General features: G+C 32.0%; 1 protein-coding gene across 3 annotated transcripts; it reads left to right on the plus strand.

Moving 5' to 3' along the window:
* The first annotated feature begins 261 nt into the window (after window positions 1-261).
* Window positions 262-30,528, plus strand: MS3_00007497 (uncharacterized protein). Of its 3 annotated transcripts, none has more exons than XM_051215781.1 (15): window positions 262-352; window positions 401-435; window positions 468-542; window positions 579-729; window positions 830-924; window positions 961-1,070; window positions 4,199-4,275; window positions 4,325-4,386; window positions 4,434-4,535; window positions 7,593-7,903; window positions 9,625-9,971; window positions 10,891-11,039; window positions 16,240-16,478; window positions 27,903-28,086; window positions 30,133-30,528. In XM_051215781.1, the coding sequence occupies exons 4-15, from the start codon at window positions 636-638 to the stop codon at window positions 30,244-30,246; spliced, it is 1,884 nt and encodes a 627-aa protein (XP_051066316.1). In that variant the 5' UTR covers window positions 262-352; window positions 401-435; window positions 468-542; window positions 579-635; the 3' UTR covers window positions 30,247-30,528. The 3 variants fall into 3 exon arrangements, with proteins under 3 accessions (XP_051066316.1, XP_051066315.1, XP_051066317.1); XM_051215780.1 differs by having other exon boundaries at window positions 481-542; window positions 4,325-4,383; XM_051215782.1 differs by lacking the exon at window positions 262-352 and having other exon boundaries at window positions 392-542; window positions 4,325-4,383.
* The last annotated feature ends 41,561 nt before the right edge of the window (window positions 30,529-72,089 follow it).

Below are 72,089 nucleotides of genomic sequence, written 5' to 3' on the forward strand. Positions count from 1 at the left end.
AATGTGAAAAACCTTAAGTATGAAGTTTTTCCCACCATTCCGATGACTCCCATTTATTTGTACCTCTGCCGATTGTCGCTTAGTACCATCAGTCAGAACGAGTGAGCGAACCTTTCGGTATTAGGTTTCATTCTCCAGCACAAGCATTGATAAATTTTAAGAGGCGGCTTTTCTGTATACTTTCAGAATTCACTCTTCATCCTATTCAATAAAGTTTATACTTTTCCTGAAGTTAAAGTCAACAGCTCATTTTCGTTGATGTGCTGTTAAGACGACATTTTATCGACTTATTTATTACAAAATTACACGAAATAGGAGATCTGGATGTGGAAGCTAAGTAAAAATTTTCAAGGTTTTTCTTTATTGCCCATTCATTGAGCACCTTGTATTTATATTGTAGATACATATGCCCTTGACCCAAAGTGATCATAAACAGTAAGTTTTCAAAAGTTATGAAACGACTTCTGAAACTTTTTCAAGAAACTGTCTCACTCATAAAGGAATATTTTTGGTCGAGAAATGTGATAGATTTTTCCAAAGAAGTAGGAATACGTTTTTCAGACTTATTCATTGTTAAGGATTTTATAGAGAAGTTAGACTATGTTGATAAAGCACTTGAACTATTCGCTGAAATTATGAAGTTCCGCAGTATATTAAAGCCATGTGTGATGAAACTTTACAAATCTTGCAGTTTCACACTACTTCCGTCGCTCAAAAGCGAGTTTGTTTGTAAGTTGATTCGCATATGCGCACGCATATATATGCGTGAGACAAGTCACGCATAAAATTACCATATAACGTTCCAGTAAATAATCATAACTTTTCACAGTTCTTTTTTATGTCTCATTACTTGGAATGGAGACCTTTGGAGAAAACGGATTGGGGCACTTTCTTCTTTGTATTAAAGTTCAATATTGTAAAGAAGTAGGTTCACTAATATACTTACGTATGTTTCTCTAGATTCTTAGATTTTTATGTTCACCTGAAGTACTGCGCGAGCTGAAATCAGAGTGGATTCATGTTTATGATGAATCGTTTGTAGATACTTTTCTGATTAAACCTCTTGTAAAGTTAGTTTTTATCATGAAAAATGTAATTATTTGACCTCATTTATTTACTGACTTGTTATTTGAATTTTATTCAAAAGGACTGTCATTTAAAATCAGAAAGCTGTCCTGAAGTTGGATTTCTAAATGTTCATAGAGCATCCACGTTTTAAAGGCAGTACGTCTGTTCTGTGTGGTCTTTACACCTCTATTTATTTCTTAGTGACGTTCTTGTTTATGCGATTGTATTGTTTGCTCAGTAACTATCTTATATCACTGTCAATCATTTGTGGCCACAGCACAAAACATCTCCCAGTTTCACTGGCCCTGCATGTGTATTTTCGAAGTATTTACTTATGCTTGTGAAATTTAACCGATTTTTTTTACTGTAATCGTATTATCTTACCATTTCTAACGGTTCGTCTTTCTTTTTTGCGTCAATTAAACATCTGTCTATTCTTACAGCAAGCAATATTTTTATGACCAAACTAAGGCGCTAATTAATATGGTAGACAAATTACGAATCAAGGCATGTGAACTTTAGTCATGGTATTGTTACTGTTAACAGTATTGCTTTGCAAACTGATCTCAGTTCGATTTGATAGTTTACTGTTAACTCAACTACTTGATTGGAATCCTCAATAAGGACGAGCGCTATAATTTTATGTCCACTAAACTTACTTTGAGTTGAATACGCAGAAACATATAGTTTGGTTGGTGGTGGAACCTGGGACACGCGTTCCGTCCTACTGGAACTCATCGGCTAGATATAGGCTTGAAAGGATCGAATTCATCCTATGATAACCATAGAGGAATTAATTTGACTAATATTGTGTCTAAAATACTAGCTTTAATAGTTGCCTGACGCCTAACAAAGACTTTTGAACTGCAAAAATGAGAAAGGCAGATGAGATGGTAGTTGTAGTCATTCAACAGGAAACCTTGGAGATAGGTTTCATGCTATTTGGAACTCTTCAGCAAGGTGTACTTCTAATCTTCAAGGAATTGATATTCCTTGACGGATTCGATACCGTGTCACCCAGCTTCACATTCAGAGATGTTACCATTTAGCTACCCGGGCGGCGACTGACTTTCTGTAGGATGTATCTACAATTGATCAATCACTGGGTAGTGATCGATGTGATGTATGTCAGGTCGTTCTTAGTGCAGATGAAATCATATCAACGAAGTTGCAATGTGATCACTAGTCTAGGTAACTCGACGTTTCGTGCACTATGTTGAGATGAGATGGTGGTTGGAGGTAGTCGATAGGAAACTGTGAATCAGGGTTTCGTTCAACTTGGACGGATTCGATCTGAATTACGAAGGACCTGACACAGATGGCATTGATCATTACCCAGTGATCAATCATTTGTAAACAAGAAAATCAGGCTGGCTTCAGACCTCGTCATGGCTGCATCGACCACATATCCACCATTCGTTAGGTTTTAGAACACAGACATGCTTATTGGCGTCCGACAGTGATGGTTTTTCTCTACTTGAAAGCAGCATTTCACTCGGTAAATCGAGAGGTTCTGTGACAGTGTCTGCCATTGGAAGGCGTACTTCGGAAGTACATAAACCTTGTGAGGTCCCTTTACTGAAACACTACCAGTCGGATGAGAGCTTATGGCAAACTGTCATCTGATTTTGCAACGTCGATTGATGTCCGGCAAGGTTGTTCACTACCTCCATTTTTGTTCCATTTCGTCATAGACCTGCTGCTGGAAATAATTTTCTCGTCAACTGAATTTTCAGTTGGTCTCCTACCAGAAGGTCCACTTATTGACCTAGAATACGCAGATGACTTAGTCCCGTTTGGTGAAGAGGTTGATAAATGCAGAGTCTTGTGGTAGCACTGAGCAAGAATGCCAGGATACTTGGGTTGCGTTTTTACCCCTCTAAATGCAGGACTGGTATGTGTCATCACTTGAACTAAGGATAAGGAGTGAAGTAGTCGAACGGGTTGTCAACTTCAGTTATCTAAAAATTCTGATCAACCTTAATGGGTTGGTGTCTGACGAAATCTCTGCACAGATTCAGAAAGCTCGTTTGGCTTTTGCCAACTTTCGTCACCTATGGGGAAGGCGAGATATCCGCCTATCAATAAAAGGACGAGTATACTGCACGGCAGTTCGCTCTGTTCTACTTTACAGCTGCGAAACGTGGTCACTAATGGTTGAAGATATTCGTAAGCTACCAGTTTTTGACCACAGATGTCTTAGAAATATTGCTCGCATCTGCTGGGATCACTAGGTAAGTAATAGTCAAGCTAGACGCAGAGTGTTAAGGAATGATGGTAAATCAGTTGATGAGGTTGTGAATCTTCATCGACTGAGATGGTTGGGCCACGTGTTAGGTATGCCTGTAAACCGATAACCAGGACGTGCAATGCTGACTAGTGTAGGGGATGGTTGGAAGAAAGTTAGGGGTGGCCAAACCAAATCGTGGCATCAGTTCTTGAAGTTATTAACTTCTAGTCTGAGCCATGTTGGGAGATGCAGACTACTTGGTTGGAGTCCGTGTGACTAGCGAAACCAGTGGTTGGATACTCTGTGTCATATATCTCAGAATCGATCGCAATGGCGTAGGGGTATATACGCTCTGTCTTTCTTTAAACTATGAGATCAAAATTATTTCACACCTTTCTTCCTATGAATTAAATATTTCTCCCTGAATCGTATCCTCAATGAAATGTTTTTTTACTACCGCTGAAGTAACCGTTTCTATGAATTCGGTGTTCTTTTTTTTGTGCTAATAAGGCATGGGAACGTGAATCGATGTATATATGTCCCTGGTCTAACGTTGTAGATAAATGACTGACTTATGCTCACTCAAGGATTTGAACCCAATATCTCATGTGTCAAGCGTTCAGCGCGTTATCCATTTAGGTACTGCGTCCATATAGTTAATATATTGTGAAATAGGCATGGATCCCATTTCAATTTGTAATGGGTTGAATTGCCTTCGAGTAGTGACTAGCTTCAATTTCCTAACTTTAGGATAATAGAGCTAATGGTAAAAAGGCTTTATAATTCTAACCAAAAACCTCCCAAAATAGCTCTATGTGTCAATTTCCTCACTCTAAATATGTTCAGTATTTCATTGGTGATAAAAGTTGAGATATATGTTTAATTTTTCATCATTTCTAGATGGAAGCCTGTATTTATATCCCTTCAAAAGTCTCTGGAATCAGAGCAAAGTACACCCGATCATAAAAAAATTACAGGTAACTACCATATAAATACAGAATAAGTCGATATAACCGTATTGAATAGAAGTTCAACCATTCAGGCTAACTCAACCAAAACTCCGATCTATTCTTATGCCAGATATTGTAGTTTGTCATCATTTACATATGTATCACTCATGCGACTACCATTTTAGATTCCAAAAATGCAAAAAATGCGCGACCCTCCAATTTCTACTTATAATCAACCACCGGAAATTTCTTTATTACTCATGGAAAAAAACAAGAATCGTGAACAGGTATGTCCTTATGCCCTATTTCTTTACGCACCGTCATCTATTTGAATGTCTTTCAGTAAAATGGTTTTTTAATTGAAATAAAACCTGAAGGCCCTCGCAAGTTTGCGCGTTAAGCAACTTGTATTTCGAAGTTATTCCATACTTCAAAGAGAGCAAGAACAAAGGTTGGTGCAGAATAATATGGATTCACTTTATTTCGTTAGGTTCTCATCAGCTGCTTACAACCTAAAATATTTGAAATTCAACGTTGTAATAGGTATTGACATACTTATACAACAGAGGGCGATGAAAGATGAACATATGTAACATGATGTAGCAAAGATTTCGTTAGAGTTAATGAGGTCATAAAATTTTGTTTCGAATATATAGAGTTTGGGAGGGAAGATTTCAGAACATTGAAATAGTGATTAGAAATCATGGAATTAAAACACATTAGATTATTATGCAATGAAGTAACTGAAAATAGATTAATGTTTATAAAGAGAGATATGAATTGAAATTGGTCAGTTATGAATGATGTAATTATAAAATTCAGAAAGAGTTGGAATGACGTAGTAAATAAAAGGGGGGGGGTAATGTTAACACGGCAAAGAAAGATTTATTACTGTTTCTTTTTGTATACAAAGATCTGGTTTTGAACGTTTGATTGCTATTGCTTCGGTAAATTTCAAAAGGTTTGAATTTGATTGTTTGTTGATCATCTTGAAGGACTTCAGTATATCGACTTCGTGTCCTGTGTCAAGGAGATGTCTTGCGATAGCGCTGCTAAATGCTTTTAGTCCGTTTGATCTCAAACTGTTCGGAATATGTTCTTTGAATCGGACGTAGGCTCTCCTTTCTGTTCTACCAATATAACTGCTTTGGTAGATACATGTAAATTTGTATACACAGTTGGTGGTAACATGAAAGGGATACCTGTCGACCTTTGATTGTGTCAAAGAACATGTCGTTTTGGACAAGACAATCAATTTAGCTGCAGGATATGTTTTTGTCAATGCAGTTTTTAGTCTCATATTGATTGACCCTGTGACATTATCACCTTTGAATTTGAGTTGAATAAAAACAGGTTTTCTATTTACTGTAGTTTCTTTGGGTATTTTATCTTCACGTTTCCCATATTTGTCAATAAATTTCATTGGGTATCCGTTATTCCTTAAACACTTTTTAACATTCATAACTTCCTCTTCTATTGTATCGGCAGTACATATTCTTTCTGTTCTGTGAAATAATATTTTGACAAGTGCCTTTTTATAATTGATTGAACAAAAGCTGTTGAAATTGAGATAAATACCATTCCATGTGTCTTTCTTATAAACTGAGCGTTGAACTGTGCCATCCTTTCTTCGTTTTATCGCTATATCGAGAAAATGGAACATGTTTTCTTTTTCATGTTCCATAGTGAAATGAATATTTAGATGAGCTTCATTGAAAAACTTTAACAGATTTGTTGCATGTTGTTGATTATTACATAAGATGAATGTATCATCAACATACCTCGAATAATACATCATTTCATCGATCGCTCCTTTGAGCTTGGTTCTTTCGAGGTTAGCCATGAAAATGTCTGCTAGGACGGGGCCTAACGGACTTTCCATTGCTACACCATCGGTTTGTCGGTATATAGTATTGTTGAACTGGAACTGAACATATTCCGAACAGTTTGAGATCAAACGGACTAAAAGCATTTAGCAGCGCTATCGCAAGACATCTCCTTGACACAGGACACGAAGTCGATATACTGAAGTCCTTCAAGATGATCAACAAACAATCAAATTCAAACCTTTTGAAATTTACCGAAGCAATAGCAATCAAACGTTCAAAACCAGATCTTTGTATACAAAAAGAAACAGTAATAAATCTTTCTTTGCCGTGTTAACATTACCCCCCTTTTATTTACTACGTCATTCCAACTCTTTCTGAATTTTATAATTACATCATTCATAACTGACCAATTTCAATTCATATCTCTCTTTATAAACATTAATCTATTTTCAGTTACTTCATTGCATAATAATCTAATGTGTTTTAATTCCATGATTTCTAATCACTATTTCAATGTTCTGAAATCTTCCCTCCCAAACTCTATATATTCGAAACAAAATTTTATGACCTCATTAACTCTAACGAAATCTTTGCTACATCATGTTACATATGTTCATCTTTCATCGCCCTCTGTTGTATAAGTATGTCAATACCTATTACAACGTTGAATTTCAAATATTTTAGGTTGTAAGCAGCTGATGAGAACCTAACGAAATAAAGTGAATCCATATTATTCTGCACCAACATTTGTTCTTACTCTCTTTAAAATAATAAAGGGAACTATGTGTATGAAATTATTCCATACATATATATTTTTATCACTGGAATTTAAATATTATACGTATTTATATATCCTAGCCTTATTCTTAAGGTAGTCATAAAACTTTTCATATCTTAGGAATATCCAGGTCACTAATGTGCAGTTATCAACATACAGAGAAATGCGGGTGAACTTAGTCTAAAGATTTGATTTTTTTTTAAAATGTTGATAACCTTCAGTTGATGAGGTCGTGTTTGAACTCTACCATGTAGAGCTTTTTAAACGATATGCTGTAATGTGGTCTTTTTACAAGGGTTAAGTTACTGTTGTTTGATTTATTTGCGACTGATATGTTTTATTTATCCATTAGTCAAACTGTAACACAATATGAAGTTTAAAATCCAATCAATTGATAGTTTTTACAACATGAAAATATTAATTGAAATTTCCAATTTCTTGCATGCCGTAGAATAAAGTCTAGAAGTTCAACATTTTGTAATGATTGTTCGTTTATTATTTGTGAATAGGATATGTAAACGATACTTGATTTTTTAACTATAATTAGGTACATCTTGACATCTTCATGTATTTGATATACAAATATATTCAATAGTTACTGAATTATAATAATATTCCAAATGTTGATGATAATTTCATAAATTTGTTCTTTAAACATTTTGTAAATCCTTACTGAAACATTTTATTGTTTATTTTAACCAATATCATATTTCTATAATTGTTGTTGTTGTTGGGAGATTGAAAAGTTGAAAATTCAAAGTGATAGGCTTAAACCAAAATGTGCAGGAATAATTTATGGTGATGCAAAAACAACGAATAATCAAAATGAATATAACTTTAAGAATGATTCTACAGATAACATAGAAGATACTAGAAATAATAAAAGTATGATGAATCCTCCAGTCAAATTGAAAAGTCAAAGAATTAGCTCAAATAAAAGAAAGTATTTGTCTGCTTTAAACAAAACCGCAGTGGTTAATACAAATGCTGTTAGTATATTACGTGAATGGAAATTGTATTCGGATAGAGAGAGGGAACAAAGACAAAAGTGAGATTTCTTTGATTTTCGTGTATGAACAGAATTATTTGAAATAGTCAGTAGTATGATAAGCCTTACGCAAATTGGTTTTGTTTGGTAAGGATTTTATTGTTGTAAGTAGGTAAAAGTAGGCTGTTAACTGAACTGACAATCAGAAAAACAAGATATAACCAAATACTTTATTTCACATTCACACTTGTGTTATTCATCATGTTAATCATATACTTTAGTGTTTTACTTTTTCAGCTAAGAATAACCAGTTAGAAGAGGTAATAACTTGAAGAAGTTGATTATTTTTAGGTAACTAATGCCATTTCCGAGCACTTTAGGCCACTCGAGAACTTTAAAATCAAAATGTAAAGTGTGATAGATATATTCTGAAGAGCAGTTCCATAGACATCAGTAACGGCTGTCCGGAAGCCTATTACTTGTTTTTCTCAATATTTTTGTTCAGTTTTAAGTCAGTTTTCACTGTTTTTATGAATTAAGTGGACAAATATTAGAAGGTGGCTTAGTGTTTTACAAGGTAGTTATGGCAGAAACTTTAAGTAAGTAAGTTTTACGTCTCTGGTATCTGTCAATTTAAATAACTCTGATTCTGTAATTTTTCGAGCTCCATTCATTAATTTTTAATTAAATAGTCAATACTTTTGTAAATTGAACTGCGTATGATTTTCTTACTTATAAGACTATTTACACCGCAGATATTCATGGATTTTAGATAAAATACTGGTCTTGGAGAAATTTTGATGGGAATTCCTGGCGAGACTATAATTTATGGACGATCCAACTAGAAGCGTTTGAGCGATTTCAAAGTCACAGCGCCAATTTTGGTATCTGATGCTCATGTGCGATCAATTTACAGTGAATTTTAGGGAAGACATGATAACTGAGCGGCTAAAACAAGTGGGACTAGCAAGAAGTTCTTTTATTTGTGACTGTAGTAATCAAACGACTGCTGTACCGTTCTCAGACTACCGTGATGAAGTTGTCTTTCGATGTTATTTATCTTGGAGGAGGAAATCTGCTATAACAGGGACGTGTTTCGCTCGATTCAGATTGAGACTAAGACAAATCATGATAATTGTTGCGAATTGGATTGTAAAAGCACTAGTCACACTAGCTGCAACCTTTTCAGATGTTACCAAAGCTCTAGCAGTACAATGTACGAGTATTGTCGAGATATATGTACAATAAAAATGACAGGCTTACACGAATCGTTCGGGGGAGTCGTAAGAATAGTTGAAATAGACGAAACAGCCCTCACATAAATCGAATGATTTTTGTGGCGCATATCTATTTGGTGCCTTCCTATACCAATGTTTACGGTTAGAGACCAACAGGCAACGACGACATTACCAATTATACGGGGATATTTGCAGCCAGGCACTATAATATATACAGATGATTGGAGGGTGTACAGATGCCCACATAGACTTGGTTATGTGCATCACATCGTCATCCACAAGCGCCATTTTGTGGACCCTACAACCGGAGGTCACACTAACAATATTGAAGCCATGTGGTCGAGGTTGAAAGAGTTTTTACGACCTTATCATGGCTCGAGAGGCCGACTAATATGGATAAGTTTCTCTATCGTATGCATTACGATTTTAGAACCTCTGAACCTCTTTCTAACCTTGAAAAGTTTTCGAACCATGTAAAAGAAGTGTATCCACTTTAATTCTTTGGTTTTGTATAATATATTTTTTGAAAAAAACTTTCTTTAGGCTTTGTGAATTAGAATCTGGAGCGTTTACGAATGCTGCTTATAATTCTTGGAAACAAGAAGAAGAGATGAAAATTAAATTAAATCAACTGAAAAAAATGGAATGTAATCGTTTAAATGTAATGATAAGTCATGAAGCATCATCAACAGCTAAGTTTGATCTTTGCTGTAAACGAAAAATTGCGGCTAATAAACTTAGAAATGAAAAGCATGCCAAGCTATTGGAATTTTTAAATGAAAAGAAATTACAACAGGATAAAATGAATAAAGTAGCCAAAGAAGTTGCTAGTTCACATGAAAATGCAAAAATTGCAAAGAAGAAGTTGATGGAAGAAAAGAAAAAATCAGGTTTGTTCATATTATATATTTCTAATTAATTTGTGATTTATCATAGAAAATTGTCTGATACCTAATAGTGTCCATTGCTTTGTTAATTTACATTAGTTAGTGATGGAGAGCATCTTCGAATTGTACGAAGATTCTGTGAAGTTATTCCACTTAATAAATGAATGATAATATGAATAAAATAATTAGATTTTTGTGAAATCCCATTGAGTAGAAACCACCAGGTTTAACCTTAGTACTGATACTTACAAATGAATAATAGTTCATGATGTTTTGAAAATGTTACTGTTAAGGTAATTTCGTGGTTGTTATAATTTTCTTACAAGTGATGAAAAGAGAGACTTCTGCTAGAGAAATCAGTGGTCTAGATTAACAACATTATTTTTTAGCTGACGTCTTATATGTTAACGTCTTGTCAACCTTCTTAAGTTAATTGGAAAGATTCTAAAATCTCAAAATGATCTTGTGTCAGGCTAAATTTGATTTTACAAACGTTTAACAAATGGTAAAACTGTTGTCTTTGTTTTACTTACTTTTGGATATGTTTAAGCGCTGTTATATTTTATGACAATGACAATTGTTGGGGTTTAAGTTTTTAACATTTTTAAAATGTTTGATTTTTTTCGTCATACACGCTTGATCGATAGTACCTACCTCTATAAATATTCAGTTTCACGGACCACAACTATCACTAAAGATTTTCTAGGATTGAAATTATTCAATATCTTTCAGATCATATGTTCTCACACATCAATTAATTTAGTGTAAATTAATCAACCTTCCTAATATGATTCTACAAGTTGATTTCACTGGTTTAAACTTTTTACTAGTATTCTGTTTGGAGTTCCATATAAATGTGACTATTTTACATCATAAGGTTTGTATTATTTCTAAAAGTAATTTTGAATGAATTAATTTTTAGCTAGTGAAATACTTAAGGAAAGTAAACAACTGTTAGATGAAGCTGCGATAAAAGCGGAAGAGGAGAAGAAAATGAAAAAAGAATTGATTAGTCAGATTCAAGCGGAAGAATTATCGGCCATAATGACGAAATCACGAAATGTAAAACAAGTGAGCTTAATATAGATGAATCTAAAGTATTATGTGATATTGTTTATGCCTTTTAGGATACTAGCATTAGTCCTCTTAAATTACCTAACGGATTTGTATTATTAGCTGTAACTAAACGATAACAGATTCGTTTCAATAAGGATTTTATATAGAACTTTAAACTGCGTTTCAAAACATTTGATAAGTTCTTTGTTACGCTTCTCTTTAACTTATCAAAAAGATTCATCTTGAAATACAGAGGTGAATGTTGAATCGATTTATGAAAGTCTGATTGAAGGAAACCTAGAACTGATGGGAGTTGGAAGTTTCATTTAATTTTTTTCGACTGAAAATACTATGGAAAAAATCGGAGCAATATACACTTTTAATTGTTGGGATAGCTCTCTAATTCCATACGCCAAATGACAAAATAAAGTCCAGAACGTTCTGTGAACAATTTCCATTATTCACAACAGTGAGTAAGTTTTAGGAGGGTAGAAACCAGTTTATACTAAGGTGTTCGTGGTTATCAGAAGTCATAACGATAAAGCTATGGGAAATTTAGTAGAAAATATTTTTTGTCATTTTTATCATCTGTCGATGTTAGTTACTACACATAATAGGTAAAAGTACAAGTTGATAGATGTTAGTTATGTCCACAATATCAAGTTAGGTTCCCAAAATGTGCTTTCACTTTTGTTTAATGAAAATCCTAGATAGTTTTTTATCTGAATTAAAAGAAATACTAGCTTGTAAATAAGAATGGCGTAAAATTATCTCACATACCTTGCTATTCACACTAATATTCTTTTAATATTTGAGTTTATCATTTACTGACAGCGTTCAAAAGTTTGCAAATTTGTTTGGTTCAGGTTATTCTACTTTTGATTTATTTCAGTAGTGTGACAAGAAATCTGGATATTTTTGAATTTATTTGAACACCATTTCCAATTTAATAGACGATGATAGTGATGGCGATAATAATAATAATAATAATAATAATAATAATAATAATAATAATAATATAAATAATAATAATAATAATAATGATAATAATAATAATAATAATAAAGTACATAGTAGTAAGTATCGGATACAAAACATGTATATGAAGATGGACTTTGGATGAGTAATATTGGTCACATAATTATTAGTAGAGACAATATAAGGGAGAATAATTCAATTGAAAGAGAAGAGGTATGAATCAAGCCGATTTCTTGTGGTACACTCGATGGATCAACACCGAAAAGCTGTGAATATGTATAGTAGACAAATGAATAGCTGGATATTCAAACGAAGTATTAGTTGGCTGGTGATAAATCGTGTCATTAATAACAATCAGATATTACAGGGTAGTCAAAATTGAAACAAATGTAGAATAAATATCTAGTCGTAACATGAAAATAATGGCTTGGATTTAAATATTTGAAATTTCTAAAACATACTTTCATACATAAAATGTCATCTAATCTACTAAAATCCCCCATTTTTTTCTCATATAATGGTAACGATTTAAACAACTATTATTGATGAATGCAATTAGCAAGAAACGTCTATGCACTGGTATAATTTGGACTTTCCATCATGGTTAAAGGGACAGACACACGGTTTATGATCTTGTTTTGCGTTTAAAACACTAGCTAAAGGAGTTGTAGTTGAATTTTGTTCTTTTAAATACAAATTTAACCTAATCAGGTTTCAAATTCTGAATTTAAACAAAGAAATTCTAGTAAAACAACAAACTATGCAAAAAGGTACCACCAGTGAGGGTTTCGAAAATGAAAGTTTATTTGCAATAACTACTTATAATAATTTTTATTCGTAGTGTTGTGGCTCTTTATCTGACTCCAGTAATATCGTATGATTAACTGTTATCGAAATATTTATTTCTCCTATCCTCGTATAAAATCATCGACTTAAATGGCGTTAGTGAATAACGGAATTAAATAAGTCGAATAAGATAATGGATTTTTGAGTGCGTATACTTTCTACACTCATTGATTTAGACAAACAATCAGAGGAATGAAGCGAAGAGAAGAGAGCGAAGCGAAATGACATGCGGTGGAGATGGTATATGAGTTAACTCTGTTTAACCAAGCGTTAATCGTTATTTATGGTCACACAAAAGCAAGCTACATACATGTAATGAATGGGATAAGAAAGGTATATACCTATGCTTACATAAAAATAGTCAAGATTGATATGTGAATAATTAACAAGGTCAAAATGTGATTCAAGAAGAATGGATAAATTGGCCTATCCATAAGTTAGAATAAGTTATATGAGCTTAACATAGTAACTGACACTACAGTGTACTTTAATTTGCTTAAAAGAAATATATTTATCATCATAGAAACATTTAAATAATGTTTTTATTGATGATAATTATAATTTCGTTAAGTATTTAGCTTGATTAAAAAAAAACATTCATCAAATGATAAAGAATACAATGGGGAATTCCTATAGAACACCACAATTGTATTTCTATAAATCATGTGTATTTCTTGTTTAAAACTAAGACTATTCTTATGGTATAAATTCAATTAATCCAGGTATTTAAAATAAAATCATCATTGCAACTCTTCTGTATTAACATATTGACAGTAACTCTTATGAAACATTCTTTCGTAAGTTTTTTTCTTTTGAAATCTTATTGAAAAACTAAGTGGTAACATGAAGTTAAACACAATAAAAGTCAATTATAGTTTAGTATTAAACTATTTCATGCTATAAAGTTTCATTTAAATGAGTTTGATAGTATGATAAAACAACATATTTCTATATGATATGAATTAGAATAGAATTAAAATAGTTCTACATGAGTCAGAATGATGCAATTCAGGTATATGGAAGTGATTTTTATACTAAGAAATATGATGTAATTTTAATGTTGTTCTTTACTTGTATCTTCCCATTGTTATTTAGGACTGTAATTGATCACTTTTATAATATCATTTGTGCATCCTGTGCATCCTGTGCGGACTACCTCGATATTGCATTAGATCACAAGTTTTATTAGCAAAGATGGATAGCGGCTAGCAGTGGAATCCAGGACGCGCGTTTTGTCATCCTATCGCACAATTAGGTGGCTATCAGGACTCAGTAACTAAGTGGATAACGCAATATCCGCACAGGATGCACATTTACCAATATGAGACTGATCAATTGAAGTTGTAAATAACAATAGGAGGATACAAGTAAACAACATCAAGTGAATTTAAAACTTCACCCCTTTGCAAGGGCAAGTGGCTATCAGGACTCAGTAGCTATGTGGATAACGCAATAGCGTTTGAAGCGAATGGTACTGGGTTCGAGTCCCAGAATGAACCTCAACTCTGAGATACAGGTATGTCCAGCTGACGAGTCTCAAATAGGGCAAGACGCGCGTCCTGGATTCCACTGCTAGTAACTATTCATCTTTGCTAATTATTACTAACTTTTCGGACAACAAATACTAATAACTAGTCTTTGTCAGATTCTGTGAATAAGTTCTTATTTTGTATTAGGTACTTCAATGTTTTCACTAGCTTGGTTGAATAAACTGTTCCCTTTTTTTTACTAAGGTGTTCAGTCCAAGCATTAACCTCTTAATATAAGCAATTACTTTCATGATATTCTTAAGCGAAAAATGAGCACTGTGCTAGACAATATTCAGCATAACCTAGGTGACAGTTCATCACGGAGTGTATGATAGCTAAAGTAAATTCAAGACTGAGTTAGCTATTTGGTTACTCAGTTCATTTGGCAAAATTCTAGCTTGCTAGTTGTTGAGTTGATAGCTGACACCGTATCGTGACTCAGTGTGGATTTCAACTTGACTCGTAGTAATAATTTTTGCTTTAAACGTCTTTGGATATTTAATTCAGTCAGCATAATGTCTGACCACAACAGAAGTAAGAGAGCTACGTGTAAACAGCATCGGAAGACATCGCGATATTCAAAGAATAAGTCGAAGCTGGAAATGTGAAACGATGGATTTTGATCCGGAGGTCTCAATCATAGGCAGCTGTTGAGAGATGTGAAAGTTCTCATCTCAAGCCAAGTAAGGTCCTGATTGTGTTCATTTGAAGAACCTCCTACTAGAATGAAACAGATGTCCAATGCATTCTGGTTTTCAGTAGTTCTTCGAATACTATCATTATATTACAGGATCTACTTAAATGTTTTGAAATAGCTGTTTGAAACGTTTTGATAACTAGATTGTAGCTTACGTCTAGGATCAACATATGTTAGACAGCTAGCAAAAATAGGATCGGAGTTATTGTATTCTGTTTGAGGGTTTCTCGAAATCTTTCATTCAAGATTTTAAACTGGATAGAACTCAGGGACTTTGAGTATCAAGACAAACGAAATGCATTTGGACCACTGAGTCGATGGTTCCCATGTTTATTAGCTATGGAAATGAAATCATAATATCTTTCTAGATCACCTAATTAAATGTTTAAGCAATTTTGAAATTGATCATTTTAGTGAACGTAAATTTAAAATCTCTTTAGCCCTATTGAACACACTTACGTGTTATGAATCCGGTGTTCATCTTGTTGAGCTAATGAGGTATGGCAACTTGAACTGACGTACATATGCATCTGGTCGTACGTTGTAGCTGACTGACTTAGCCCTATTCTATGATTCATTTTGGAATGAGTTTTCTACCTTCCGAACAGATATTGACATTGTATTTTTTAAAATTTCAATACTGTTATGCATATTGAAACAATTTGTCGAAACGTTATATGCAAAGATGGATAGTGGCTAGCAGTGGAATCCAGGACGCGTGTTTCATCTTATTTGGGATTTGTCAGCTGGATGTGCCTGCACCTCAGATTTGATGTTCACTCTGGGATTGGAACCCAATGCCGTCCACTTCAAACGAGTCCCAAATAGGAAGAAACGCACGTCCTGGATTCCACTGCTAGCCACTATCCATCTATGCATATAACGCTTGTGAGTTAAGGCTATATCGAGGCAATACGCACAGTATGCATATATGCCAATAAGAGACTAATCAATTGCAGTCCTAAACATCAATGGGAAGATTGAAACAAACAATCCCAAGTGAATTTAATTCATCAAAACTTTAAGAAACATTTAAACTGATGTTATCAATCATAATTCAGATTATGAGAAATTAATTTATTATTTCAAAATAGAATTGGTTCCAGTCTCATTGGTTATCAGTTTTTTTAATCAAAAATATAATATTTAATAATTTATGTTTTAGATTGATTTAACCAATACACCCGGACATGGTTTACTAAATGAAATGTCTATAATTGAGTTAAGGGAACGCCTTAATCAATCGAAAATTAATAAACAACGTGAATTGGAAGAGAAAAGAGATGCAATAATAAATGATAAAGAACAAAAAACAAAGGTTTTATTAGAGTTACTTACTCGAATTGGCAAACACAGAAGTGTAAAAACTGTAGCTGCAACGAGAAAAATGGTAAATAATGGGGAGTAAGTTGAAAAATTCTCCATTATTTAATTTTTCTTTTATAATTGAAAACAACTGAATTTTGTCAACGACTTTCCCCTGTAAATGGAGTTTTAATGTTTAACATCGGTTTACTTGACTAATGCTGACTGAAAAGCCACTAGATATCGAGGTGGATTCAAGACAACTTTTCTCTTTATTTAGGATTACTTGGTAGTGAATACTCATGATACTGGACAGAGTATTCATGTTTAGTATTGTGTACAATAATTTGGTTCAATCAGATGGAATTAAGTAGTCCTACTGTTTCAAAACGATTCCATCCTCAATCTATTCCATTGGTGAGTAACTGCCTAAATTTTGACATGAATAATTTCACAGACACGATATATGATGATGGAGCTGTTAAGTCCTCTTTGGTTTACAGTGTTTTTTCAGCTGACGTCAGCTAGTGTTATAATAAATATTTAAACGCAACATTAGTTCCAACATTAGCTTAAGTGTATTATCCCCTCTTACTGAAATAAATAGGCTCTAAACTATCCCCAGCTTATTTTTTCCCGCATACACGTACTTTTTTAAAAATATTTCTTAAGTATTCGAACTTCATCAGAACAGTATTGATGGAGATCCTCTATCCGAGTTTTTTTTTAAATGTACAAGTATACGGGGTAAAATAAGCTGGAGATATTCACTACCTGTAATAAGCCTCTATTCTTAAAAACATAATACTCTAAAATATTATTGAACCATCTCAGTTAATTACGAAATGATTACATAATATAGTGATGTATGAAATCAGTAACTTATCGATTACTAAATAGTTTTATTAGATATAACCTTTGATAAAAGATCTTGAATCCTTATATATAATTTCCTACCTATTTTTACCAGATGATAAAGGTAATAATAAAAGAATGTAAATGTATGCAGCATCCACCATTAAGCTTCTGTATGCTTAACGTTAACAAATAAAATTAAGAGAGCTGACTGTAAAGTGTTATTTCATATGTAGATAGACCCAGCTTTCAAACCATCATTATCCAATTGTTCTAAAGATTAATGAGGATCTGTCAGATTTTACTGTCAAACAAAAAAAGAGTTTAAGGATAATATTAGTATGGGGATTTGTGGAGATTGCAGTATTTTGACAAACGAATTCACGAATTGATCTAAGCTAAAACACTATTGAAAACCCGCAAGCACTGGACGGCCATTTAGTCACAATATGAGACTCCTCAGCAGTGCGCACCAACGGTCTCGTACGCATGACTTGAACCCAAAACCTTCGGTCCCTCGCGCAGGCGCTTAGTCTCTACTAAAACCTCCACAAATTTTTGTTTTTATAATAATTATATGCTCATTAGTGAATGAACTTATTACGTTGGAAAATAGAAGCAGATATGAATAACAACTGGGAATAGCTGGAAAGGATTGCCCAGGACAGGGTTGGATGGGGAGTGCTGGTGGGTGGCCTATGCTCCTTCACGAGGAGTAACAGGTGTAAGAAAGTAAGTCGCTAATTAATAGCCCCAAGATAGATTTCGTGGAGTTCTGTTGAGAATCCGTGACCAGTGGAGTTCAGTCCGTGTTGCGTGTAAGACAGTTATCTACTTCAGACAATGGATGAAGGGTTGCGCAAGATTGTGGATCGTTTGAAGTCAGACATTAACACCGATGGATTCCGGCTCAATGGTCTAGAGGTTAAGCGTTCGCTCTCGAAACCGAACGTACTGAGTTTAAGCTAAGTATTCCTCGATTTCCTAATATTTTTCAGTAATTTCTATATGTTCTGTAATAATTTCTACCTGTTTGCAAACTTATTGATATTTTCATTAATTTAGCAGCATATTTAACTGTAACTATTCTGTTTACATAAATAATGAAGTCATTCGTTAAACCATAAATTATTTTTTATTACTGTTTAACTTCAAACATTTTTCGAATCAATTTTCTGAAACCTACAGGCGGTTTAATTTGATGTTTTTTTCCTTTTATGCATATTAAGGAAAAGACTTTGTGTATTCTGAAACTTTTAATTGAATACTGAGTTATGTCCAAACTTGTTTGTTTGAAAAGTTACTTAAATACTTGTAAAAATAATGAATGTTAACTAAGAACTTTCGTCTAAATTTGAACGAATAGTTTCACAATATTTGGGCGCCGAGTTAATATGAGACATTAAAGAGGAAGAATGTCAACATTTAAATATTTAAAATGTGATAATTTGAAAACTTAATAATTCTGAATATTATCAGAAGGGTGTTTTGTGTGGACATTATGATAATTTTACTAGTTAAGATCATGAATCAATCGTAGCTGGACCACCATGGAAAATATGGAAGCACTGGACAACCGTTTCGTCCTATTATGGGACTCCTTAGCAGTGTGCATTCATTATCCCACCTCGCGAGATTTCAATAATTCCTCATAATTCTTTGAAACTCAAAGTCAGGAATATTTGGTTATAATGTTTTAAACATTTATTAATAATAGAATCAAAGTTTGGCTCTATCAATCGAAGTATGATAAAAGGATTAAAGACATTGACTAAATCATCTTTTTTTGGTTCAATGGAATTGTAAATGTATATTAATACATAAGATATAGGGAGAATTTCGCTGTCATATTTAAATAACAACTATAAACCAATCGATAAAGTTTTTTCACTCAGAACCAGTTTCACTCTGTATGATATTAACACCAATTATCACATTCTCCAAGATTTGATTAATAAAACATATAATTTAAACATAGAGTTTTATAATGATTTGAAGAAGGCTAAGTTTCACACTTTAAAAAATATTTTATTATCAATATATAATGAGTGGAAGTGTAGATCAAGAATCATATTCAAGAGTTTCTGTTTCATTTCAGTGATTAGAAAGAATTTCATGTATAGTATTGTGAGTAGAAAGTATACATTTAGGCAAACAATAAATATTTATCGTATGTTATGATACATGATTATTCGGTGAGACTATAATTTATGGATGAACCAATCAGTTATAAGATAACAGGTTTCAGATTTTGGCGCGAAATTCACCCATCCATTTAGTTAAATAGAGTTTTTACATTATCTCTGATGTCAGTTTGTGATGAAAACTCTAAATTTAATTCCTAACTCTAACCATCAACTGCAAATTATAATTATAATTCTTGACACTGGTTTATCATCCTCATTTAGTCCTTGGAGAAGATTTGTAGCTCAGGTGGATGATTTTGGTGGAGTTTTGTTCTCTGAGCTGGATGGTTTGGTCGTGGAGCTTTCATCGTCCTTCTGAACGACATCATCAGCACAAACTTCAAATAGAAGTGAAGTGTTTGAATTTCTCCATATGTGTTTCAAAGCTTGTTCTGTGCACCTCGATGTGGAAATCTTAGACAGAGGAAAGTCCAAAAACACCAGAGAATTTACAGATGCCTGGCACTCAGGTCAGTCAGCAATCAACAAGCATATTGAAATCAATCCAATTTATCAACCAATCAGAAAAATCATGCACAAACATAAGAACAAAAGTCAAAACAATGGGAGACACAACCAAAACAAAGAAGTAAACAATGACGAATTTAAAGTCAATAAGTACCAATCAACATCGAGGTGCACAGAACAAGCTTTGAAACACATATGGAGAAATTCAAACACTTCACTTCTATTTGAAGTTTGTGCTGATGATGTCGTTCAGAAGAACGATGAAAGCTCCACGACCAAACCATCCAGCTCAGAGAACAAAACTCCACCAAAATCATTTAGTCCTTGTTATTAGGTGAACATTCTCAAGGTCACTTGGGCGTCACTCAAAGGTCGTTCATAAATTATTGTCTCACTGATTATTCTTATATTCTTTACATGTATGTGTACACATTTAACCATACGAAGCTGTAATAATTATACAGAACATCACATTATTACTATTATTATTATTATCAACATCAATACTACTCATTAAATTTTATTAACTTGTAACACTTTAAAAGTTTAATTAAATAATTTTAATTGTATTTTGTTACTCTTGATGGGAACTTGTCATATTGTTTATTTCAATAAATAAACAGTAATTCGCTTAAATTAACTCGACAATTTAAATGTGTGTGAAAAAAGTTGTGTTTTTCAAAATAAAAACAAAACAAACAGTAATAAAATTATATGAATAAATCGATCACATCTAAAACAATCACGTAGTTACATTCATGTATTGTCGTTTAACTTAGCAACTATGTATATATGTATTACTCTTTAAATTTATAATTTAAGAACATTGTAAAATATTTTAGGATATGTAAGATAATTTGAAAATATCATTGTATAGTGAATGAGAAAACAAATGGGAACAATCGAATGTATTTGAATATATAAAATTACGGAGCATCTTATTATAATCTGAGAACCATACAGTAGATAATTCATTTGAAAAATGTTAATCAATTGTCTCAGAATTCATTGTTCCTTTGTTTTAACAGTAATCATTCTCTGTTTTTGTTCTCTTACCTTCGACCTTTTTAACTTTCTGCCACCAAACATTTCACTTTCGATTGATGATACATACTATTTGTATCTGTCGAAATCAGTAGCACACACTACGATTGGAAATCACAATTACATTGTTACAGCTTTTTCAGTTTTTATTCTTTATTTATTTATTTATTCAGATACATAAACATTGGTACATAGAGGCACCAAATAGATATGTGCTACATAAATAATTCGATTTGTGTGAGAGCTAGAATACTGCCCGGGTGCCCAGATCGAAGCAGGTGGTTTCCCTAGGGGGCCACATCCGGAGCCTTTGACTTGGAGGTCTAATCCACAAGGCTATGGAGCAACGTAAGGAGATGCACTCGCATGGTAGCCGGTGACCAACGATAGGTTCGTACGTCATTTGTTTTCTTAGGATCTTGGAGCCTATTTGCACTATTGGTTTGGAATCAGGGTTCTCCAACTCCCCTAGGTGGATCTTCTATACCCACCAAACTGACTAAAGCACGGGATATTCGCGTTCCGTACTCTCAGTTTCGTAAACAGCACCTCCGCCACGAGAAGACAATGAGTAGGACTTCTCTGGCAGTGGTTGTAGGCACGTGGCCATGTGAGAGCATTTCAAGAAGAAGAGCTGATTCTCCCCACTCTCGGCCGTACTAGGGGCTTTTTTTATTCAATTAATAGTATTACTATGCCTACCTAAAAGAAAGCTTTGTGCAATAAAACAGATAGAAATATGATAGCCCCAGCTTATGAAATTATGTGTAAAAAGAAAGAATAATATTAATAAGTATCTTTGTTTAAATAATCATGGTTTATGTTTCAACAACAATAATGCTTAGAGAGCCAATCTGTGAGAGAAGATTCACTTAACGAACCGAAATTCAGTCTAAAACGTAAAAGTCTAATCCAAAAAGTGGTTTTTGCACTTTCATATGATCTTATCTTGTGGTAGCTGATAAATCATGATTTTGACAATCCTCCTGAAAATCGAAAGCATTTATACTGTTTTAATAACACTAAACTTGAACTATCTAATTGGAAGAAGTAGGCAAAATTTGTTCATGGGAAAAATATCAATTCACAAATGGAAATTGTTGAAGACAATAACAATCATTAACTAGAGTTGTTCTAGAGTTAAATTCCATGTTTAAAAATATGGGAAAATCAATCAATCGAAAGGATATTCTCATTTATATAATACTTATTAGAAAAACTTTCTTGTTCAATAATTCTCTCTTGAGTCACAATATCTTGAATAAGATAAAAAGTTAAATAGGAACAATACATTAGGAGTGTTATTTTAAAAAAATTAAGTCGGCGCCAAATCTAAATTCCTAAGTGTTACTTAGAAGGAATTTGTACTCGCTAAAATTATTATTATTATTATTAGTTTTATTCAACATTATATTTTTGGTACAATATAGAATTCTCAGTAGAAATTATTTTAACAATTTTCCATTTCTTACTTCTTGGTCGATCCTGATGATAAATATTGAGTGATCGCCAGTTAGAAGTTAATAATCCAGTAAATCGACATTTAAACAATGTACATTTTTTTCGCTGCATATTACCAGCAACTACGATATCTCTGTTTGGGCTTTTTCTAACTTGTACAACAAAAAATTGTAAATTTTTCAGAAACGCACCTGAATAAGTTATGCGATTAATGGGCGTAATGATCTGCTAAAACAAACAACAATAGACAACTTGTTGAAATGTCTAGATGGCAGGAACAGGTAACCCAGATGTTCAAGCAAGCCGCCATTGCTACTTCGTTCCATGTAATAAAAATAGATCGTGAAATTCAGATGATATAGTTTATAATAATTAAATGAATTTTAATAATATTTCAGTTGGCTTTTTGAATGAAGTGATAAACTAATTTTAAAATCAGTCAGATAATTATAACTTATTTTTAATGAAAAAATAAATTCTCATAGTGATAACCTGTCAGGCAACAATAACTTCATGTTTGCATGATCAACCGTAATTATCATCAAATCTATTCACCATACATCTATCAAGTATTATCTTATAACTGACTGATGGATACTTAATATTTGGGTTGGCGGCCTGCTCAAATACCTCGGCTACGTGTTCCTGCCATCTAGATATTTTAACAAGTTATATTTTTGTTTGTTTTAACACACATGTCGCAGAACCCATCCAGGCGTGTTTATGAAAAGTTTACGATATTTTGCCGTAAAAGTTACAAAAAAATATAATCATAGACATCGTGGTGGTTGGAAATATGTATTGAAAAGGACGAACATTACTCAAATGTCGGTTCCCGAACTGTTAACATCTAAATGATGATCACTTGATATTTGTCGTCAGGATCGACGAAGAAGTAAGAAACGGGAACTTGTTGAAATAATTTGTGCTGAGAATTCTTTATTGTACCAAAAATGTAATATTGAATAAAGCCATTAATAATAATAATTTTAGACTGACAATCTCATGCATCACTCGATATGCTAGAGCAACAAAATTGAGTTTTTCATGATGTTTTAAAAAAAAGATTCTAGATCGGTTTAAATAATAAATATTTATAGTCAGTTATCATTTAAATTTTTTTTCAGTATATTTAATAATACAGAGAAACCAATGAATTTAATTATGATTAAGCAATCAGTTGAGTAACAGTTAAAGTAAACTCTTCATAAGTTTACTTGCTAAAACGTTTAGTGACAAATGTAAACCACTATGGTAATAGATATATGTGGTGATATGTTTTAGCTACTACTTACATGCATTATTCAGAATCTATTGCTTTTATATGTTTAAGAAAAAAAGTTTCCATGACTACTAGCACATATATTTGTATCATGTAGATTACATAACAGCATAAATTAATTAAGTAAAATTTACTTCAAAACACTATCTCAAAGATATTATTAGTGTTATATCGTGTGACTGCTGATTAGAGAACAGCGGCTTATCGATCGGATCAAAGACGCGTAAAATACGTGCGAGCAGTCTAAAGTCTTGGTTGGCCCTGCTTTCCGCCTAGCCCAGCCAGTTAAGTCCAGAACACCAGTTTCAGCCTCTGCAATATAAAATCCTTTTATTTCAAACATACTGAGTTTATATACCAATCAAACAGACCACAACGTACCGATAAAATATGAAATAACATTTGTACAAGAATTAGCCAGATGTGGCTGTGAATCAGCGAGGTAGTAATTAATATACTGGGTATAACTCAAGAATGGTAAAACGTATAATAATAGTTTATGAGTCAAAATACAGCTTATAATAAGAGGGATATGAATATGCATAGTTTAGTTACTTAATAATTATACAATAGAAATATACGTTTAGTATTGGTCGATCAATAGATCCCAAAAGTTACCATTCATTATTCTTGTCGGGACATAACAATTAGATTACTGCAGATTATTCCCTTCAATATCAAATTTTTGACACCGTTGAATCTATGATGTGAGTAGATATATTTCTACGTTAATAATCAGATATTGTTATACAACATTCAAATTTCAGTAATATTGTTTACTGGTTATGCTTAAATATATAAATATTACATTTTTGTTAGTTTCCAGTGTGATATCGTTTGACCAATTGACGTAATTTTTTCAAACTAAGTTTGATTTCCTTCCGAATTGTTTGAATTACCATTTATATTATTCCAAACCTCTACATCAATTAAAATGGTTTAAATTGTGTTATACACTTTGCCGTGTTCTTGAGGTTCTGTGCCAAAATATCTTATGAAATAACTGAATTTTGGTCTTAGTCGTGTTATCCAATTCAAGTCAATGAACTAGAATTCTCGTAATGTTAAGATCATATATGTTGTTCATCCCAGTTAAATCATTTACTACCCACCTGTGTTATTTCTTTTGATAATTTCGTTCACAAACTTTTACATTTTTTGTTCAACTGATTATGTGCAGTAGTAAAATATGATGAGTATGATCAATATGCTACTTAAATATAGTTTTAGTTTTTCCTTTCTTATTAAAACAATGCTTTAAGTTCTGTTCGACATTTTGATGATATAGTTTCGTATTTAAATGAAATCTATGAATTACCTTTGTGTCACTAGGCACTACTAATTATTTGTGTTTATGATTTGTAAAAGAACCATCTCTAGAAGCTTTAAATAATTCAACATGAATGAGTAAAACAATATTTCTTGTTTTAAACGTCAACCGTTTAAAGACCATTTAATAGTTTCTATGTATTTTGTCATAAAATTGGATAAAATTAAGTAACTTTTTCAAGTTTAGAGTATTTTTACAAGAAAGATTACTGTTAATTTTGTCTCACTTAAGACTATCGGTTAAATCTAAGTTGTGCGGTTAACATCGTTTTTGAATAAGTATTTAAATGAATCTGAATATCAGAGATTGAACAGATCAATCGGCTTTGATAATTTTGTAACAATGATTAAGAAATACTTTTAAAAAGTATGATCGGGTCTAAATGACAAAACTTTATTTTGTACTACGTGTTTTGATATACTGACAGGTGATAACTAAATTAATTGTGTACTCAGTACTGAAAAGACACTGATCAACTGTAGTCTTAAACATCAATGGGAAGATTCAAGTAAACAATTTAAACTTTATCCCATTACACAAGCAAGTGGCCATCAGAACTCAGCAGCTAAGTGAATAACGCGATGGTATATGAAGCGAACGATACTGGGTTTGAGTCTTAGAGTTAACATGAACTCTGAGATGCAGGTACATCCAGCTGACGAGTCCCAAATAAGACAAAACGAGCGTTTTGGATTCCACTGCTAGCCAGTATACATCTTTGCTTATAAGACTTGAAAGTGTCAAAATACCCTATTTATTGTTTAATTTCTAAATACTTCCTCTGTTCACAATTTTTTAACAAATACATAGCTCTACATTACGTGGTGTGTCATATATTACAGGGATATTCATTATTTTACCCTCTGTGTACTTATTAAAGTACAACCTTTAATACCCTAGATAATCAGTTTGTAACTTGACATACAATCTAGATCATTAATAGCTGACTCTACGATATCACATACTAAATGTCATAACCTATTAAATTTATTGTGAACTCAAAGTCGAAATGTGGTCTGTATTTATCAGTTTGTATTGTTTTCTTCAAACTATTATAAGATGTATACACCAAATTCTGAACAAATAACTCTAGTGTCAGTGGTACATAACTGCAATCTGTTTAACTGAAGTTGGATCCAACATCACTGATACTACTATTACTACTATCTTGGTATTCATCGTGTTAATTCCATTGCACTATGCTGATATAATGGAGAAAGATAGGCTGAAGCACATTTTGACATCTTGCGTTACTTACTGACTGTTGAACATTTTCCAAGTATTTCCAAAAACTTTGATTCGAATTCAGATGAAATAGACGTACGTTGTAGCAACTAAATAACTAATTTTTGGAAATGAATTACTGCTTTATTGTTAATTGATTAAAGAAGGTCGGAATTATTTGGCAAACAGATTCAGTGACATAAATTTATTTGTTACTTACTTTGACGAACAGAATTTTGTCTACTTGAAAAAAACATCTCATTGTCCAAAATATTCTTTCTTCTAAAAGTCGAAATTCTGTTTATTGCAAGCATTATGTTCCTGACCAAGTGTGTCCTTTACTTATGTTCATCTGTCTAATCGAAAAAGAAAAAAGTCATATACTTTCTGAGGAATTGAAACTAGACTTTTGAAATCCGTTTAAAGTTATTGCAAATATAATGACTAAATGTGGTGACTATACCTCAGTAGTATGTTGAAAAGTTACAGAGGAGGTGATTGTGTAAATAAGTATATCTAACTGTGATCTTTAGCGCTACTACCGGTACTACGATTAGTACGACATTGAGAACACTTGTTATCGGAATATCAATTTATATTTCTTATTATTAGTGGTAATATCATATTGTTATAAATGACTTAGTATCCTCTTAATTAGTTTAGTATTTTGAGTACATGTATATGAATGTTAGTGTATGTCAGGCAAAAAACTATGTAAGATGACCTTACTGAATGCATAATTCTTTGTTCTTATGTCTTGTTCTAATTAAAATGACTGAAAATTTTATTAGTCATATAGTTTTTATACATAAAGAGTAGGTTTTACCTTATTCAAATCGAAAAGTTTCTGGCCTAGAACCTATATCGAATTTTCTCCTCTAGATGGTGAAGCGGTTTCAATGTTTACACTTGACACTCCCTTATCCCTACGTTTAACCAAAATGGTCTTCCGGGTTTGTATAATTGCCTAAATCTTATGTAGAGTTTACCATTTACTTGTCCTGAGATAAGGAAATAATGGTAACTAGAGTGATATATACTACTGATGTATTGTATCCGATCTAGAAAAATTAATGACTCAACACCATGTAATTTCATCTCATCAATAACAATTTCTTGTGTTTATATGCACGTCTGGGATATGGTCTAATTGAAAGCATAAGATTAACTAAATGATGATTGTCCAGACAAAATACATACATTAATTTTATTCCTACTTAAAAAATATAACATTTACGTTCATTAGTTTTTTGGCGAGCGTCTATTAAGTGTTTTCTATTTTATTGACTGGTAGAAAGTGTCCTATACGAAGTCACTTTTTATACTTTTTATCTTCCATCACCAACTGTTTGTCATTATTTACTTTATTGTCTAGTTATTTGAGATAATGGTCTGTAGCAAATCGAACAGATGGAATTTAGTAGTTGAATTTATGAGTCTATCTAAGCTAGAGAAACATAGAAAACCTGAAAGCATTGGACGGCCGTTTTGTCTTAGTGTGGGAATCCTGAGCAGTGCGCATCCACGATCTTGCACGCGAACGCTTAACCTTAAAACCACTAAGTTGGACTTAGTTGGACTTGAATTCTGTTTAAAACATTGTTGCTAACAAAAGTAATAATGACCGAGAAAAAAAGCATATTAATTTAATTTTTATTGTTTTTAAAATTTAGAAATACTCTTATCAATAACTGCAAAGTTACTAAGGAATATATATACAAAAATGATCCATCACTACAACAAATGCTTGATTGTTTGAGTAAACAAAAAGAAGAAAGACAAAGATATGCAAAGAGTGATCAGTCACAAAAATTCAGGAAATATGTAAATAAAGGTGTTAAAAATAAGGAGAATGAAGTGAGTAATTTTATGATTGGTATATTTTTATTCTAATATTTAAAGAAGACTATTTGCTATAGTATCTACAATTAAACTACGAAACACGTTTAATACTGTTGATTATTTCATTTCTGAGTAGTATGAAACGATTAAATTTAATGGATATAGTATATATAGGGATATACTATGTTATTCAACATATTAGTATGAGCTATCAGATATAACTAGAAATATTTTCAGTTATCTGACTAAAAATCGATAATTTTATTAACGTTTTTGACTTTAAGTAATATATTTTGTTTACGAAAAATTTATCGATAGCATATTTCTATATGACCATCATTCAAATAGGTACAATAATGTACATTCTACCTGAAAATAATGTCTATGATCGAAAGTCTTGATGGAATATATATATATGTTCCCCGATACAACACAGCATCCAACAATCGAATCACACTTCACGAAGATTTGGAAGATGTAAAAACCTTGACATAATGGAACAGCATCATTGATGAACATAGTGGATCTGATGCAGATGTCAATGCTTGGATCGGCAAAGCAAGAGCAGCATATCTACAATTGAAGAACATCTGGAACTCAAAACAACTGTCAACCAAGGTCAAAATTTTCAATACAAGTGTCAAGAAAGTTCTACTGTATGGGGCGGAAACCTGGAGAACTACGAAAGCCATAACCCAGAAGATACAAGTGTTTAATAACAGCTGTCTACGGAAAATACTTCGGATCCGTTGGTCAGACACTATCAGTAACAACGTACTATGGGAGAGAACAAAGCAAATCTCAGCGGAGGGAGATATCGGGAATAAGCGGTGGAAGTGGGTAGGACACATTGAGAAAAGCACCCAACTGCCTTATAAAGCAAGCCTTCACTTTTAATCTTCAAGACCAGAGTAAAGGAGGAAGACCAAAGAACACATTACGCCAAGAAATGGAAACAGACATGAGAAAAATGAACAAAAATTGGGTGGAACTAGAAAGGAAGGCCCAGGACACAGTGGGTTGGAGAATGCTGATCGGCGGCCTATGCTCGATTGGGGTTAACATGCATAAGTAATTAAGTAATATATGTTATCGAAATCAATTAATTCAAACATACGACATGTCATACGATATGAAATTATTTAATGAACAAATCGAAATATCAACAAAGTTTGGTTCTATGAAATGGGTACAATGAACAGTAACAGATAGCCATTGAAATTAGAAAAGCTTGAAGATCTTGAATTTAATCTGAGGTGAATTTATGTATATAGGCTGCTTGAGAGTCCTATGATGTAATGAAACTATTATTTAATGTTTCATGGTTTTTTAGTCGTTGTCAAGATCGATCTATGGTGTTAATTATGAAATTGAAAAATTTTCTCAATATATCTAAAATATGTGAAACAAATATTGATTCGATCAATAATTTCTTCCTACTGTTATTTAGTTGACCGAATACATGTGAGTTAAACTCTGTTCCCACCACAAAACTCTATTTATGGTAGTTAATTTGTGTAATGATTCTCACTGTATTATCTAACATCTTAACGAATTTAATGCAATGTATCCAATTAATTTTTCTCTGATAAGATATAAAATAATACAGGCCAACTGAGAAAATGAAACAAGGGATTAAACAAAACCAGTAGATACAAGCTATATTTTTATATAAATACGAGATGTAATTTGTGATTAAATCCACTGTTTTTAGGAAAGTGATTAACATCTATTTGTTTTATAAACTACACGATGTACTGTATTACAGAGTATTGTTGTAATCTTTCAGTATCAGTGAAACGCACTAATTTAAAATTACAAATGACAATACAGAGGTGCTGTGGAAGTGGAAAAATATATTCTACTTCTCAAATCCAGTAATGGCTGGAAAGCTTACAATGTAATAATCAGATAATCGTAACTAGATCTAAATGATGCCCATGCTGAACAACTAGTTTACCTGACTGATGTTGTGCATTACGGTAATTATGATAATATTAGGCAATTATTTTATTTGATAGTGATGATTTATATATATTTTTTGTTATATTTCATTTCAAGTCCCTGAAAACATTCTGGGATGAACTTGAACGTCAAAGAGAACAAAGATCACGTATGGAAACAGGGGCTACGCATCATCCTTCAGAACACTTAATCACGAGTCTCACAGCTTAGAGCAAAGGAAAGGAAGAATTCTCAAACTGTTTCCTGAAATATGTTTGATGAAAGAGAACGGTGTTATGCAAGAATCTTCAATTATAAGTCCTTGATATATTAAAAACATTTGATTTAAGACATGCAGTCAACTTGCCTAATCAATTTTGATTAAACAGACAAAGTGGAAATAACAACAGTATTTATGTTAACTAATTTTATAGTGGGTATCAAATAAAAGAAGCATGTAAAATGTAGTTTTCTAACCCTTTTATGAAGTAAATTTTTATTGTATAGTGTGGGTCTTTGCAAACTGTACTAGTTGAAAATTTCTGTAGTTAAAGAAGGTTTTAAAATATCCTCTTAAAAAATTTGTAATTATCATAAAGCTGTTAGTTGTCTTGATAAATCGAAGCAATATTATTAGAATGCGAATATCATAAAATCATGTATGATATTGTGGTGTAAGCTATAGATTTAAGTATAGATAAGTATAGATATAAGTAGTATGTAACACTAATCAGTATTAGAATGCGTAGTAGCAGAAGATTAAAGAAAATTGCATTGAAGAGAACAGGAATGTAAACAGTGAGTAGTTGTAACAACAACAGAATTAAAAGAATACTGGAGCATGAAAAGGACAATTTAAGGAAGATATGCAAATAATGTATTTAATGTATAGTCTTTATATTTTGCGAAGGCATTGTATCATTTTGCATGAAACAATAAATTTGTTATCTCCAACAAGTTTCCATTTACTACAATATTAGTTTAATCAAATTTTGGACAATCCAATTAGATATTAATTTATCAATAGCTTTATAATCCTGTTGCTTTCTCTAATAGAAGAACGTATACAATATACATTTTTAACAACGCTTAAACTAGTGTTATTTACAAAATTGTATCGGTTATATCAATTTTGTATTAAATTAATACAACCGATGGTTAGAGACCTTGAATGACATGGCTCAAAATCGTTTGTAATGATGCAGTTGCATCCACTCTTTGTGTTCTCCCAATTCTTCATGTCCCTTTATTTTTTCTCTTTCCAAATATATATCACTGGATTATACTCCTTGAATTACATCTTCAAACCCTAATATTTCCGATTACTGATTATATTCTTACTGCCTCTACCACTATGGCATTTGAATTGACAACTGCAACTCAGTGCTAATGTGGTATGGCAATTCGTACTGATGTACGTACATACGAAGTTCTACGTTGTTACTGACTGACTGACTCATTATGATTGTTACTTTCATAAGGAATTTCAGTTTTGACCAGTTAAATAAATACAACTTCAATTTACTCAATTCTATGAGATTCTATGAGAACATACACGTAGAGTGTGTGAAATATTTTAGTAAGGTTTACTGATAAACTTCAATGCAACTTATAAATTATATTGTATATCAATGTAAAATAGTGTTTTATGGTCCAATATATATGTATATTTATTTCATATTTGAAAGCACACTTCAATGTAAAGCTTACATTTGTAGAATGCTAATTTTGTTTCTATGAATTTACTTTCATCTTCGTTTACAACTTGTTGTTTCACGTTGTGTTACTCATACTAGTGTTTTATGTTACATTTATGATTCGTACAATGTAAAATTTGTAACTAACATGTCAGAACATGCCTTATTATTCAGTTTGTTTGTATTTTTTTATTCTTACTTATAATAAATTTAAAATCTTTTTTGATTGATAGTTGAACTTTCTATTTAACTGATATTTTGATTTAGTAGTTATCATTAAAATATGAGACTCCTATTTCTCACGCTTTCTACTATCACACTATACTAGTGAATATATCTCGCTTTGATTTACAATTTAGTCATTACCATTTATTTGTCGATAAATTCATTCTGTAGTTAGTATTAAGTAATTTTACTAAACCCTATGTAGTACGTCTTACTATCGGATATTATAGAAAAATTAAAGGTAGTCTGTCTATAGTTTGTTAACTGTTGATAAAAAGTTTAATAAATAACGAGAAATGTTGTTGAGATCAAATGTTCACAATTCTGTACACTGTTATCAATAATGTTATAGTCAGTGATCGTGAAATTCGTCATCAGCAGCATGCTATACCACAATGAATTCAATGATGATAAAACACATTGCTGTATGTATACTCATTAGTTTTACTTGGGTGTTCCTAGTGAATAATGTCTTTACATATTTTACATCAATGCATTTTCAAAAAGGGAAGTGATGACATATGGAAAGTTTCAAAAATATGTTAAGCAAATCTACATTTATATCATACTATAGGGTTTGAAATGAAATGGATTTTTGAAATAAATTATTTTTACAATAAGTACGTAAAAGTAAAGATAAATAGTGGCTAGCAGTGGGATTCAGGATGCGCGTTTCGTCCTATTTGAGACTCTTCAGCTGGGTTTACCTGCATCGTATATTGAATGTTCACTCCGGAATGCACATATGCCAACATGAGACTGATCAATTGCAGTCCTAAATTACAATGGGAAGATACAAGTGAAACAACACCAAGTGAATTTGAACTTCACGCCATTGCACAAGTAGGTGGCTATCAGGACTCAGTAGCTATGTGGATGACGCTGTGGCGTTTGAGGCGAACGATACTGGGATCGAGTCACAGAGTGAACATGAACTCTGAGATGCAGGTGCATCCAGCTGACGAGTCTCAAGTAGGACGAAACGCGCGTCCTGGATTCCACTTCTAGCTACTATACATCTTTGCTTATAAATTGACAAAACGTTTTAAAAACTGTGGTTCATATGTTGTACTCAATATATTCATATTCATTACACGAATTCATGTATTTCTCATACAAAAATATTGTAATTTTGTGATATTACTTAGACCTAATAACTTTGATAAGGTATGTTACTTTCTGCCCTCAGTTCCTAACTTTTTACGTTTTTTCATTTTTTTTCCCAATAAAATTGTATGGGCGTTTCATAGTTTACTGAACATAATGAAAGCATATGTTAATTCATCCTCATGAAAAAAATGCTAGAATTTCCAATCTAAGTACATTACCTAGTGACATTATGATAACTCATGTTTTTTTTGTTTTCTTTATTCTAACCGGAAAAAATGCCGTTCAGTATTGTTACATAATTCCAACTTGTATTCATATAGATTATTCCCAAATGAAATAAACATTATTGTGAAGTCATTTTATGGTAGCCGTTCAAAATCCGTTTAGAGTCAAAGTTAGAATAACCGTGATAAATTGTTACTCTTTAATTAAATAAATATTCATCATTGTGAATATCACAAATACAAATGTCTGATGATTCTTATCATTTTCTACTGTATTCCATATTCACTTTATTTTCAAATCTTAATTTTTAACAAACAAATCATATTGATCAATATTGGTGAATACATCTACTTACATCCCTTGATATCAATTATGTCTATTTCATAATGAATTGAGTACGGAAAATCTTTGTTCTTTACATATGTATGCCTAATCAATTAGTTTTTCTTACTACAAACATTGACATTTGTTGAATAGTTGAGATTTCGTTAAAAAAAAACATAGTGTCCTATTCTAAATTCGTTCCATCTGAATGATTATGCGAATTATCTATTTCTGTTGATGAGCTATTATGAGTTTTAAAATCTATTGTGAAGCTGCTTACTGGAAAATTCAAACTGAACCATTAAAAGTTATTAATATAATATTCTTTCGGTCTTTCTTTCAACAAAACAGTCAGCTCAAAATACATGCATCATTTATTTTATATCATATAGATGAAACCAACCGAAAATATTTCTGAATGAAGATAAATAACAGATAGCCACGGCTAGAAAACGAAATCATAGATATCTGAATATTCATATATTGAATGTATCGTCGAAATGTCGCATATTTTATGCTTTAAATTTCCTATTTTAATGAACCATATAAGAACTAATAGACTAATTGATTTTTATAACTTCAAATCCCAAATGAAAACTAACAAACAGAGTACTCATTGAATTTTTACTTAAACAGTGATTATTATATAAATAACTTAGTTGACATATTGTGGCAAGTTCAAATGACACTGTTCATTGATAGGTTGACACTTTGCTTTTATAACACTTTTTATTTTGAACTCAATAAGCACAAATTATTAGCAGATAAAAGTTTATTTTGTTTTTTCAAATTGTTCCGTTTCAATAACTAGTCCTTTATGAGTACTTCAATAAATTTGTTGAGTTCAAGCGATTGAATTTAATAACGTTTTAGTCGTTTGTTTTCTATGGAACTATATCAGTCACACAAAACAGATCTCAGCGGAGGAAGAAGCGGTGGAAGTGGATAGGACACACATTGAGGAAAGCACCCAACTGCATCACAAGACAAGCCCTCACATGGAATCTTCAAGTCCAGAGGAAAGGCGGAAGACCAAAGAACACATTACGCCGGGAAATGAAAATAGACATGAGAAAAATGAACAAGAATTGGATTGAACTAGAAAGGAAGGCCCAGGACAGAGTGGATTGAAGAATGTTGGTCGGCGGCCTATGCTCCATTAGGAGTAAAAGGCGTAAGTAAGTAAGCAAGTATGTCAATCACAAAAACATCCGTTAACAAAAAAAATGTTAATCAAAGAAGAATAATAGTGGATTTAACTATGTTACATAACTTCTATACGGTTAAACCTGTTTATTTCACATCTAAAATACATATGCTACGTGCATGACACTTACTACAGCTACATAGCTCCAAAATATTGTAAATCATTTTAATATGAATTTTACAATTTCCTATTACTCATAAGCGTCATCAGTCAGGTAAGTGTACAATAGTTTTATACATAACCATTAGTATTTTTAAAAATGTATCCAATAGAATAAAATTAAAACTAAGATTGCCAAATGGAATAAAACTTTTATTGTTTATTCTTTTTTTCATTAATCCATGTTTACGTTAGATTTAATAAATGAACTACTTTTGAACACTGAAATATATTGATTTAAGAACTAGATAAACTGGATGTGGTCTGATTCTGAAAATTGAAATCGATCACACTATTGAGTTTTCTGAAGCTACTGTCTGTCAATTTGAAAAAAAATTATAAAAAATAAGGTGGAAATATGAAACCTAGTAAATTTAGAAATTGTTTCCTGACAATAGCTCAAGATTATGATAACAAATCAACACTAGCTTAGTTACTATTATGTAAAGTATTCTAACAACATGAAGAAAGTCAAGGAGTTAGTCGTAAAAGCTAGGATTATAAACACGAGCATAGTGATCACTTTTATGCAGATAAAATTCATATTTTTAAGTCACTTAAGAGATACATTTGCGGTGGAAATAATCTTGACTGTGATATCTTTGTTTGTTTTACCCTTAAAACTATACCATACTGTATCAACTATCATATAATTGAGTATAAATTGAAATACTGGTATGTTGAATCATGAAGTCAATGTTCGTTTAAAATATCCGAAGAATGTATTATTTAACTTGATGATGTAGACGCATAGTTTCTATTTGATAGACGCATACTACAGAGATTGCTTCCGAGAATTATGACGGAGCCTCCAGAGGCCCCGAAGAAGCCGAAGAGTTTCCATCCAACCTGAACAAAATGATGCTTTCTAGAATATCATCGTGGCATACTGTTATTGGACAGTAGCATAACATGCCTCTTTGCGGATTGGTTGAACAAACGTTAATATATAAAAATACCCATGATTTTCTGTACATTTTGGTTTTTGCTCAACAAGCACTTATCCCGTCTTCTTCTGTCTTCTGATCTGCAACTTTGGGGTTTTATACGTTCGAATGCCTTGGTTGTATACCTTATTCTGCATTAATCAAGTAGCGAACTTAACATATACATACATTATATCACTACACAGTTGTAGATTACCGTTTACAGTGACTTGTTTTTTAAAGAACTAATGAGTTAATCCTAATAGTTTTATTCCAGATTATAAGTTTTATATTTACTATTGAAAGATAGTTTATATCGGTTTATTTTGTACAACATTGTATAATTGTACAAAAATTCAAATTTCAATTTGTCTACACTTTCTAGTTATTAAAGTATTAAGTTTTCATTTAAATGATTCCCAATTAAGAAGAAGCTTTAATCCTCTAAAGTATTTTGGGAATAAAACATTTATAGATCAATTTCAGCAACTCGCAATAAAAGTGATTAGGGAAAAATTCATTCTTTTATTGGGTTTTTTATTTTCATTTATGTTCTATTCAACTTGATGATTATTTAACCATTACATAATTACATCATTCTCTGATGGTTTAATACAAGAAACTTAACTTATTCAGAAAGTAGTCAGTAAAATTTTAGTGAACTGACTTCATTTAATATTAAAACTGCCAATAAATGCCTAAAGTATGAGAATATACTGATATTCTTTGGATTTCTTAGAAACTGATAAGTTTTGCGGATTGAACGCTATATACGTCTCCTAAGCTATTCTGTAACCCCCAAGCTACAACTATACAGCGACCTGAACACGAGAGAGAAGACTCAAAGTATGCGAGAAGTAGTTTACTCCAAGGTCCATTTTAATACAGAAAATACAGGGTTTTTATAATATTTTTAAATGTCCTTGGGTTGCTCGAAGATTCTGGAATGCTACTAAACATTGTAGCAGTGTATCAACCAACCAATCAGAACCTCTGCATGTGAGGTTTCACTTCCTTGATATTTTTGGCTAAAACTTCAAGTGAACGCGGACTGGATGAAACGCTTCTTAGTGTTTCCTGATGTTTGCTTGTCTTTTGCAAGCAATTTTCTGGATCACTCCAACAAAAACTACATCTAACTTTCTTTTTTCCTTAATTTATTATCATGATTATTGCTCCTTAACGAATAGGTATTATGAATTTTTGCATTTACCTCAGGTATAAACAAATAATCATGCACTAACTATTGGCTTCCCCATTATTTCTGAATATACTTATTTCATACTATGAATCGAGTGAATTTTTGACAAAAACATTGTATTGTTATATGAGAACAATTTGTTACTAACCAGATATTTATCTCAGTTTAGTAGCTAACAATAGTATATAACAGTGAATTGTTCATTATATTGAGTTTATTATTAAAAAAGTCAATGCTCATTCTATTATCTATTGGGTATAAGTGAAACTTGTCATTTTACTTCAGTGAATAAGAATGACTGATTTTTCTTCTTCAAAGGAATGAATTTATTTTTGAAAACCGACACTTTAATTCTCTAAAAATTAAAGCATAACCTCTGAGTATTAGTCATTTTGTACTAAGTTTATACATTAGTTTAGTTACAAACTAATTTTATTTAAACATTGAATTGACGATTAACCAAAAACAAAATATAATAACAGACATTTTGTTTTTGACATTATAGAATTAGAATCGTTTTTTGCTAAAAGGTAATGAAAATCAGAAAAGTGTCAAAAGTAGAAGTGGTTTTGATTTTGTTTTTTTACCAGTATGTTAGGGTTTAATGCATTTATTGGTAAATAAATTAAGCAACATCAAATAATTGAGATTCGGTATATAAAAAATACTAAGATTATGAACAGGTTGACATTGAATGTCCAGGTTACTAATATTCAGATTCCCACAGAATAGTAACTTACATTATGATTCGGCGAATTAATATCTTACAAAATTGTAGTTGATTTTTTAGAAAATATGGTACTGTATACAATTGTTGATACTATATATCGAAATATAGGTTGTTGGATAATTTAAACTGTATTGCGGAGATCCATTTGTAGCTATTCATTCGAGTAGTTACAGTTTTTGCTGTTCGTATTATTGAACATTTACTGACACTTAAAAATCTTAAATAATATAGTTATAATAAATGGTGATTATAGAAAAACAAGCGTAAATGCTCCATCTCAAACAGGCTTCTTATAAACGGATACTTATCAAAGGATTTGGCTAATTCTCAGATGTTATTTAATAACTAAATTATATACTGATCCTAAATGAACTATTGTTTTTTTTGTCTTGTCATACGTTAGATGATATATATCATTCTGGATCATGCGGTGTAAATGTATCGACATATTGATTAATTCCCAATCAACATGTCACCCATGACAAACGGACAAAAATGTAATTGTAAACAGATTTGTGTTTATCTTGATGTTTATTTAAAGAAATTGGATTATGAAAAGAAAACAGGACGAATATCTTAGTTATAAAACAAACGTCAAGCAACAGAAATCTGTACGACTAAAAAAATAGAAGCTAAGACTTTCACTTTTTTATGACAAATCTTAACATACATTTCATTATTCTTATAGTAAACAAACGAAGCAGTTAGAATAAGATAAATGTCTAAAATGTAAAAAAAGCAATGAGGTGAATTGATCGTAATTTAGATTGTAATACAAACGTTTGGTTTGTCAAGCGAAAATCCCACAGTATTATTGCTACCTTAGAGTGTAAATAACGTTGATTATACAGAATGCAATTATATCGTAGTGACAAATCATTCTAGCTGTTCTATTGACTTTTCTGTTTCTTTGAGACATAATTTTATTTCAAATATCATACTATTCACCAATTCAGCTTCAGTGATATTTTTCACATGAGAGTTTAACCACCTAAATCTTCACTTTTCAGTCAGAATGACAAATGAACAGTCACAAATACTTTTCAGTTATTCGGATTTTCAATTCGTGTGATAATATAGTTAAGATTGAAAGACATATTACAATTTTTAAGTCTCAATAAGAGCGTAATTAAATATATTTTGATACATAACAGGGTAATCTATGTATAGTTACTTACTTACTTACGCCTGTTATCCCTCATGAAGGATCATCTGCTGCTCACCAGGATTCTTCATCCACCTCTGTCCAGGATAATATATACATTTAAGTGAACTACCATGTGCTCACTAGTGACTAGTTTTGTGAGGGAATCCTCGGAGTTCTAGGAAGAAGCCGTGACCAATGGCATCCAATCCGCGTTGGGTAGAGACAAGCATCTACCTCAGTACAATGGAAGATGGTCCAAATCTTAGTAGTGACACTTGCAATTTTTCAGATAGTTTATCCCAATTTTATAAAAACTGTAATAAAAAACTACAATGTGATCGCCACTATCCTATGTTCTGAGTTATTTATGATAACATCTCAACTTACTGCTGAGTTGCATGGTCTATGAGACCTTGACTGGGTGACAAATAGTTGACAGACCTAGAGTAAAACATGATGTGCCATCCGGCAGAGTAACATTTATAAAACATGTTTATGATACTTAGATCAGTGTTTCAAGATCGTGAGCTGCTTTCATTAATTTATTATGTATCAGATACTTAAACATGAACACCGTTGGATTCCGGTTTAGTTGTCTAGAAGTTATGTGTTCGCGAGCAAGTCCCCGAGCCCCGGGTTTAAATCCCGCAAGCGGGATCGTGAATGTGCACTGCTGAGGCGTCGCACAATAGGACAAAATGGTCGTTTACTGCTTCCAGTTTTTAAATGGTGGTTTAACATCAATCGGTTCATGATCTCAATCAAAAATCAAATAATCTCCACAACCCCATATTGATAAAGATAAAACAGTAAAAATACACTTTACGCAAATTTTTCTTAAAATATACAAACTAATTCGACCTTTCTTCCAGTACCTCTCCATAACAATAACTACTGATAATATACTAATGATTTTTTATGGAAATATGTGGTTTTAGGACTGTCAGAATCCGTCACAAAATAATTAACTGAAATGTTTATGTGAACAGTTTTTTCATTTTTAAAAAGAAAATATACATTCATTAGGTAACTAATAAAAATCAACAACCATTAGTTAGCTATTAAATTGTAGTATACGAATCCATATCAGTATAAAGCTAAAAAATAAATGATTACCACTCTGGTAGTGTTCTTCAAACTAACCGTAATAAAATACCTAATGTATTTTATTGAATATATAATAATAGATCTTATTTCAATAGTTGACATCATGAGTCAATTGAAGCTAGACCACCATGGAAAACCTGGAAGCACTGGAAGGCCATTTCGTCTTATTGTGGGACTCCTCAGCAATGGGCATCCGTGCTCCCACCCCGCGGGATTTGAACACAGGACCCATCAGTTTCGCGCCAGGTGCTTAACCAACTAGACCACTGAGCCGGCATCCACCACTGTTAATGTCTAACTTCAACTAAGCAACGAAATTGAGCAACACATCCACCATTGTCATCAGTGAGTTACTACCTCATAATTGACCCAGTTGAACTTCACTGGTCACTGCTTCTTACTAGAACTCCAGGATATATATCCTTGAAACCAGTCACTAGTGAGCATATGTTAATTAGTATCAGAAAGGGTTTTTGTGGAACGGCCGTCCAGCGCTTCCAGGTTTTCCATGGTAGTCTAGCTTTAATTGACTCATGATCTCAACTGTTGAAATTACTACAATCTCCACAAAACCCCTTCTAATACATCTTATATATATTCTACAGAAGTAATAGTTGATTGATTTTACTGTAATTTCCTTTCTTCTTCTTCGTTTTCTTCGTTTTTTTGTAAAAATATTTCCAAAAAGTAATGAAATGATTTCATTTTAAATTTTGAACAATAAATTTAAAACAACCTGTAAATGGATACAAGACATGTTAATAATAATAATAATCCTGTGAAACATTAATGGTGTTAAATTACTATTCCATTTGTTTCCGATTTCTTTTTTTTATTCATTATCTTCATTTTCAAAGTTAACATTTTTTACTTTACCATCAATTTACATGTTAGACTATGCATGAAATAAAATACTTCCTTTAGATATTGGAATAACATGTAAAACATACAAATAAGTTGTCTTAGGTATTATTATATTGCAAGTTTTAGATTAGTATTTAATAAATTAGCATGAAATCAATAGATAAACCATATAGTAATAAAGCTAACTTTTATATGCATTAGTGATTATATCATTGGAAATTTTTATTGTCGAATAATTACTACATATTCTACATGATTTGAACTAGTTTCATTGAATCCATTTTATGGCATTACATCTTAAAAGATATTCCTTTCAATATATAATATCTCTAACATATGTAAAATTTCAATGGTTGAGATCACGAGTCCGTTGAAGCTAGACCATCATAGAAAACCTGGGAGTACTGGACGGTCGTTTCTTCCTATTGTGGGACTCCTAAGCAGTATGCATCCACGATCTCGCCCCACCCCGCGAGATTCGAACCCAGGACCTATCAGTCTCGAGCGCGAGCGCTTAACCACTAGACCAGTGAGCTGGCATCCAAAGGTGTTAATATCTAACTTCAACTAATCCACCAAATTGATTGTTATTCTACTTTGATACTTAAAACTATACAATAAGATTTCTGTGATTATAGTAATTTAAATGTTGTGAAATTTGAAATTTCACGTTTTGAAAATGGAATATCTAGGTTAAGGAGAGAAAAAGTGATTTCTTGCATTTATGTTCCGTTTAGTATAGCTAATACTCACAAGAAAATATGGTGACTAAGTGATATTTCAATGGCGAAGAATAACTAATCTTTTTGTCGGTTAAAATCAGACAGTGACTAGTTGTTGAGTCTATTATGCGCGTCTCATTCTGCCCGGCGCATATTAAAGCAAAATACTCAGGAGCGTAAGAAAAACTAAAGATTAATCAGTCAAAATGCTTAACCTCGACAGCAGAACAGTATAAACACTTGCAAATAACATTACTGGCTTTTAAGTTCTATGTTAACTCTGACTAAATTGCGGTTGCACAAATTAATTTGTTCTAGTTAAGCACCAGTAAGCACATATTTATTCCAATGATATGCTTTAAAGGTAGACGTTTTTCTAAATTATAATTTTGTTACTTCGGGGTTTTAGCCATACAGTTTTAATATGACAGCAAGATATTTTCAGTCAATGTGCATTTTGGAATTGCTCGCAGTTTACATTATAGGTTCAACGATGATAGATCTAAAGGTTAAGATCCTCAAGACCTGAAAGTCTAGGGTTAGGATGTGTACCACTGAGTAGTATCAGTGATTCCTGGTTCCTCACTCGTTGTTCAAGTAAGAATGGTTTAGCCTAAACTTTAAATTTAACAACCTCTACAAACTTCTTAGGGTTAAGAAAATATATTGTAATTTTGTAAACTCGTACATTTCGTCTTACAGAAAATTTAAGAGAAATAACCCGTTTTTAATTAAAGGTGAGGAAGCAAAATCATTTGACAGAGATCACTAATCGATGAATTTGGCATGATTTCACATATATATTGTTTACCTTTATTGTAAAATTGAACAAATATTTTGTAGAACAAAGAAATCTAAGAGAAAAAGCAATCTTAAACAAACTTTAATGTATCTTTGAATAACTGAATATAAAAAACATTTAACTCTATTCCTCAAATAATTGACCAAATTGTAAGAATTACCAAAACATGTCAAATAAAGTAATAGAAATGATATGTATTGTAAGATCTTAGTGAATAGAAAATTAAATTTCTGACAATTAGTGACTTAGTGTAGGCCACCACTTTAGAAAAACAAAAAAAATAGACGAATTAAATTAACCCAAGTTCAAATGATACAAAAGAAACAAAAGAGAATCTAAGATAAACTATTTCATAGTAGCACTAATATTGATTCTGATATGTTAAAACACTTAAAAGGTCTATCTGGAATTAGTTTTGAAATCTAGAATAATAATTATCATTGTTCTTTCGATGTATCTTTCACCACAAATCATTAGAAAATTTAATTTTTTGATTTAGAAATTCTATCATCATTCGTTTAATGATAATTTCAGTTATCATTAAGGTTGTAATTAATTTATGAACTTTCCTATTATTACAACTAATTCGATCGAATGAAAATCTTTCATTTTTCTTTTGAATTGAATTTGTCATAAGAGTGGACATCAACTCTGAGGTGCAGATGAGTCCAGCTGACGAGTTCTAAATAGGACGAAACACACATCCTGAATTCCACTGCTATCCATTATCCATCTTTGCATATAGGATTATTATTGATAAAAATATTGTTATTATTAGTACACACAGACACAACGTCTTTTTATTTCCAATCATAGAATTTTTCTTTAGACAATTTGTCCAGGTAATATGTAATGAATTACATTTAAATTTACTTCATCTATTTTGTTATATTTCCATAGCTACTGTCTAAAAATCATTCGATATGACAAAAAAGTAAAATGTATGTAAATTACATATCTGTTTACTTTAATTATTATATTGAACATGGAAGATTTGAAATTTTTAAAATTTTTAAAGCATTAAATCAAATCAAGTTTGTTTAAACAATCAATGTTTATTACTCTTTTGACAGTATTAAGAAAAACAAATCACTGTTGTTATGAATTAAGCAACTCGTTATTTATCTTGATTCTTTAATTATGTGATTGTACGAGTAATTTGTACTTGAAGCAAGAAATTAACTGATATTTTGGATTTGTAGATATAATTACCAAGGTTTGATTTGATAATTTCGAATAAATTGAGTATTGGGTAGATTGCTTTAAATAAATTAATGTATTTGTAATATCATAATGAGTAGAAAAATTAAATTTTCTGACGTTTCGTATGTTGGTGTAAGGCACTTCTTCAGAGAATAAATAATAATTTTCTCTGAAGAAGTGGCTTATATAAATATATATTGAAGGAGATGATTCTACAGAACGTATGGTTAAAAAGAAAATTGAGGTATTGGAAATAAGTGGCTACGTAATAAGGAAAGCATTTATAAATAAGTTTAATGACTAATTAAGGTTCAACTAACTAAAAATAGAAATCAATGAATAAGAAGAAAGTCGACAAAAGCAACTAGATCTCAGGAAAAATGCAACAAACTAAAGCTTATGTTACTAAGACGGATAAAGGTTAAGTAAAGTTACCTTATGAACACATAAATTGGGTATTTGATACAATTTGATACACATTATTAATTAATTCACCCCAAAACTCACTAATAACTCATTCTTCAGATATATTTAATAGATGAGTACATCAAATGAAAAACCTTTATCGTTGGAACTAATGAAATTGATTCTAGTTTAAGATTTTAAGCAGCAAATATTATGTTGGTAAAATTTATCATTATTTTCAATAAAACCAATGTCATTTATTTATGAGTAAACCAGTCAGTACAATAACTGAATACAGCTTGCAATATTCCACCAGTTTGTAATTATTCCCTAGATAACATCTAGAAATATAAGGTAACACAACTGTGTTTTAAGTAAAAAGTTGTGATAGGCTCTTTTTGTATTTAACGATGTTAAGCGCGATGTAAAATCAAATAGATCGATGTGGATGAGTGAATTTACGTTGATATTTCAGCGGTTACTCTTTTCAGTGATCTTAAAACGTTTAAATTGCTACACCATACGATAGTCAGTCATTCGACCATAAATTAATTCAGGATTAATTACTAGTGAAATGAACAGATTATGACGCAGTTTTGTTTGTAGTGCTTTGAAGTATCCTATTGTTGATATTTTGACTGAAATTTGATCAGTCCTAGTTGGCATGTTTGCATTCTGTGTGGATTATCTTGATAAAGCCATTATGACACAATTTAACATAACATAGGCGGAATTAAAATTAACCGTGGCACAAGTGAGTGGCTATATGCGCTTTGTAACTAAGTAGATAGTGCTTTGACTTTCGAAGCAAATATTACTGAATTCGAGCCTCCCAGTGAACATCAGCTCTGTGATGCACATATATCCTGCTAACGAATGCAAGAGTGAACGAAACACGCTTTTTGAATGATAATGCTAGCTCATTTTCATCTATTTTATATTATAACACAGATTTGATTAATGTTTATACGACGGTTGTTCTGACTGGAATATCAGTGTTTAGTATAAGATTGTTATATTCACAATAAGTTCAAATTATTTTTGTATAAAGTAATGTTGTATATTGTTTCTCGTATGAAATTTCAGGCTGTGCTAGATTCTTTAGAAAATAATGGTTATGAAACTTTAACCAGTATTTATCATTGTGTTATAACTTGTGACCACCAATTAGGGAGCTGTGACTTATCGATCGTATTAATTTTCATGTAGAAATCACTGACCGTTAAAATTATTTATGATGAATCTACCACTGTAATATTGAAGATCTTTACCAACGTGTATTGATAACGTGATATCGGTCACTTATCAATATAAAATTTAGATATTTGTTCCACTGTATAGACTTCGTGAAACATGGTTCTTGATTTAATAGTCTTTAGTAGACTTTGAGGTACCCATTACATTTGTCGAAGTAGTATAGTAGGATCCCATCTATAACAAAGCGTTAATATGAGAGTAGAATTATTCTTATCATTTGATTTTTTGATACAGAGAATTAAAGAGCAAACCCGCTAAACTTAATTCACCTTCAGTCTATCCAATATCACATTCGTACTTGAAAGTCTTGCGGAATTCAAATATGGTCGTCTAACATCATATTGAGTTTGTATTTTGTTTTCATCCACTGTGAAAAAATTTACAGACTGATGTGTAAAAGATTACTGAGAACTGGTAGATATTCTTTTTTGAAGTGCCGCAGTTTATATGATGTTCTTTTTTACATACAGTGAAAAGATGTTGACCGTATCTGGTATAAATAACGAACTGTTATTTTGGCAAATGTTTCTGAATTTGAAGTAGTTTGAATTAGCCCGTTGACACTTTTGACTGAAATTTAGTCAGTCTTGTTTGGCAAATTAGCGCCCTGTGCCGATTATTTCGATATAGCTATTATGACACAAGTTCCATTTATTCTATGTACCTAGGTTTGTTTTAAGCAACCAAGAGTATTTAAATTTTGAAGTTTACTTGTTGGATAAATCACAGGAAGTTGAAAATTTACTCAAAAAACTTAATATGTTTGAATCAGTAAGAAATTTGGGGAAATTCGGATATTTAATGAAGGTCAATTGTCGAAAAATTGAAAATCATGTTTAAGTTTTGAAATTAGTGGGACTAAAATTCAATCATTTTTTGATTTAGAACAAAAGAAATAAGACATTCTAGTTTACGTTTTTACTGATAGTTCATAACTGACAGCCTGTTATGAGCATATAATAATCATAGTCCTTATTTGAATTTTGTGTATATTTATAAAGTACGTATTGTTAACACTATCATACTTTGATTTAAACAGAATGGGTCAAACCGTAAGTATGAAGTATCTCAATTATTTAGTTAGGATTTTATCATTCAGCAATTAATAACAATGTTTCTAGAAAGCTTATGTCAAGTTCAATGGTCAGTAGTTACTGGATAATAAACAGGTACAGCATACTTTCACTTATTTTTACCGTCTTTCAATATTTAAAACTACACGTTTTATTATTTAAAAATAGAAGGCTCTGGAGAAGAAATTGAGAAATCGGTGATGTATCACATTTTGGTGAACATCAGAATATATTTGGTAAGTGTGAATCTATTTCATAATTTATATAATAGTTTTAGATACTAATAAATAATCTCTGCAATAAAAAAGATCAATACAGTTTAGATACACTGCATCCACTAATCAATTAAATATTAACACTATGCAAAGTCGTTTAAAGATCCCCATCATATTAAAAGGCTAATATTTGAACGAAGAATATTCTTTTCCATAGATTCTCCTCAGGTTCTACAACTCATATATCTAAATTAATAATCCGAAAAATGGCCAGGTTAAGGGTAAAGTGCATCGTTTAGATTTGTAGCATGTGAATTTATGCTTGATAAACAAAACAGAATAAAATTGTTAATGTTGATATGACTCTAATAGAATGTTAACTTATATCTGCATAAGTGTGAAGTGAAATTTAAGATCCATGATCAGAAAATATGTAGGTCAGATAGCGTGAGAGAAATAATAGTGAAGTTACAATTCGGCAGTTTAAAAATCCCCTTAAAATATTCAAAAATGAAGAATATTTGAGCGAACAATTGTTTTCATATAACTTCATATATATGTCGTAACAGATGCAAACGTGCACAATTTTTAACACATAACATTGTCAAACTCATTAATACATGCCTTATTTTTGGCCTTTGCAAAATATTATAATTATGGACTTATAACTGTAGAGCCTAATGATCAAATTACAATTCGATCAAATGTTTAGAGGAAGGCTATATTGTGCGAAAAATTAATAGCACGTAATACGGAGGGATAAATGCGAAGTGAATGAATCAGGTATAGGGGAGATTAATAATGATGTTTAACCAATAGTAATAAAATAATAATAGTAATAATAATACAAAGATTTGTGAATAAAGATAACAGAGACAATTACGATTGACTACGAAAAGTCGTAGTCAAAGTCTTAAGAATTTAAATCATTTTATAGATGTATACAAGACAAAGACAAATAATTCATTTCAGATTATTGAGTGTTCTTCTCTTCTGAACATGATACTCTCTTCTTATTATACTCAATGCTCATCATTATTTTATCGAGACAGATAAATCTATATTTGTCATAGAAATTCTCTATAAGTTAAAACTATCCGTTTCAAGAAAAAAACATACAAAATATTTAAATAGTAGTTCATGCTTTTAGATAACACACAGTAGTTTCATCCATTAGTTTAACATTACTAATAATTCTAAAGAAATAACATTTCTGACAACTCGTTATGATGTCCAAAAAAGCAGAACTATAAATTATTAATATCCATTTTCAAAGTATAATAGAATAAACACTAAAGCTATGAGCTATAGAATAATTTACGACATTTTACTGTTCTTAATTACTTTCATTATAAAAAGATCTTCACAGTAGGGTTTATTATTTCAGAAATCTGTTTATATTAACAATTAGGTTATTCTAAAAATAACAAATTTATTCAGGCTAATGATAAAGAAAAAATAAATAAATGAAAATTCAATAGAATTATGTTCCTATCAGAACAATTAGTAACAATAAATAGGATTTTTACACCTAAGTTAAATGCATACAAATCACTAGGCAATGGTTCTCTTTCATTTTATAATAAAAACATGCATAGACTCATTAAAGAGGAAGAATGTATTTGTAAAATCTCAGCGAAAGAATTTGAAGTAAATCCAACGTTTAGCCTGGCAATCTGGTCCAAGCTTTTTCAAGGAAAATATAATCAAACAACAAAGTTACCGAATATAGCTAGGTACATGGTTCTTTGCTTCAATGTATGCTGAATAAGTCATCCAATCAACGTTAACAATGTTTAAAGTATGTATAGGGTTTCCGTTAGAACACTTTATTTTATAACAAACGTTGACTTTATTTGAAATGACGGATTATGTCTGACTTCTTGTCCTGAAGAATTGTGCATATTTTTATTCAATTATAATTGACACATGCTTCAAGGATTTCTCATTGGGTGTCACTAAATTAAACAGTTTTCATTTTAATATTAACGATAAGTATTAATTCGGTGTTTTATAATGTGGCTGATGTGATTATGTAATGGGGTTTAGCTTCAATTGTTCATCTATATACAATTAAGATATTTATTCTTATCTATGATTCATTATAAACTAGATGAAAAGTTACATTATTCGTGTTTCTTGTTTCTTGACAATGGGAATTATTCCAACATTCAATGCCAAATGTGGCTAAATGATGGATGATCTTAAATAAAACACTTTTTAAATTTATTATTAATGTCTAGCACGTTATGACCAAATGAAAGTTTTTCAAAGTCGAAAAGATTTTCATTATTGGGATGTCAAAGAAAAGTAAAAAACCTTCCCAAGGCTGAAAAATGCATTGAAAGTAACACTTAGTAGCAAGATTTTACTGGGTGGTTTGAAAAAACGTAAAAAGTACACCAGATAAAATCAAATTTTTAACCAATGCAAATGAATACACGATTACATTGCCAATAGATACCTAAAACTCTTTAAATTTAGAACCTACCTTACAAAAACACTTAATTGTGTGTAGGCTAGCACACTCGATTGAAAAATTAAACGTTGACAGCTACGCTTTGAAATTACTCAATTATTTTCTAGTAGTTCATTTGATAGATTAAGTCTATCGGCCTCTGTCATCACATTTACCTATAATATGTAGCTACCCTAATCCTTTATACTATTAGTTTTCTAAATGATAATCTTAATAATTCTTCTGAGTTATGGATAAAATTTTAAAGATTTACACGTTCAATGATTGTACATTGTATCTATCCGATCAGCCGACTATTAGGACTAAATAAGTTTAATAGATTCAGAGACATTTCGCATTAAAAAGTAATTGTAGTGGTTCATTCAGATTGTGATTGACGAACTGAATGTTTTTCTTGTAAAAAATTGAAAAAGAGTTTTAAAGTAATAAATCTAAAAGATATTAATTGAATTCCACCAAAACATCGAATTGATGTACGAAGTTATTTCATAAAAAATGTCATTAACATAGATAACAATAAGAAGTTAAAATCAACTCTGTCATAATGTAATTTCATTTTATCAAAATGGGATTTGTGGAGGTTGTAGTAATTTTTTAACAGTTGAATTCATGAGTCGATGTAAGCTAAACCACCATTGAAAATCTTGAAGCACTGGACGGCCGTTTCGTTGTGGTATGAAACCCGTCAACCGTTACCATGTCGGGTAGAGACAGGTACCGACCTCAGACAATAGACGAATTGTTGCGCAGCCATTTGTGGATCGATGGAAGTTAGACATTAACACCGTTGAATGCCGGCTCAGTGTTCTAGAGGTTGTGTTCGCACGCGCGAGACCGGAAATCCTGTGCTCGAATCCAGCGCGTGCGATCGTGAATGCGCGCTGCTGAGGATCCCATACTAGGACGAAACGGCCGTCTATCGCTTCTAAGTTTTTAGTGGTGGTCTAGCTTCAACTGACTCATGAATTGAATTGTAAAAATATGATCATTCAAATTAAAATCTAAACATTTTAATACCTTAATGCAATTTAGACACAAGGATATTTTCAATAATCCAGATTAAGAAGTGACTATAAGCTTATAATGAATTCAATTTATGGTATTTAGTATGAAAAGATCGTGCTTATACAATAGAGAAGAATAAATGCATGATATTATTTACAAAGTTTTCTGGTAGTTTCTAAAAATTTCACAATTATAGTTTCAATTTCAGAACTCCAACAAATCTCCTAAGACTAGATATAAAATAGCTGATGATATGCTTTCTTAACACCAGTTGGTATGAAGCTATGATTCTTGATGTTCTATAGCTTTTGATAAACAATTAAATAGGTTATACATAGTGTTAATTATGTAAGGTAATTTTTTCTTGGCAAGAAGTTAATAAGATTAAAGCTTGACTGAAGATATTAACTGAAGACTTAATTTACATATGGATATCTGATGCATAAAATTGATTCACTAAATAGGTATTAGGACATAACATCTCTTATTTAATTACCCAACAGTTAATAATAATGTCTTGGTATAAAATTGTTTTATAATTTGTTTTTACAAAATCCAGTTTTAACAAGAAGGTTTCACATTACCATTACATTAATGCTACACTGTTTTCTGACATAATTCGCTAGCAAACTAATGCTCATAATCATTGGAAATGATTACAGGGCGGAAACTGTAAATGAATTTCAGTGATTAATATACAATATACAATCAATATACAATACTCAAGAATTGCGTTTCTTCAACTCGTAGAAACTAATAAAATTAATGGTCTCAAAGTTTATTTAATCTACTGACTTATCATGAATAAATATTTGATGTTTACTATCAGTTAGTATATAAAACTAAGCACTGTTATGTGCTGTCACTGAAAATACACTTCAACTACAAAATAAATAATGTCTTCTCTATCATTTAGGTAATTTTTAATCAATAATTTATCCTATCTGATAAGGTTTTGCCATTTCACATTTCTTATCAACTGTTACTTCTATGATGTTTCTACCAAACTAATATGATTCTAGGCTCTATAGAAGATGTAAAAGTGTGCATTAATTTATGTGTGGATCATTCACTTTGTTGTTATCGTATACAATAAGCTACTAGTTCCTAATTTACTAGTTGTGGATATTTTGAATATTTATTCACAAAATACCTATTAGACTATTACTTTTGTGCATGTGAATATAATGCACGCATATGAACGTCTGTATACTAACTCAGGTGAATTAAAACATTTTCAAAAAGGGGAATCTGGCACTATGATACAATAAGTCTTAGTAATCAATGATGATACAAATTACAAATTCATATTAAAACGTTTTACAACCCATACTTGACGCCCAATTTTTGTCACAGTATTCGTTCTAATATTGACGAATATTCGTATTAAAATACATTAATACCTTTGGGAAATTTCGATTGATTTTCAATTTGAAAGTTATACATTGTAACATTAAATTTTCAAAAAAATAAAACTGAATTCTTTTATCAAAATAGATTGAAATTCTGTATATACAATTGTGAAACATTAAATATTTATAGAGAAATTAGCTTGCATGAGTACCAATTTCTTTAACGAAACGTATTTAAACGTACTATTAAAACGATACCGCCTGATAGAAAAAAAGCTTCAAAGATAATGTTTGTAAGTGTTACATAAGAATTACATTTAAAAACATCGACAATTGGCAATATACATTCAATAATATTTAATGAGTTACTATTTATTTAAAAAATATTATTAAAGACTTCTGTCTTCTATTAAAATAACATCATGTACTATTCAATAAACAATAACCCTATATTCAACATAATAAACATCATTTACTGATATTCACTTGGTATTGTTTTCCTTGTATCTTCCCATTGGGGTTTAAGACTGCAATTGATCAGTCTGTTATTGGCATATGTGCATACTGTGTTTATATCTTGATATTACCTTAATTCACAAGCTTTTATAAGCAAAGATGGATAGTGGCTAGCAGTGGGATCCAGGAAGCGCGTTCCATCTTATTTAGGACTTGTCATCTGAATGTATCTGCATCTCAGAGTTGATGATCACTCTGGATAACGCGATGGCGTTTGTAGTGAATGGTACTGGGTTCGAGTCTCATTTCAGTAACAATGAGACAAGGTTAATCTTATACTGTATACCTTATACCTTAATCTTTATTCGGATATCTTTAAAATTATTATTTAAATGTCTCGGAATAAATACCTTGTCTATATTGTTTGCTGAATAATTTATTACTTAATCAATATATTTACTAATTGCTAAGTATTTAGTAATTACTTACTTCTAATTGAATTTTGTTTTATTTATTCATCTAATTCAATACAAAATGAATAAATTTCAGCTAAGAAGATTTTTTCTCAATGATATCATTCACTTAATTTGTACTATTCTATTTATAAATTATCTAAAAAGAATTGTTGAATAATTCAACACCCTTCTACTTTATGATGTACTTTATGTTAAATCAATAAATAATACTTGATTGTATGTCATACTCTACATGCCTTTTTAACTAGGTCCAAAGTGAAAGCAGATCTATCTACTTTAATTTGTAAATAATAGTTTAGCTTACTGATTTATGATTAGTTGCGAAAATATTTGACACGTTTTTTTTTAAAAAAAATATATCAACTGTACATATTTTCAAGTGTAACTATTGTTGTACCAATATTTAATAGAAAAGATCATCAAATCTCATATTTTGCATAGTTACAAAATTCTATTTCCGTATCATATTGGGTAGAGAACTACTTCATCAAACACTTCTAAACTTTATCAATATTTGTGTTTATAATTTTTGTTTTTATTATTTTTAATTCCGATATCCGACTGCGGCAAAATAAATAGAACATAAAACAAATGTAATGGAATTGGCTTTTTAATACAAAATTGATATTAAAGTCTTTGATAAGTCAAGCATTTAAAATCAAATCAAATTGTATGAATAGCCTTTGATTTGTGCCTTTTTCTTTCCTCATAGATTATCGGTAAGAATCTATGCTGAAGCTTATAGTCAACCGCCTACGTCTAAACGACATAATTTTTCAAAACTTTATAATCTTGAGATATTTTTTTCACAAAAAAATTGTTAAAGTTTTATTTTATGTTAAACTTTTCATTTTTACTAACATATATTCTACTTCATTCTTGACTTATAAAACTATATAATATTTACTTGGTATTGTTTGGCTTGTATCTTCCCATTGAGGTTTAAGACTGCAATTGATCAGTTTGTTATTGGCATATGTGCATATTGTGCGTATGCCTCTATATTGCTTTAATTCACAGGCTTTTTTGTAAACATATAGCTGAGTGGATAACGCGATGGCATTTGAAGCGAATGGTACTGGGTCCGAGTCCCAGAGTGAACATCAACTCTGAGATGCAGGTACATTCAGCTGACGAGTCCCAAACAGGACGGGACGCGCATCCTGGATTCCACTGCTAGGCACTATCCATCACTGCCTACAAACAAATATATATTATTTAGTCCCAATGGGCCTTTTCTTACATCTGTAACCACTTTAAAAACGAATTGTTGTGGAAAATATATCGGAGCTCATTGATAAATCGGCAATTACATATATGATACATTCTTGTTATATTTTTTAGAATATTTAAGTAAATTGTTTAGGTATTCTCATTATGTAGCTAACTTACAAGAAATCTAGTGAAATAAAATTGTAATTTAAGGAACACAAAAAACAAGAAAAGCACATTCAGTTATGTTTTCATTCGACCTTCATATAAACTTTGCAAATTATTATTGATAATCTTGAGGTTGAATTCTATGATCGAGTGATCATCTGTGTATTAAAAAAAAATAAATGATTGTCCAATCAAAACACACTATCCGATGTGTGTTATTCAGTAGTTTATTTACTAAAAATCAAATTATTTATTACAAATCAGTGTCGTAATTCAACTGATTATTGACATGACTTCTGAATCAATGTAAAAAAGTTCGACAAACGAAATGACTGAGGTGATTTAATATGTTAGATAATAAATTATCTTGTTTCTATAGTATAAATATTTAGGTCTGATAACATCTAATTTATACACAACTCACATTTATATTTACGTTACATCGTAATACAACTCCGCCTGTAGATCTTCTAGAGTTACTGCCGGTCCCAAGCCCGGGTAAAGGAGGAGGGTTGGGCATGGGTCAGCGACCTCATCTCGTAGAAAACTAACTCCCTAAAATACGATAACCAGAAAAAATAATTCAAACCATTTTAACTCTGCCCTGAATGTTAGGAGGTCTTCATTTAAAAGAATTATGACGCTTCATCGTGAAAGCCGAGTTCCTTCGGAAGTCACGAGGCCGGTCCCACTTCTAACAACCAGAACAACAATTTTTATAGGTACATGGAACGTTCGAACAATGTGGGAAACCGGCAAGACCAGTCTAACGGCAACGGAAATGAGGAGATACAACATGGCAGTACTGGGAATCAGCGAAATCTATTGGACCCAAGCTGGACAGAAAAGACTAAATACGGGAGAGATGCTGCTATACTCCGGTCACGAAGAGGAAAATGCTCCACACACTCAGGGAGTCGCTCTAATGCTGTCCAAAGTAGCACAAAATGCACTTGTAGGATGGGAATCCCACGGATCCAGAATCATCAAAGCATCATTCAAAACAAAGAAGTAGGGGATCACAATGAATATCATCCAATGTTATGCACCGACCAATGATACCAACGACGACATTAAAGATCAATTCTACGAGCGGCTGCAATCAATCATAGAGAAGTGCCCAAGAAACGACCTCACCATTCTGATGGGAGATCCAAAAGCTAAAGTAGGAATAGATAACACCGAATATGAAGATACCATGGGACGACATGGAATGACTAGGAAAGAGAAACGAAAATGGGGAAAGATTCGCAATTCTGTGTGCCTTCAACAAATTGGTCATATGCGGCACAATATTTCCACACAAGCGTATACACAAAGCTACATGGATCTCACCGGACCACACCACAGAGAACCAGATAGATCATATTTGCATGAATAAAAAATTCCGAAGGACAATGGAAGATGTGAGAACCAAGAGAGTTGCTGATGTAGCTTCAGATCACCATCTTGTTGTGGCCAATTTAGAACTGAAGCTAAAGAAAAACTGGACAACTGGACAAACAGCACTACAAAGATTAAATACTACCTTCCTTCGAGATACTGACGAACTCAGTGAATTCAAGATAACTCTCAACAACAGATTCCACGCCTTCTAAGATCTACTCTCAGAAGAAGAAACTAGTATGGAGGACAACTGGAAAGGCATCAAAGAAGCATTGACTTCAACGTGTCAGGAGGTTCTGGGCCTCAAGAAGCATCATCATAAGGAATGAATCTCTATAGAAACACTGGACAAGATCAAAGAAAGGAAGAACAAAAAGGCAGCAATTAACAACAGCCGAACACGAGCAGAGAAAGTCCAAGCACAAGCTGAATACATAGAAGTAAACAAGCGAGTGAAGAGGAGCATTAAAGCCGACAGGAAGAAATACGTGGAAGAAATAGCAACGACCTTTGTTTAGGCCTTCTTGACTAACAGATTTGTACATTAATGACTTGAGCTATGGATTGTTTTGGTAGATTGTAAAATAATAGCGAATTAATCATAGTTTTTGTCATGTAAGTTCAATAAGAAAGGTTGATAACTTTACTTATCTAGCTGATAAGAATAAGTATTGTATTATGACTTACTCAAAATATGCATTCTGGCTAGAATGCTTGGTTATTACATCATTTTGTTCATTACTTATACATTTGGATATTCATCTGTCTAATTTAGTCCTACTAAGTTAATATATTATGCTTCTATCGATTTATTAACACTACTGATTATCTAGAATATTCAACAAACACATTAAAATCGGTCCAATGTATCTACCAATCAAAAAAATTATCAACAAATATGGGATCAAGAATCAAATCAATAGGAGATACGATCAAAATAAAGAAGTAGGCAATGGCAAGTTGAATGTTAACAATAACCAATCAAGATCGAGATCGACAAGACAAGCTGTAAGTCATATATGGAGAAATTCGAACACTTTACTTCTACCTGAAGTTTGTTCTACTGACATTGTCCAGAAGAATAATGAAAGCTCTTCGACTAAACCATCCATCTCAGAGAACAAAACTCCACCTACATTCATTCAAAATGAGTAATTAAGAAACTCAATATTTTTTTAAAAATCTAAACTAATTAACGTCAGTCATCAAAAATGTAAAGAGTTTGAAGGAATAATATTTAGACACATCCACCTATGCAACATTTCTTCTATCCATAGTAAATCTATGATTTAAAGAACGTATTTCATCAATATATTTCAACATCTACAATATTCAAGAAGAAACACAGAATAGATATATGTGAAATTTGGTCAATCTTACATTGTGTTTACTTGGTTACCTAATAATTAATCAATATCAAAATTGAAACTGAATAACCGAAATTTATTGATTTTACACAACTTATTTATTCTAGTTATGGGATATTGTTAAACTATAATACTGTTTACTTGATAATATATTAGCTATATCATTATATTAATTGATTTCAGATTTAATGAAGTGTAAATAATTTAAGTAATCTTGAGTAAATGTTCATTATTGTTTAATCTAATACATAAATATACACGACAAAAAAAGAACTTTGATGATGTTCAAACGAAATAAATGATGTATTCAATGAATGAAAAACGACAAACTAACAAAGTTGACAACAATCACAAAAACAATACTAAATATAACATTAAAATGAATCTTTATCATTAAATTAAGATAGCTCAAGAGAATAGACTAATTTTCACCTATATTTTGCTAATGATGTTTTTTTTGAAAAAAGAAAATAAGATTTCAAAGGTTTTCATTAAGAAAGAACAAAATGAACAGTAACCATTGGTATAATCAATGTAATTGTGACTGAATAATTTTAATTTTAAACTCAATCATGTAGCGATTACAATAACAATGATCACTTGGAAAACATTCAAGCACCTGACGACTATGCATTAGGTGAAAACACTAAATGGTTTGGGAAGATTGATTTTGTAGGGTGATAAATTACATTATAGGGTGATACCAGCGACAATCAAGGTGAACATTTAAAAGCATGGGGAATATTGTCTGTATTGGTTTAGAATTCTTAGACTATAATATGCAAATCAACCGAAATTGGTTCAATTAGGTGATGATTGTTCATTAAAAATAGTTTGTCATCAATTCAGTTACTTTGATTGTTAGGCAAAAACTGACTTATGAAACAAAACAGTAGTCCTAAGACTAATTAAACTCACCTAGTGGCGATCTGTAGTGTTTTCTTAAATTTAGTAAGACTGGTTGAGTTCACCTATATCCAAAGTTAGACATTTGTAGCTAATCATAATGAGAGCTGTTTGTACAATATCAAGAATTACCTGTCGCTCAGTAGGGTGAATTTAACGTACTTGCTATGTATAATGATAAAAATGTGTTATAGTATTTAGTTGCTAAACACATGATACAGTGAATTCCTTGTGAAAGTCAATAAGAATGCATGGAACCTTGACAACGCAAATTTATTTTAACAATCCCAATTGCATCATCACAGACGTGTTGCCATGCAAAAATATTGAGCTACTGTTTAACCAGGTCTATCATAAGTACAGAAGATTCATGACTTAGTTTTTAAATATTTAAATAGAATAATTGCAGCTTTATGTGAACAATCATCACTATTTAATAAGAAGTATATTCTCCACCATCTGGAAATATATTGAACGATAAAAAGTGTAGTCTAAATTTGAGAGCGCTTACAAAGTGTTTATCTAATTATTTCAAGAACATTCCATTTGTATGGGACAGGAAAATAGTTAAGTTTCAATTATTTTCTGTATATTACATTAGAAAACTGATTTCTTAGTTAAATAGATTTAGTAATATACGCTTATCTATTTATTATCAATTCAAGGTAGATACCCTTTAATCCGTTTCTTCATCATGCCTAATGTAAAATAAAATACATTTTTTGAAACATTTTTAAAACACATGCACCTTTTCTTGTAACGTATATTCGATATGATCTTATTGAAGAAATATCTAACAATTAGTGTTATATAAGAACTACTTATTTTAACTTTAGCCCTAGTAATACATATACAAAACAGTTTTAACATTATTAGTAAACTATTACATTTTCTCTTAAAATTAAATACAATTAGACAAAGCGCTTAGCGTTATGTTTCAAAATTTTATTTCTTTACAAAACATTAGGGATATAATAATTTCCCATTTGAATAATGTTATTATGTATATATAGTAGGCGATGAGAGAAAAATATTCATTTTTACGATTGAGTTCACTTTTTTGCATATAAGTAAATCTCATAATAATTAGAAACATTTTAAATTACATCATCTTAGTTCAGATACAAAATAATATGGATAATTTATGTTGAATGACTGTTTTATAGGTATATGATGTAATAAAGAGGATGAATTTATTTGTAAAATCTCAGCGAATGAATTTGAAGTAAATTCAACGTTTCACCTGGCAATCTGGTGACCAGATTGATTTTACAAATATATTCTTCCTCTATAATGTCTCACATTAACTTGGCGCTCAAATACTGTGAAACTATTCGATCAAATTTAGACGAAAGTTCTTATATATGATGTAATAATTTATTTGTTACGAGATAACTGAGTGAGGATACTTTAAGAGATTCAACCAAGTTTTTAGTAAATAAGTGTAGTATGTAATGTATTAGTCAAGTGAGTCCACTAATCATTTACTAATTTATCTCTACATTTATAACTATATGATCTTAGTAATGTCATGCTTTAACATCATATTCTTGTTAATAATCATGAGGTCAAGTTTAATTACTATTTTGATTAGATGCATCAAGCTTTTATATAATTCTTTTATTCATTTAAAACGTCACATATTTTTGTTTAAATACGTGGTCTTTTATGTTGTTGACACAAATTGATACAGCTCGTAAATTAAATACTCAACACAGAGAGCTCCTAGTCCAAACACTGAACCTTGGACGATAAATGGGAAGAAGAGTTACTGCAGGAGATAGCATAATTATAAAACCAACGTAGCTAGTGACGAGATTATTATCGAATACTGTACGAAATATATTGATATTAGTGATTTTCACAGATTGAAATCGTGAATCAGTTGAAGCTAGAGCACCATTGAAAACCTGGAAGCACTGGACGGCCGTTTCATCCTATTGTGGGACTCCTCAGCAGTGCGCATCCAACGACCTCGCCCCTTGCGAGATTCGAATCCAGGACCTACTGGTTTCGCCCGCGAGCACTTAACCACTAGACCACTGAGCCGGCATCCGACGGTGTTAATGTCTAACTTCAACTAATCCATGAAGTTGAGCGACTCATGATCTTAATCATTGAAATTACTACAATCTCCACAAAACCCATCTGATTGATATTAGTAATAAAATTTGGTGGTTGACCAATCAGATTACAGAATGGGATGACAAATTTGGTACTATTTATTTTTCATTAAAACTATGGTACGGAGACGGGACAATTGAAACCGAGAACACGAATTGATAGTAGAAAAAACGCGGCCAAAGATATTTTTTCCATTACAGCTTGAAATGATCAAATTCCTAATTCTTCCACTGTAGATTATGTATAACAGGCAAATCAACAACATCATTATGTCTTAATCTTAAACCCGTAATCCTGAAACAAATCTTAACTTGATAGTAGTATTGTTTCAAGAAAATATAATATTGAGCCTCTAATCCTGCCCCTTAATCCATAACCCTAACTAAGAACAATTCAATGACTATAAGAAATCCGTTTGGGTTCTTAAGCGGATTTAAGGAAACAGTTAATCCATATTCATGAAACCGAATGTATTTATCGTTGTTTTTTACCTATAGAAAGTCAAAGTAATGCATAGAAGATTTGAATATTTTCACCAATCACACAAAATCTGCCTATACTTCGTGAAGTGATTATTTTGTTTTCCATAAACTATTCTTTTATAGAAGTTGCATTTAGATTGTCTAATAAGTAGCTGGGAATTCGTTGAGGTTGATGTAATTTTACCTTTATACTTTTACGAAATTTTATGATGAAATTTTCAAAAACAATATTTAGCTAAACGTTATTATTCAATCACTAACAGATAACTCGCACCACAAAATAAGCATAGCGGAACCATCAAACCAACTATTGTCCATATACATTCTCCCAACTACGTTTGTTATGAATTTAGAAATACCTTATCACACAGTCTTCTAATTTTTCGATCGTTCAATATAAACACACAAAATGCTTCACGAAAGGGGAATTCAGAAAGTTAATGATTTTTCGAATTTGAGTAATGATTAATTTGTGCAGTAAGTAATAAAATATCGGAGTGTTGGTTTTATGAATTAATGAAATATCACCAATTAAAGTAAACATCTCTTTGTATGCGATGTGTATATGTATATGACAGAATTTTAACGTCATGTAAGGATTTCTTCGTAAACAACAAATTCATATATTTCATGAATTGGTTGAAGATAGATATTAACATTGTTGGATGTCGGTTCAGTGGTCTAGGGGTTGGGCATTTGCGCGCCAGACTGATAGGTTCTGGGATCGAATCTCACAGGGCGGGATTCTGTATATACACAGCTGAAGTTTCATACTAGGACGAAAAAGCCGTCCAGTGCTTTCAGGTTTTCCATGGTGGTCTAGCTTCAACTGACTCATGAATTCAACTGTAAAATTACTAAAATCTCCACAAAACCCCTTCTGATAAATTTATTTATAATGAAATATCTGTCACCTTAATTATTTACTTCGTTGAGACAACAAAAATAATATGAAAACAATTTAAACAATCATATGTCTCTGTGAAATAAGTAAATTTGTATTTTATGATATTGTGTATAGTAAAGAAAAGAAAAGGTCTCATGATAATGATATCTTAATTTTCACATGATCTTTTGAAGTTTGTTATCTTAATGATAGGAGTAGTTAGGTGGTTTTACATCACTATAATTCAATTTGCCAAGGATAAATTGATATGGTTATCTAGATCCAATTATTATTATTATGAAAAGTGTAAAGAATCACAGTACTTTTAGTGCCAGTCGTAATTTTATGATATATCGTTCCCATAATCTCACTTGAGGAATAAGATATACTTACAGGTGTAAGAACATTTAAAGTATTTTCAGAGGAGAAGTAAGCATTTATACAGCGAACAAATGATAGGAGTGACTTTATTTCACAGACATTGTGGTAAGTTATTCCAAAGTTTGGAAAATTTACTGATAAAGTAATTCATATAGGGAGAAGATTTAGAATGTGATAGCTTCTTTAATGACGAGTTATGAATTCTGTAACTAGGAGTTTCTACAAGGTCGACTGCTCCATTGGATGTAAAAGATAGTATGTTAAGTATTCTGAAGAAAAAGATTAGATTTAGCTTGAATGTCTTCTTGTACACTGGGTCCAATCCAAATTTATTATATCTAAACTTACAACTCAAGGTACAGTCAGTCCTAAGAATCCGAAGAGTAAATTATCTTTGAAAAGATTCTAACCTTAATTTATCCTTTACGCGAACAATATCAAAAATAAATGTTCAGTATTCTAGGAGCACTCGAACACAAACTTTATTTATCAAAATACGTGACTTGTTGTGATCGAGGTTACGGATTATGAAACAAATAAGAAGTTAGGACGTAGTGTCCTATTTTGAGGCCGTTTCTATGAAGAAAATTTTTTAGGAATACCTGAGTCCAAGGTTTGAATTACATTTTTATGGTTGACGTGTTTTTTAGCGTGTTAGTTTTCTGCAGGATAGTGTCGATAACCCCATTCCCAACCCTCCTCCCTTATTCGGGCTTGGGACCTACGGTAGCCCCATGGGGCTCCATGCGGACTTCACAGATGATCTGGCTCTCCTGTCGCACACACAATAACAAATTCAGGAGAAAACGACCAGCGTAGCAGCAGCCTTAGAAGCGACAGGTCTCAGCATACGCAAAGGTAAAAGCAAGATTCTTCGATACAACGCAACATGCACCAATCAAATCACACTTCACGGAGAAGCTTTGGAGGATGTATAAACCTTTACATATCTGGGCAGCATCATTGATGAACACAGTGGGTCTGATGCAGATGTGAATGCTTGGATCGGCAAAGCAAGAGCAGCATATCTACAATTGAAGAACATCTGGAACTCAAAACAACTGTCAACCAACACCAAGGTCAGGATTTTCAATACAAATGTCAAGACAGTTCTACTGTATGGGGCGGAAACCTGGAGAACTACGAAAGCCATAACCCAGATGATACAAGTGTTTAATAACAGCTGTCTACGGAAAATACTTCAGATCCGTTGGTCAGACACTATCAGTAACAACCTACTATGGGAGAGAACAAACCAGATTCCAGCGGAGGAAGAAGTCATGAAGAAGCCGTGGAAGTGGATAGGACACACATTGAGGAAAGCACCCAACTGCGTCACAAAGCAAGCCCTCACTTAAAATCTTCAAGACCAGAGTAAAGGAGGAAGACCAAAGAACACATTACGCCGGGAAATGGAGACAGACATGAGAAAAATGAACAAAAATTGGATTGAACTAGAAAGGAAGGCCCAGGACAGAGTGGGTTGGAGAATACTGGTCGGCGGTCTATACTCCTATTGGGGGTCACAAGTGAACCACCAGAGTCTAAGTTTGACGAATGCATGTAAATCTGATAACACTATACTATAACAATACAACTTAAGTGACGTATGCTAAATGCATATCCATCCACATTTACCTGTGTTAAACTCCATATAACATTTTGAGTACTACTGGGCTACCTTGTGGAGCTCCATACTAATGCAAATTCGCATATCGTTCATTTCATGAGGGAAAAATGAATACATGAATTTAAGGTTATCCGTACATAAAAGAGGTTTACCCTTACAAAAGCAATCGTAAATATCATTGATATAAACTAAAAAGAGTATGAGTCTTAAGACACTACTTTGTATTACGCCATTTGTGACTGAGACAGCATCCGACAACGAGGAGTTGGTCTTGACTATTTGGTGTCGGTGGCTAAAGAAGGAATTAAACCAAGAAAGAAGAGGGTTTTTGGCCCCGTGAGATGTAAGTGCGTCACAGTGACCAGCAGTGGATGTCAATTGTCGCCAAGACTTCATCATTACATGACTGACAACTACCGATATTTAAGTTTATCCCAAGGTAATTGAAATCGCCTTTAATAACTTTAGCATTTAGGTTTAGAGCAGATTAATATATAGATGCATTAAGAATAAGATCATTCACATTATCCGAAATGTTATGAGCTCTATAAATACGTATCAGTAGTAGACTATGATTCAGATTGTCGATTAAAGTTAAATACTCTGAACGTTGTTTTCAACTTAATTAGTTGTTAGGGCATTCAGGGCATATGTAAACAGCATTCCCAAGTTTAGCTCGGCTGTTAGAACGATAGAGCTGGTAGCCCTGGATATTTAATTCCGAATTAGACCCTGCAGGAGAGTACCATGTTTCAACGACATGTAACGCTAAGATTCTTAAGACCGAAATTTTATTTACAAGTGACCGTGCATTGATAAGTATTAAGTTTGAAAAGGAAGTATCGGGTGTCGAACAACCAAGAACGTCCTTATCACTGTTATGCATTTTATAGGTGATTGTACTATGGTTCAGTATGGGTGACTGATCGTATGTGCTATGGCTTGAACAAGCTGTGGTACTAGAGTAACCAGGGATTTATGAAGGTCAAAAAGTTATTTTGATAAGGTGAACTCATTTGCTAAAATTAACTTGGAGGACAGTTAAGAAAGTCAACCGCTCGTTGGGCTTGAGGTAATGTTGCGTAACCAAGTAGCCAGTCGGAACAGTGGTGAGAAAAGTTATATCTTGCAGAATCAGTATATAAAGAGGATTTTTGAAGCAACCATGAGCCACGTCCGTTCCTTGCATTTTGTCTAATATTATGCCTACATATATCAAGTTTGTGGTGGGCGTTTTGTGTATCATTTGTGAGAGGTAAATCTCGTTGATTTAGAAAGTCGAGTTTTGAAAAGTCATTTATTGTTTATAAGTTTAGCTGAGAGGATGAAATGGTGAATCGACCGGTTTTTGTCTGTGTGCCCATATAGCAACCACTAGGATTAGTAGGCTGGAACCTGGTGTTGAGAAGTATATTTTTATATGGTTGAGCCTTTGTAATATTTTAGTACTAGCTTTGAAACCAAACACTTTTGCATGTACTTTCTTCTCGTATGGTTTAGACTTTGTAATCTTAACAGAGTTTTGGAGAGCTTTTATGTTTGAACCAGGCATTTGGGTATTCGCTTCTTATGTTACATTGGGCGATATCAGATCAGAAGGCACAGATTCACATTAGGTATACATTGATTATTCGAGGTCGCTACAGGCTTAAGTTGCAAGTTAGCATTATCCAATGATAAATCAGAGTATTGGTTGACAGAGGGTATGTTAGTCTCATGAGTGGATCCTGATGATGAGGCAACGGGATTCGTCGTAATTTATGCATCACACTTTCGTTTAAGGTAAGCTTTTGCACAAGCCTTAGATCGATGGTTTTAGCTGAGATTATATGAGCATCCCTAAGTAGATTAACCGTTCGAATTCTTTCCGTTGTCTGGCTAATGAATGTAAATCAAATCTAATCTAAATAGAGCACGAGAACTTCTGTTGTTTTTTATTAAGATAAATACATTGGCATGGACTATTTTGAATGTTAGCTGTTCTTAGTATCCAATTCCTGACGGATTTAAGAAGGATTTTGTTAGGTTATTTCGAGGAACCATTCACTTAGTAACTTCGCTAAAAATGAAATCAATAACAAATTCTGATTTAATAACGTCTTCAAGTTACTCACGAACCACGTTCTTCAGTAATAGTAGCTTAAGGACTGATAACGCACTTAGTTTTCGCTAAAATCATCATGCCTTGATGAAAAGTTCGCAAGTGGCTCTTTTTTAGAAATCATACCGCTTAATTGCTTATATATACTATTTAATTCATTCAAAGCAAGGGCAGTATACCCACAATTGAAGAACGTACGAAACTCAAAACAACTGTCAACCAATATCAAAGTGAGAATCTGCAATGCGAACGTCAAGATAGTCCTATCCTACTGATCTGAAACACGGAGAACTATCACAACCATCATCAAAAAGGTACAAGTATTTATAAAAAATTGTCTGTACATGATACTCATTGTCCGTTGGCCAGATACCTTCAGCAACAACCTACTGTGGTAGAGGACAAACCAGTTTCCATCTGGAGAGGGATTTCTGAAAAGACATTGAAAACAACAATCTGCAATACGAGGTAAGCTCTAACTTGGAATCCTGAAGGGAAACAGAAAAGAGTAAGGTCGAAGAATACACTACGTCAGGAATTGAAAGCAGACATGAAAAGGATGAATAGCAAGTGGAAAGAACAAGAAAAAATTACTCAGGACAGAGTTGGGTGGAGAATGGTGGTGGGCAGCCTATGCTCCTCCACGAGGCGTAACAGGCGTAAGTAAGTAAGTAGGTATGTCCAATGCTTTAATCGCTCGGTTGACTTATTCGATTCAGGGACTCATAGTTTACTATAAGTCGTAGAACATTTATGATTATATTAGATTTTATAACATTAGGTTTTTATATCATTTATAAGCGATGTTTATGACAGGTATACATTAATGACTTTTAGATAATAATATTTCTATAATTCATCTAACACAGATCATTTATACCTTTCTATTTGTGTCATCTTTGCAAGAGAAATAGTCTCAGATCTTCTTAAAGGTCAGTTAAGGTCAGTTTTCAAGCCTTGAAATAATCATATCTGTTACCAACAAATAAACGAACTAATGAAATAAAACGCAGTATTGTGAAATCTTCAAAAATATCGAGCATATCTTAACTGAAAATAAACATATAAAATGAAGTGAATATTGGTTGTCTTGTTGCGACATTGCCGAATAATATGACTATTACATTAAGAATTTTCTATATATATAAGAAAGTTTTAATATAAGAACTCTGTTTACAATCAGTCATTATCAGGTGAATGTAAAATATTGTAACTTGTCTATCAAATGATTTTCTTTTGCTAAATGTATTACTCATTCAAGTTGAACCACAAATGATGACCAATACTTTTTGAGAGCAACAGTTATATTTCAGAACTATTTCATACAAATTTCCATCTTCTAACCAACACTAAAGTTTATAGATTTTGTGTGTGATGTGAAATCTAATAAAAGATTGTCAGTTTCTACAGTGTTGTTAGTACTACCTATCATAACTAGAAGATTATTTTGGCAGCTTTGATTGTGTTTCACTATTTGTTATTTACATAAGTTTGTGTTTATTAAAATTCTTGAGCTGGTCTCCCATTTAAATAAAATATTTGGAATATACTTCAGCAGAAACAGCGAAACCTGCAAAATATGTACTCGTAAATGTTCGTTGATAATGATCTATATTTTCTTCTAACCACAGGGCTCTGATCATGAAACACAAGATAACCCCTTATTACGAGACCTCAATCTGGTGGCTTATTCAAATTTATTTACCTTTAAATGTTGAAAAATAGTTTCAATTCTATTATCTAAACATCATAAAGTTTCCAGTTTTGCAATATTCACTTTCAGTATGATTGGACTGAAGATAAATATACTTGAAGTCTGACATATTTGCTGGAACCATTGTTATCGAGAAATAGAGTTAAACAGGAATCACTGAATATCAGAGAAGACTGTTTCAACAATAATCTGGATACTACAACAGACTTTTATTGATCTGATAGTTATTCCACGGTGAAACTATAAATGTAAACTTAAAAATCTACTAAAAGAACCAGTAGTCTCCAGTATGTTGTTTCTTGTGTTGTAATGTATCTTTTGTTAATGGATAGTTAGTGACTTCTGTCAAGTGTAATCTATTACTGATTATTTCTTTAAAGTTTTGTTGTGTACGTAATTTAGTCTTTTGAAATAGTGAATGCAATAACAAGCCTCATCCTAAAATTTATCATCATACAATTATAAAGTGGAAGTCGAAGTGTGACCTGAAAAATGAACTCTGAAGGCCACACATAACTTAGTTAACTTTAGTTACGCTATACTGACTTTTGATAAACAATAACACGAATAACGCATTCTGATACTAAACAAACAAAGACTGAATAACTGGTGAACTATAAATCAATGTGTACAGATGTACGAGAGATATTCAATTTGTCTAAAGTGAACTAATATCGACTGAAAATGTGCTCACAGATACCTATTTAATTAAAATCAATTTACATTATTAAAACCCATCAAATGCAAATGAATTGACCATTTAGAATCAATGTATTCTGTTTCCAAGTTAGATCGATTTTATCAATTTGAGACTGGGAAATAAATGACAACAAACAATAGTTCACATGAGAATAAAAGTTTTTCAGATGCGAAATTGTAATATAATTTAGGTTGTAAAGTTTTAAGGAAAATAATCCATACAGATAATTGGGGTAGCGAATAAATTTAATAATCCATTGTAATTATAAAGCTAATTTTTCAGTTTCTTTGGAGTAAAAAAATATTGAGCAGAAACACAGGAATCACTAATGAAAAGACTTTCTTTGAAACTTGTTCGACTCATCACGGAACGATGTTAAGAAGCCCGAATACATGTAAATAAAAGCTTACCTTATCTCACACTGAACTGTATGCGACAATTTACACAATTAGGATCATTGTAATGTGAATATCTGCCCACCTAATAGAACAGAGGTGAAATAACATTTTTGAATGATAGAAGTCATATTTATAGTTTAAGTGAGCTAATTCTGTCAAAAAATTAATTCAATAACTCATATCTCAAACTTACGAATAATGAAGAAATATCATTTATGTATTTCCACTGCAAGAATTAATACACAGTTGTGACTCACAAACCTTCTAAATGTCAGTAATGGGGTCTGTGGTGATTTCTGAATTTGATTGCAATCACGAACCAACCTTAGTTAGATAATCCGTGTAAACCATGAAATCTGTGAACCCACTGTGGTTAAAACACAGGCGATTCAGATCACATGACGAGTGTCAAGTCTTTATTCACTAACCCGGAATCCGATAGTTGAATTGTTTAATTTAGTCAATTCACGATATTACGCACTGGCAGATGGTTTCTTTTAGCTCATTGCTAACAACAGATATATTTTTCACTTTTGTTTAAAAGAACACTGATGTACCATTGTAATGAATCTAACCACGGGTTTTAGAACTTTTGAATGGTATTTCTAAAAGGAATTAAATGCAAAATAATTTTGAAGTATAAAATCTCAATTAAATCATCTTTCAAATGTGTTTTAGTATGAATTCTACTTAAAAATTGAATTACTTCTCAAACTTACTGAAATGCGTATTAGAAAATGAAATTATTGAGCATTTAATTAATTGAAGATACTCTTGAAGTAATTTAGCATGGTATAGATTATGATTAGTTTGGATATTTTAAAGGGATGGAAAGTTCTTATGCACAATAGTAATGTTATTCAAATTAATAGTACATGGAGTTCTTTCAAAATGCATAAGGTTTTAATTCTATCTATCGACTTAAATCTATGTATCATTCTGACCATAATGATTATGGTGTGTTTTCCATTCATATAGATCAGATTTATAAGCGGAATCGACGAAACATTCACAATTTTATTTTATATTTTTAAAAATGTCATTATAGTCATAATTTTGATTATAATATTTTGACATGTTGGATATGGTACGAAAAGAAATCTATCATAGCGCTCACTTTTTTACAATAAACAAAAAAGCCCCCAAATGACCTTGTACTGTCGGGGGTGGGGAGAGTCAGCTCTTCCTATCAAAATGCTCTCACATAGTCACGTGTATACAGCCACTACCAGAGAAGTCATACTCACAGCCCCCTCGCGGTACCGCTGTTGTTTATGAAATTGAGAGGACGAAAAGCGAATGTTCGGCGCATTAGTCGGGTTGGTGGACATGGAGAGTTCACCTATGGGAGTTGGAAAACACTGATTCCAAACCAATGATGCACATGGGCTCCAGTATCCAAAATGAACAAATGGTGTATGAACCAAATATTGGTCACTGGCTTCCATGGGACTGCATCTGCTGACTTCACTACACTGCATTGTGGGTCAGATCTTTAGGTGGGAGGGTGTGTGTGTCCCCCTTAAGAAAACCACCTTCTTCGGTTTGGACACTCGTGCAGTATCACATCCCACACACAAATCAAGTGACTTGTGTATGTATATGTATTTGGTGCCCCTTTGTATCAGTATTTATGTGTTCAAATAAATAAATGAATATAAACAAAACGTGGTGAGACTAAAATGTATGGATGACCTTTGAGCGATGCTAAACTGACCTTGAAAATGTTCACCTACTTACTAGGGAGAAAAGAGTGCTATAAATTAGTGCGAGGTGTTACGATTGGGATTTATAGTTGAACGTTAAGGTTTGGAATTGATGTCGGTATTTTCATAACGAATTGACATTATCCATAATTCCAAAATCCTATTAATTCATATGAATGAGTGAATTTCGTGCTAATATCCAATATTTGTTATCTTGAATCTGATTGATTCGTCCACAAATTATAGTCTCGTCCAAAAAGTCCGAAGTGATATTAACTGAACATTTAATTCGAGTATATTTTCTTCTCATAACTGTTGTTCAGTTTAAAGGAATAAAAAATCTTTTGTCCACGAATTCGTGTTAGTTTGCTTATGAATGCTTGAATAGTAATTTATTTGGAGGTGATAAAATAAAGCGTTAATCTGTAAGGATAGTGAATGCGAGAGACTAAACTATGGTTTTATTCACAATAGGGTCTTCTCTACCAAAAATTTAATGCTGAAGTGTTTGAATGTTGCATGATATCTGGATTTCCTTTAATCCTCATTCATCTAACAAAAGTATATACCAATATTATATATATCATTGATCAAAGTATCGCAGTCTTCAAGTCAATTTATAACTATTTCTATGGTCTTTCAAACAGTAAGCATTTCAAACGGACATATTGGTAAACTGACACGGTTCGAAGGTTTCTTTGTCACTATCGTAACGAGCAGATTTGTGATAATTCAATGAATTGATGATACTTGATCAATAAATATATAGCACTGACAATGCCCATATTATATGAAGCACTTAATAGTTTCTAATTATACCACATTTCGAAATATATGTATATATTCTTGATAACTGTGAAAAATATTCATCAAGGTTTGAAAATTAGGTTAGATTAATTCAAAGCATTTTATACTGGTCAGTTTTCTTAAATTTTCCAAAGTTATCGATTAAAATTGTCAGTTATCTTTTTCATTCAGATTATTTTCTTAAAAAGAAGGGTGTTTGAAATATTCTGTTTGGAATCTGTTAATCACATTATAATTAAGAAAATTCTGAATAGTTAATTAGTTTGCTTGTTTAACTTATTCTTATCTTTCTTTCTATTTAACAGTAATCACTTTTGTATTATCAAGTGTTTTGACCTAATCAGAATGCTGATCCCTTCACAGATAGTGAAGCGACAATCGACATTAGATATTTCCTAATCTCAATTAATACTGTGATTTAAGTAATATATAAAAAAGAACAACAACTATATAAATAGGAAAACAACCAATATATAATTTATTTTCAAATAACAGATAATCAAATAATCGGAGATTTCCTATGGAAACCTATATCTTCAAACTAAAAAGTTGACGAAAAACGCAAATCAAGAAGTCTACGATAGTCTAGAAGCCATATAAAAAATGGTAAAGTATGAGAATACAACCGACTAGAAAAGCTGCAAGAACAAATTGTCTAAACACTCCTGGATCAAAAACTCAATTCTGCTGGTAATGGAGACTAGGGTTGTTCTCAAAATAATCAATAAATGCTATACAATTAAATCTATTATTATTGTTATTATTATTATTAATGCCTTTATTCAATATTATATTGTGGTACAATATAGAATTCTCAGCACAAGTTACTTACGCAAAAAGAACAGTAACAAAGACAAAAAAAGGAATGAAAAAGGTTTAGAAAAAAGCATGCAGAAGGTGTATCTTCGAAATACTTTTATTCAAAATTGATATTTACATTTGGATCTAAACAAAAGACTTTCTAAATATTAGTATATCACCAATCATAGCCCTGAAATGTCCTGGTAAGGTCGAGAGTGGGGTGAGTCCCCTCTCCTTCTCGAAATGCTCTCACATGGCCACGCGTATATAGCCTCTGACAGAGAAGTCCTACTCACTGCCTTCTCGTGACGGGGGTGTTGTTTACGAAAATGAGAGAACGAAAAGCGAGTGTCCAGCGCTTTAACCGGATTCCAAATCAATGGTGCACATGGGCCCCAGTATCCTGCGGGAACAAATGGCGTATGAACCAATCGTTGGTCACCGGCTTCCATGGGACTGCATCTCCTTACGATGCCCCACTGCCTTGTGGATCAGACCTTCAGGTCGAAGGCTCGGGGTGTGGCCCCCTAAGAAAACTACCTGCTTCGGTTTGGGAACCCGTGCAGTATCTCAGCCCTCACACATATCGAATGAGATTTGTGTGGCGCATATGTATTTGGTGCCTCCTTGTACCAATATCTATGTGTTAAAATAAAATAAATAATAATAAAGCCAACCATAGCAAAGTAATTCATCAGTGATTACATTTCCACTTATCGTGACAATATACATGATAGGAATTAGGAAATACAGATTAGCCTGGATTTCATAGGGTTTAATTTCGAATGGAATAAAAAGTAATATATTGATGAATTTTCTAATACTAGATTATAATAAGTAGGTGTTCACTAAATAGATTTATTAAGAAATTTTGGGTAATTCACAGCATAATCGGTTCAGTAAACCATTAGAATACTTCTCTCCGAAAAACATCGTGA

Source organism: Schistosoma haematobium, chromosome 4 (assembly GCF_000699445.3).
Source record: "Schistosoma haematobium chromosome 4, whole genome shotgun sequence".
Lineage (NCBI taxonomy): Eukaryota > Metazoa > Platyhelminthes > Trematoda > Strigeidida > Schistosomatidae > Schistosoma > Schistosoma haematobium.

What these genes read in the sequence shown, in the direction of transcription:
- MS3_00007497 (XM_051215782.1), top strand. Translation starts at nt 453, where the DNA reads ATGAAACGACTTCTGAAACTTTTTCAAGAAACTGTCTCACTCATAAAG. An exon ending in GCTCAAAAGCGAGTTTGTTT is followed by an intron (nt 730 to 829) that starts GTAAGTTGATTC and finishes AACTTTTCACAG; the next exon opens with TTCTTTTTTATGTCTCATTA. An exon ending in AAGTTCAATATTGTAAAGAA is followed by an intron (nt 925 to 960) that starts GTAGGTTCACTA and finishes ATGTTTCTCTAG; the next exon opens with ATTCTTAGATTTTTATGTTC.